Source organism: Oncorhynchus keta, chromosome 9 (assembly GCF_023373465.1).
Source record: "Oncorhynchus keta strain PuntledgeMale-10-30-2019 chromosome 9, Oket_V2, whole genome shotgun sequence".
Taxonomy (NCBI): domain Eukaryota; kingdom Metazoa; phylum Chordata; class Actinopteri; order Salmoniformes; family Salmonidae; genus Oncorhynchus; species Oncorhynchus keta.
Genome location: NC_068429.1, coordinates 43,686,455 through 43,758,543, shown reverse-complemented (window position 1 = coordinate 43,758,543; position 72,089 = coordinate 43,686,455). Strand labels below are relative to the sequence as shown.

Genomic DNA, 72,089 nt, shown 5'->3' with positions numbered 1-72,089 from the left:
TTAATGATTCATTTCTGCCGTCTAGTGAGAGTCTTGTGACTGTGGTGTAACATTGATATGCCGGTTAGATTTGGTGAGAGTAAGAGAGTACTTCGTTGGAGCCTGGCTGAGGGGTTTTGCAGGCATGAAGCAGGCTATCATACCTCCCTGCCAGTACTGCTCTGATTACACACCCAACACCCAGCCCATGTTCTGAACGGTGGTAAGGAGGTTTCGAGAGAGAGAGAGAGAGAGATGTAGAGAGCCGTGAAGCACTTCAGTGGCCTCAGAATTGGCAACCCGTACGCCCATCGCGTCTTCGCCATGTGAAGCGTGCGAGCCACCTGACGATCTCATCAAGAATCCAATCAGCGAGGATGTAGAAAATGCACTTCTGGTGTGATGGGAAAGACTTTCAGCCAGGTAGTTTGTGCCATAGGGGCATATTCACTGCATATGTAAATCAGACTGGAAATTAACTCCGATTTGATGTTCAGAAAGCTGTTAGGAGGGAGGGGGCAAAATTGGAGGGTGGGCAGAGAGAGACCCTTGTCTCATGAGCTAGGCAGAGATAGAAAAGAATAGGCTCTGCACAGTTGCTGATCCATTATTCATATTTGGTGGCATTGTTTGAAATACAATTAAGTCGGTTCTCCGATAAGAACGACTGCCCTTGCGGGCCTACTTTGGTAGGCTACAATATTGATGGCCTGCTGTGCATGTGGTTAAGGACTAATGGAATATCATGTGAGGTCTACCTGAAGACAGGTATGTGTGACTTTGGAGTCATATGGTCAAATACGTGTGTAGGATGAATGATAAACATTAATGCAGAGGTTTTGAGCCTATAAGATGCTGTACTGTAAGCATGGGTCTAATGTAGGCCCTTAAAAGCCATTCTCCCGTCTCAAGAATAGGTCTATTATAGTGGGGAAATTGTGGTTGCATATATGAAACACCATTAGCAGGAAGTGGAGGATCTTAATCCTCAGGTAACTAATACTGGGGAGAGAAATTGCTTCCTTCCTTTCCTCTTGTCTAACATCTGACTGAATTGACCTGGCCTGCAAGCCATTTCAGCATCACAGGCGGAACGTGCACTCGTTTTTGGGGGTGGGTTTCATACCCCTGGGTGGGTCAGTGCACACCTCGCCTCGCCACGGGCCCGGCTGCCCGTGCGCCTGTCTCTCGAGTAGAGCGTTGCTTTAGTCTGAAGTGGTTAAAATGCCATTCCAAATCGCCTGGACGTCGTGATTACCGGCACGGGAGGAATTATATATTTAGCTTTATGTTCGCTGCGATTTCCTCCCCCCCGTCTTGATCTTAAGTGACTGGTACCCTCGACGGTTCCCATCTCTGAGGAGTTGAACTCGTCCCCTGGGAACACTGTAATCAAGGGCCTCGGAGCGGAGAGGCAAAGAGGAAATGAGATGGTGGTGGGGGAGGAGGGTAGGAGGGTGTGATGGGGCCGGGGTATCATAAATGACACAGTGTTCTGTGTTCCTATTCTAATCTGCATATGACTCAGAACCCCCTACTACAGTATAGACTGTACTACATTCATAAGTAGATGGCTATGCCTATATTTGAAAGTATGTGAAGGTGCTCATGCAAGTCCCCCAAACGTATATAGCCTACGAAGCTTATAGCCTACCCATGTTTAACATCATCACAAAGCGATTGCCTGCATCCTCGTTGTTCACAAGGGCTCAAGTGTAATGACGTCGGACTGCTGCAAGAACCTATTGTTGCATCGAGCGTCTCTACACTCCTCATCTTCTTCTTTTTACCCCTTTTTCGTGGTATCCAGTTGTTTTTAGTAGCTACTATCTTGTCTCAGCGCTAAAACTCCCGTACGGGCTCGGGAGAGACGAAGGTTGAAGGTCATGCGTCCTCCGATACACAACCCAACCAAGCCGCACTGCTTCTTAACACAGTGCGCATCCAACCCGGAAGCCAGCCGCACCAATGTGTCGGAGGAAACACTGTGCACCTGGCAACCTTGGTAAGTCGCTGGTGCGCGATGAGATAAGGACATCCCGGTCGCGGCCGGTTACGACAGAGCCTGGGCGCGAACCCAGAGTCTCTGATGGCACAGCTGGCATTGCAGTACAGCGCCCTTAACCACTCCTCATCTTCTCCAACCGTGTACATGACCTTGAGAAAGACCTGTGTCCCTTACTGTATGAACTGATCAGACTTGCAAGGCATGTCATGGCTGTTGGTACTCTCAACGTGTCGCCACGATGGGTGATGCAAGAGCCTACGTTGTGATTTGAGATTGTACTTGCCGTTTTTCCCAGACTTGTGTTGCCATTTCTGTTGACACCGACTTGCAAACAGGCGATACCTGTTAATTACAACAGTAACTTGTACTGATAGGTACTTTTGAACTAGAACAGTCTACTGGGAACGATGCTCATGCCAATGTCTTTGTTTCTTACTTTTGTTTGTGACTCTGGAGGTCACAAGCGTGAACAGACACCCCAAGCATCTTGACTACGAGATAGTTTTCTGCATCCCAAAAGCTCTTTGAAAAATGCCTTGGCACACACACACACACACAGTCCGAAACGTGACTCCAATCTTTAGGCCCCTTAAACTCTAACCGGTCCTGAGATATCCTCTGAGATATCCTGAACTAGACTAATACATGATAATTCCCCTCATAAAGAAAAAGGTGATCATTTGCTTTCCAAATGCCACGGATTGGACAGGAAGTCTGTTAATCTGAAACCCGATCCGGGAGGAAGGAAGGACTCAAGAACCAGCGTTCAGAGCTTTCACCGATCATATTCATCACAGCCGCCAGGCCCGGCCAGGCCCAGACTCATTAGCCTCAGCACTGCACTTAACTAAACATCTTTCCCATAAAATAAATGCTTCCAGGTTACTCTGCCTAGCCCAGGTTGCCTCCTCGCCTCAATGGCCCATCTGATCTCAATTACCTCAGTCAGTTGGTTAGCGGTCCTGGTGCTATAGTGGTGGTGTCCTGATCAGACCTGGGTTCAAATAGTCTTTGAAATCTTTCAAATACTTTGTCCGTTTGCTTTAACCTGCCTGGAGTGACAGGGTTTGGGGACTGTTGGGACTTTTCTTTTGGTTCCATTGCAACAGACAAGCTCAACCAAGCACACATAAAGTATTTGGAAGTATTTCGAATAGTATTTGAACCCAGGTCTGACTGGTGGTGGTGTAGTGATACCGGACCCCTAATCTGACTCTGAACCTGCAAGGCCACATCACAGCTCCATGGCAAGGGGTAAGAGCCCAAACTGAGGTGTACCCCGACCGACATAGGTCTGCCTACGCGCTGTCTCTCTCATTTAGACTATAACCCACGTATCCCAAATGGCACCCATATTCCCAATATAACGCAACGGTGGGCTCTGGTCAAAAGTAGTGCAGTATATAGGGAATAGGGTACCATTTGGGAGACAACCAAGGAGGTAAGAGGAGGGGAAAGCGTTATTGAGTAATTGGTTCCTGATGCTTTCCCCCTTTCCTTTGGAATATTAATGACCAGATAGTCGGCGTCCCAAATGACATCCTATCCCCTATATAGTGCACTACTTTTGACCAGGGCCCATATACTCCCCATATGCAGGGAGAATGGTATTTGGGACACAGACATAGTCTTTTTGGTCTCTTGGTTGATATTGCAGGAGGAAGTGGGGCCTAACGCATAGGAGGAAGTCCTATGTGATGGGTTTAACTGTCATTTTCGGGGAGGGGATCAGACATTTGGTGTTCCAGTTCCAGAGGAAGTAGCATTTTTCTTTTTAAGACAGGAGGAGCTTGGCTCAGGCTGGTCTAAAAGTATTTATGGCACAGGTTTGGGAGAGAATGGTTTGGAGCATGTCATTTATTTCTCAGTTCACATGCGAAAAGTCAAACGCAAACAGGAAAGATCCGAAGCTGCAGAACATATGTTCTGTTCCTGTTGATGTCAACCAGAGAAGATGTGTTTGTTGGTTTATTTTTAATCAAAAGGTCCTTTGCAGATGAAGAGTCAGACAAAAATGTCTCTATTTTATTGTTTATCTTTGTCACTCTCCCTCTGTCTCTGTCTCTCTCTCTCTCTCTTTCTCTATCTCTCTCTCTCGTACAGGTAGAATTTTCCCAGAAGGAGAAGCTTGCCATGGAATCTGCAAGCTGGATATAGGCTTCAAACTAAATCATTGCATCAGAGCAGAGTATTAATTCATCTGATGCCCATAGTGAACACATATTTTTTCTAATCAATCTCTTTTACATTCACCCACTTAGTTTATTAAGGCATGGTTGGTTTCCATAGTAACTCTGAGGCCACACCCTCACGACACCAGTGTGAATGTGTTTATGCGGAGAGGAGAGGGCACCACCTTGTGGCAGTACATGAACTAACAATCTGATTTGCACACAGAGATGGGGGTAGAATTATGTTTTTACACGTATCTTGTTACAAAAAGCTATTCTTTTTTTGTAATCATTGCTGCTGAGTCCAGGAAGAGAGCTGTAACTCCTGATGTGGTTATCCTATTGTTGTTTAAGTTAAGGAATTAGTCTTATCTGATTGTCTGTGACTGATTAGGCCTGTATGGACGGACTGTAGGCCCATAATGGACTGTAAAAGTCTTTATGCTACATGAACATCTGACAATCAATTAATCAAACCTTATTTATATAGTAAGAGAATGCATTTCAAGTACTAAGGGAGGGGAGAAAAAAACCGCAATATGTTTTCTATAAAAATATACATTTAATATAGACTAGGAAAACAATAAGCGAGAAATACAAAAGGTAAATTAACAGTGGACATGAGAGACTAATGCAGAAATAAATGAAATAGGCTTAAATAATAGGATACACAGAATGGGATAGAATAAATAGAGTTGGGGAGCTTAGCTCAGTGCTCCTTCAGCCGTGTTGAGAGGTCTCTCTCTCTCTCTTTAATGGAACACTAAACCACAGTGTTCGTGAATAATCAGTGATGAAACTCTCTGTTCTCTTCTGACTCACAGTCACAGCAAACCGCTCCTTCAACCTCACACTCTCAAGAGCCAAGATCCAATCTCTCTCTACAAGTGTTCAAGATTAGAATATAGACAAATGGTGACTTCAAAAAATAGCTTGATAAAAAGCTCTTCCCGAGAGGAAAATTGCATTTTGAGTGTAGAAGTGGTGAAAACTGGACTGGGTTTTGAGAGGACAACTCTATATCATTTTCTATGGTTATACGTTGAGATAAATGCGGAAGACACATTTCAGTTGAAGGCATTCAGTTGTACAACTGACGAGGTCTCCCCCCTTTCCCTTTCCTTTACCCACAGTCCTCCTTACCCCAGAGAATATAATGTAACTTTCTTGCCCTCCATATTGTATTATCATCTGCTGTGTTCGCTAATGACCAATCTGAAGTTAAGATATTGAGTCTGTGTTCAGATCACACACACAATCTTCAGCCTCAATTACAGTCAGGGGGACCGAGACCTACAATTGTTATTCTTTATTAAGCCATCAGAGGGAGACAGAGACTAACAGTCCCTACCTTTTCTGCACTTTATAATTCCATAATATGATGTGGGTGACAGGTTGTACATAGTTTGTTTCGATATTTAGTCTGGGTTGAACAGATAAGTAGGGGTTCATTATGTACACATGAACATGAACCAATTGGTGTGATGCAGCACTATTCATACTTATTCTGTCCTCCTTTTGGTCACTAAGGTCTGCACACTGCCTGTCCATTTGTAAGGTCAATAGGGCCTCTATCTCACCATATCCCGCTCTTTCTTTCTCTCTGTCACGAGAATTTTCAATCGCAATGATCATAACTAACAATCAATAGCTTTGACCAATCCCCGAGGTTTGTAAGACCATGGGTTTAATAATGATTAGGCAAAGACTCAGCTTATGCAAAAGGTTAGGACAGTTTATTCACGAGAACGTTAAGCTACGCCTTGCTCAGACAGTCTGTGTTTTTCCACTACACAGATACCTTGTTTAAACTGCAACTTCTTTTATCACTCTCTCTCTCTCCCTCTCCACACCTATGGGTGTGTGAGTGTGATGGACCGTGGACGGTAAGCTGTTGACCTTCGTGCTGTTTGGGGTGGTGGTGTAGATTGTGGTGGCTGTTTACCTGTGTGTCTGTGTGGTGTTGCTGCACTCCCTGTGCTGTAAGAACCAGGAGGAGAAAACTGACATGGAGAGTTCAGAGGTCACACCAAAAGAGATTGTGGACAAGAGGTTAAGTGCTCACTTTAAGATACTCACTTCCCATCAGATTTGCCTGTCAGACCTGGGATTTGAACCGGCGATCCTCCAGTTTTCTGGCGGTGTTTGCTTTTGCCACAAGCAACCTTCTCACTGGTAAGTAAAACACTTTGTGGATTTGTTTTCTCACATTTCTTACAATAACAAGTTAATGCCTTAGTTATTACCTCTTATTATAATTTCTTGCTGCTAGAGATGCCAAAGTGCAGACAGACTCAGGGGACTGACCATGTATACTCTCAGTGAGAGTTCAACTTATAAAGATGACGATAATAATAATAAAAATAATAATAATGGTAATAAATATTTGTCCTGTTACACACTTGCAAGTGTGTAATGGAAATGCTTTTCTTGCATATCCCAACTCCCCCTGAGACACCCGCAGTGAGTGATGTCACGGCCAGCTAAGATAACTGTTTCATGGCTCAACTCAACTGTTTATGTGTAAGTGATATGTGTGTTGTTGTGGTGTCTCTTGCGTCGTCCTCCCCAACGTTTAAATCTGCAAAGACTAAAAGGAGGTTTGCGGATGTTGGCCTGAAGTTGTACATTTAAATTGAAAGTGGATTTACTTGAACAAACCTGTGCATTGACTGTTTTGTCCAGATGAAAACTTAAACCGTTTCTAGTTGTTGTAGCTTGAAATGCTGACCATGATGGTTTTACAATCCTTTGTCTTGTGGCCATTGCATTTGTGTTTTTTTTTCACTGATTAAGCAATTCTGTTTATTCCATGTATCTATAACTTAGCACTTCGGTGAGAGACCGCAATCACCACGTCATCCCACTCCTTCCAATAGATATGATCTCACACAGTGATGAGCTATATGGAGCACTGTTTACAGTACACTCTGAAGAGGAATAATATTCAGTTCATAGTTAAGTCTTGAGCACACCAGCTCACAGTTCCCTCACAGTGTAAATACCACGTTGGAGTTATTAATAACCCTGTATCTGGCAGATTTCCTGAGAGGGAATGTCACTACATTGGTCAGGTCAATTCAAATAGGCCCCGTTTACATGTTGATATAAAGTTAAGGACTTTCCCATATGGATTCATTCATATTTCTATGTCATTTCCAGTGGTGGTATATCTGTACTATTTTACTATCTCCTCGACTGTAATCAAGTCCGTTCCACATCAGCTCTTGCCAGATGTGATACAGAATGTTATTATGATCTCAAAAAAAGACTGGTTGCGTTTCAGACCGTTATTTCAGATTTATTTAGATTCTAATTATGTTTAAATGCCTAAGCTGTTGGAATGTGTAGCCTGACGTTGCACTGTCAATTGAAATGACTATGTTCTGTGATGGAAGTAACAATGTTACTAAATGCTTTAGATGATAAACGTTAAAAGTTGTGTAGTCACAGCTCTGTGTCACTTCCTAGCGTGCATTGACCTAGCGTGCATTGGCTGACTACTGTGTTGGAGCAGAGCTACCTGGGAGGCCTCAGCCGGTTAGTAGGCTCCCATGCCTCAGCGGGTTGGATAGGCTCCCATGCCTACGCTGGTTGAATAGGTTTCCGTGCCTCAGTCGAGGCAACCGGGGATGTCTCATCCGGCTCATTAGGCTCTTACTCCTCAGCCGGTTCGTCAGGTTTCTGCGCCTCAGTGGAGGTGACCGGTCTGCTCCAGATCCCCGGGATCGTCCCTGTGGTTTGTGTACTGCGGCTGGAGCCGAACGCGCCTGGGAGAGGGTACTGTCACGTGTACTCCCTCTCTGGCCTCTAGGTCACCAGGCTGCGACGTAGGTGCATAGAATTTGAACTCATGAAAATGTTTACCTTAGTTTGTACACTTATTATATTGTCCTTTAAATTTGGCATGAAATAAAAATATATTTCTACCCAACCTTTCTATCCTGTGATTTTCATCATTTGGTCAACCAATCCGATCAACATGAAAATGATTTTTTTTTTTGCCGTTTCTTTCTTGCCTGGGCAGTCGGAAGCATCCAGTAACTTAACTCAGCAAATAATCTGTCCCTCTTTCATGACCCTGTCTTTCAGAGATAATTAGTAAAAATCCATTGTAAAGGGTTTAAACATTTTCCCATGCTTGTTCAATAAACAATTAATCAACATGCACTTGTGGCACGGTTAAGACACAAACAACTTACAGAAGGTAGGCAATTAAGGTCTGTTATAAAAAAAACTAAAGAGGCCTTTCTACTGACTCTGAAAGATGCCCAGGGTACCTGCTCATCTGCGTGAACGCACCTTAGGCATGCTGCAAGGAGGCATGAGGACTACAGATGTGGCCAGGGCAATAAATTGCAATGTCTGTACTGTGAGACGCCTAAGACAGCGCTACAGGGAGACAGGACGGACAGCTGATTGTCCTCACAGTGGCAGACCACGTGTAACAACACCTGCACAGGATCGGTACAGCTGAACATCACACCTGTGGGACAGGTACAGGATGGCAAAAACAACTGCCTGAGTTACACCAGGAACGCACAATCCCTCCATCAGTGCTCAGATGATCCGCAATAGGCTGAGAGAGGCTGGACTGAGGGCTTGTAAGGCAGGTCCTCACCAGACATCACCGGCAACAAAGTCGCCTATGGGCACAAACCCACCATCGCAAAAAGTGCTCTTCACCGTCACGGTTTTGTCACACCAGGGGCGATGGTCGGATTCGTGTTTATCGTTGAAGGAATGAGCGTTACACCGAGGCCTGTACTCTGGAGCAGAATCGATTTGGAGGTGGAGGGTACGTCATGGTCTGGGGCGGTGTGTCACAGCATCATCGGACTGAGCTTGCTGTCATTGCAGGCAATCTCAATGCTGTGCGTTACAGGGAAGACATCCTCCTCCCTCATGTGGTACCCTTCCTGCAGGCTCATCCTGACATGACCCTACAAAATGACAATGCCACCAGCCATACTGCTCGTTCTGTGTGTGATTTCCTGCAAGACAGCAATGCCAGTGTTCTGCCATGGTCAGCGATGAGCCCGGATCTCAATCCCATTGAGGACGTCTGGGACCTGTTGGATCGGAGGGTGAGGACTAGGGCCATTCCCCCCGAGAAATGTCCGGGACCTTGCAGGTGCCTTGGTGGAAGAGTGGGTTAACATCTCACAGCAAGAACGGGCAAATCTGGTGCAGTCCATGAGGAGGAAATGCACTGCAGTACTTAATGCAGCTGGTGGCCACACCAGATACTGACTGCTACTTTTGATTCCCTTGGTTCAGGGACACATTATTCTAATTCTGTTCGTCAGATGTCTGTAGTAGTAACTCACCCTGAGAATCATCAATATGTTTGTTTCAGTGTTCATAAAGTGTTACATTGGGAAGCATTTCGATCATGTAATGTGTTTGATCAGCAGACACACCAGGATTCTTTAGCCAGAGTCACTTATTGAGCTTTTTCTGATGTATTGATTGCTAACATTACTGAGGACTGAATGCATTTCATTAGGACAAACCTGCATTGGTGGTATTACCCAAATTATTAAAGGTACAAAGAGGGAAGGTATTTTATCTGTTTCAGAGTGAAGAGTAGTATTAAAACTAACAGTTGGTTGAAGTAATGTGGTCTTTTATCCAGTAGGTGGGAAACGAAGCGTCATATAATCGGTAGAATACTAGCAAAGGCCGTTCAAGTAGCAGTGATTCAGTTAAAGGTCCAATGCAGCCATTTTTATCTCAATATCAAATCATTTCTGGGTAACCTTAAAGTGATGGTTTTCAATTAAAACAGTTAAAAGGGGGGCTTGTGAGCAATTTCTCAAGCAATAATTTTACTAGGACTGCCTGGGAGTGGTCTGCGTGGGGAAGGGGAAACTAGCTGTTATTGGCAGAGGTTTGAAAAGGCTGAAATTTCAGGCGGTCTTTTCAAAACTTTTCAAACCTCTGACAAGATTTTTGGTGGGATGGTGTTTGGCCTGCCTGGTGACATCAACAGGCGGTAAATGAGTTAATAGACCAATAAGGAAAAGTTTCAAACAGCTCTTACACTAAAAGGGTATTATCATAATTTTCACAATTTCACTGTTTTTTTCCACAAGTTTTATGTCATAGTGTGGAAGTATACACTGAGTGTACAAAACATTAGGAACACCTTCCTAATATTGAATTGCACCCCCTTTTGCCCTCAGAACAGCCTCAATTTGTCAGGGCATGGACTACAAGGTGTTGAAAGCATTGCATAGTGATGCTGGCCAATGTTAACTCCAATTCTTCCCACAGTTGTGTCAAGCTGGCTGCATGTCCTTTGGGTGGTGTCCCATTCTTGATACACACGGGAAACTGTTGAGCGTGAAGAAAAACACAGCAGCCTTGCAATTCTCAACACTCAAACTGGTGCACCTGGCGCCTACTGCTGTACCCCGTAAAAATGCACTTAAATCTTTTGTTTTGACCATTAACCCTCTGAATGGCACACATACACAATCCATGTCTCAAGGCTTAAACATAATTGGGTAACCTGGCATCACCTGGTCAGTCTGTGTCATGGAAAGAGATGGTTTGTACACTCAGTGTATATAAAACACAGGAAATCACATTTTTGAATGCAATGGGCATTTAACCAATTGTATGTCCAGTTTTCCTGAAAAGAGGTTTTACAAAAATGCTTGCATTGGATTTGCAAGCAACAACTTTCACATCTGAGTCAGAACTGTCAGTTATCATGGAGTCTCTCTCGTAATTCAAAGCCCTGATCTCACCCTATAATCCCCAGAACAGTGCAGACTCCTGAGTTGCCATGCAATGGGGTGATTAACCAGTGAAAGCTGTTTAGCCCAATTCTCTGATATAACGTGTGATTGGTGTTTTACATGGCAGGAATTTTTCATCTCTGTCTGCACCTGAAAATCAAGACAATGTGTCAAGTAAGACTAAGATTGAGGTCTCCAAAAGATCCTCTGATAAATCCTCCTAATGTGGTTGCAATGTTTTGCGAACAGACTGTTGTGAAGAGAGATGATCTCTGTCATTATCTCAGGCAAGACTGTGTAATCTTGAGCTTTGTTGTCTGTGCTGCGACGATCTAACCATTTCCTTTCAAATTCTAATTAGTGTCTCTAAGAAAAGAACAATGGCTGTAGAGTATAATCCTTCAATTTGCACTGGCAGGTCAGAGATTACTACAGATTATAGAATGGGATTACAGAAAATGTCATCCTAATAGTGGTATAAGACATTTGATGGCATGGAGAAGACAAGCTGGTCTCTTGTTAACTTTGAGGAGGAAGGCATTTTCTAATAGCTATTGTTATCTTCAAGTGAAAGTAAATCTGAGCGTAATCTCTCGTGGACAGACTTTGAGCATCTGATGAAATTACACAAAATTAATCATGACTAATGACTAAATCATGACTAAAAATCATGACTCAAAAATTCTTAACATTAATTGAACAATGATATTCCTTTAGGCATTCTTTATTCATTTAAAATAATCAAAAGAGAGACATGCCTTAATACAGATACATTGAAATTATGTCCCTTTTAGTATATACAGTGCATTCGGAAAGTTTTCAGACCCCTTGACTTTTTCCACATTTTGTTACGTTAAAGGTTCAGTTGTAGTCTGGTTTGCATTGAGTGGCTAGAGTAGAGTCTGTGGCAGCTCGGTTGTTGGCTGGGCCAGTCTATGAGGCAGGGCTGGTGGTGCCTGAAGTACATTAAATACACAGAAGTCTGGTGCCACAAGCAGAGAATAAACACCACCAGGACATGTCACACCTGCTGGCTGGCAACCAGGTAGTTCAGCTGACCTGTGTAGGTCAAAGAGCATCACAAGGTCACTTGACATTTTCAGCGCATTTGAAGGTATCAGTTTGAGCAAGACAAGTTGCAGAATGACACATGTAAGTGGTTATTTGCTATGAGATTTGTAGATTTTACCGATGTAAAAGAGGAACTCAGCTCCAGCTATCTAATACATCACCATCAAGAGGCAGGAACAACTGCAGACAGAGATAACAGATGGTAAGACATTCACGTTAACAGAATACTTGACCGATGCATAATTGAACTCTTTATGTATGTGTTATTAAGTCCTTATGCAGGTACCCTTCAAATAAAGTGTTACCTAATATTGTAATTCAGGTATCTGATGACTCATCTGGACGACAGCAGAGCTGAAGCTTCCATTGAGCCAGACCCAGTGGACGGCTGGGATGACCCCGTAGCCAGCCACTGAGCACCTACAGGAACGACGGGTAGCTTCATACAACAACACTACTCCTGAACACAGTTCATCCTTACAGGTAAGACCTGTAAACCATAGCAAGCTGTAGGAGTTAAGAACAGACAGATATCTGTGATCCCTCCCTCCCTCACTCCCACACACACAGACACCTGAAAGCAGAACCGTCCTATGCAGGAGATGACGTAGTCTTCTTTGTTGGCTCCTGAAGCTGGCAGTACCGTAGACATGTCCTTAACCCCCAGTAGGAAGAAGAGCAGGAACCCCAGGAGATGACTCCGTATGTTGACTGTCTCATTTGACAGGATGAAAATACTGAAAGGGTGGAAAACAATCCAACACAACACACTCTCAACAACTCAACAACAACTCTCATTGTAGTGGGCACTCTTATGTAAACTTGAGGGGTTGATGAGGCATATTGCAACATCAGATTTCGCAGTTCTGGCACCAGTTTTAAGGCTGAAAAGACGAAAGGGGCACACAACAGGGTAAAGTTATTGGAGGCCGCTAAGGTTTCACTGCAATATAACTTTGGCACTGAGACACGGTGCCTTAGACCGCTGCGCCACTCGGGAGCCCCCCAATAGCAATGATAGCAAAGAACAACAGACGATCTGAAGCTGTGACAGGAAAAAAGAAATCAGCAAGTCCACATCCTTTGGGTAATAGACAGCTTATTGGAATAAATCAGAGCTAAGCGTTTGATCAAAATGTATGCATTCTACTCATTATTTGAAATTCAACTTGAAATGTAGCCAGTTATGCTAGCTAGCTATAGCTTTCATTCAACTTGATATTATAGATGCTCGTCAATACCTTTTCAATGGAACGTACCAGGATGATAGAAATGACACGTGCGCAGAAGCTTTGGATCTTTAGCTATCGCGATAAGGGTTCCGAAGAATTGGTACCTGCAGCCAATTCTAAATCAGCTGACGGTATCAAACAAGTTACACCCCTTGCTTTTATCTTTGACTTTTAGGAGTTCGTATTCATAAAAAATAGACAACATGCAAAAGTAATTGGTGTAGTTTGGAGGGGAAGATATCCCTGAATCAATAACAGTTGGTTGTACTCATTATAGTCATGTGGGGTGGAAGCTACTGAGGTTTTAAGGAAGTATTTGCAATGAAAATTGAGTAAAAAAGTTCTACAGTAATTGCCATGGATTGGAGGGAAGAGATCCCTGAATCAATAACAGTTGGTTGTGTTCCTACATGTAATATGGGGTGGTTTTAAGTTAAGGAAGTATTTTTTTATTTAAAGTAAAAAATAACCAAACTTATTGCTTTGGATTGGAGAGGTCCCTGAACGTATTACAGTTAGTTTGAGATTTCATGTGGTTGCAAAGCCATTGAGGTTGTTGAGCTAACACCACATTTTACTTGCATTTTTAAGACAGTCCTCGTTGCTGCGAATACACAGACAATCAATGTAAAGTCCCTTTTGAAAACAGAACAACAAAAACAAGTGGTGCAACTTGGGGGGTGTCAGATTCTGTTGCAAAAGATTTTATCTGTTGCACATAGTAAAATACATCAAATCTAAGTCTGTTGCACAATGTATTGCAACAGAAAACGTTTACTCCAAACGGAAAACGTTTTGCAACGAAAACGAGAGTTTCTATTGAACAAATTCCGGTAGCTCCTCCCTATTTTGTTTCTTCCGTTTGGTTCCTATAATAAACAGTGAACGGTTTCCTTTTTGCAACAGACGAAATGTTTTGTAAAGGAATACCACTAATGAATACACCCTGCTACTCTATCTTTTTATATCATCCTGAAACATTATGTTGAAGAGGTAATGTAAAGTCAGAATCTTTAATAAAGCAAAATATACTGCCGTCTTTCTTGTTAGCATTAGGCAGGAAAAACCCGGTAAGTATGATGCCATTAGAAATGAATGTCGAAAGTTCAATTTATATTTCTAAAACGTAATGGCCCTGTGCAGTCAAACATGATTTTCCAGGGTTTTACATACATTTTCAAACTATGAGGTTAGAATAATACCTTGAAAATTATGATAATACCCTTTTAGGGTAAGAGCTGTTCGGTGACATCAAGCAGGCCAATAGACCTATTAATAGACCTATATGAAATAGAGTTTTAAACCTATCTGCCAATAACAGCTAGTTTTCAGCACCAAAAACCCTGTTTTGACAAGTGGCAATTAAACACATGGAAACTGAAGATCTTTTTTACTTCACTGGTTAGAGGACGACTTGCAGAAAACCATCAGCTACATTTCAGAGTGTTGGATTTTGATACGGGGTTGCCAAAACAGAAAGGGAAACGCAACACTGTTTGGTGAATTACTCGTATCGATATCATGTTGAAATCGATAGAGCGAGAGGTGAAATCAGGTGGCACATCTTGTTAATAGGATCCCTTACGGCTAGAATCCCGTTACCGGGATCGATTTGACAACATCCTGTAAAATGCAGGGTGCGAAATTCAAAAATACTAAATTCGTCATATTAAACATTCAGGAAGGTACAAGTGTCTTACATCATTTAAAAGCCTCATTTATTGTTAATCCAGCCGCTTTGTCGGATTTCAAAAAGGCTTTACGGCGAAAGCATACGATGCGATTATCTGAGGACAGCGCCCCGCATGGAAAATATTTTCTAACCAAGTAGATGCATCACGAAAGTCAGAAATAGCGTTAAAATAAATGGCTTACCTTTGAAGATCTTCATCTTTTGCAATCCCAAAGGTCTCAGTTACACAATGAATGGTCGTTTTGTTCGATAAAGCCCTTTGTATCCCAAAAATTTCAGTTTATTTGGCGCGCTTGATTCAGAAATACACCTGTTCCAACTCGCCCAACATGCCTACAAAGGATCTAATAAGTTACCTGTAAACTTGGTCCAAATATTTCAAACAACGTTTCTAATCCAACCTCAGGTACCCTAATATGTAAATAATCGATCAAATTTAAGACGGAATAAACTGTTTCCAATACCGGAGAAAAACGAGGAGCACACTCTCATTCATCCGCACCAAAAGACGAGAGTCCTCCTGGGTGACACTTCGAAAGAATACTTCTTCATTTTTCAACAACAACAAAAAATCGAACCATTTCTAAAGACTGACATCTAGTGGAAGCCATAGGAACTGCAATCTGGGTCCTAATAATTATGCTTTCCCATAGAAAAGCATTGGAAAATCCAGTGACCTCAACAACAAAGAAATTCCTGGATGGATTGTCCTCGGGGTTTCGCCTGTCAAAACAGTTCTGTTATACTCACAGACATTATTTTAACAGTTTTATAAACTTTAGTGTTTTCTATCCAATACTACCATGCATATGCATATCCTAGCCTTTGGGCCTAAGTAACAGGCAGTTAACTTTGGGCACCTCAGTCATCCAAACTTCTGAATACTGCCCCCTAGCCTTAAGAAGTTTTAAATAACACAGCTCAAAAACCACACTGAATCTGGGAATAAGTTGTATAGGACAACTTGGTGTGTGACCAGCGGCTTTTATAGAGAGACCAGCCCTAACTATTTGTGCCATTAGAGAAAGAAAATGAAAGCTGCGTTGTAAGTCGTGTGACCCCCAGCACGTATAACAAAATCAACAGCAAAAAAAACCCTAAAAGCAATTGTTCTTGACTATAAACTTTTATACTAACAACACCAATCTGAGGTAAAAAGGATGTGTAATCCCCCCCCTCCCCCTCCCCCCATAAAGGCCCACAGTGGACGTGTCATAATACCCATAAAAAATCTAGTGGCCAAACACGGAAATGTTTCCAATCATTTTTTTCCCTTACATTTTTCAGAACCACTTCAAACAAGGTCTGTGTTTCAGGTAGGCTTTCCCTGGCGTGATGTTTTGATAAACGTGTATATCGTTCTCTCTTGGACAAGGTGAATTTTATCAAGATATTAGTCTCTCTCAGATTCGAAAATGCTAATTAGCATCAAAGTAGACATCATGCAAGACTACAAATGCCTGCAAGCTCCTGCACGTTAGCTTTGCTGTCAGCTAGCTACATTTTCATTTATTGTACCATATTTTATTTATCTACCTGTAATACCAGTGGTCTTATGTATCCATTTGGTCTTGGTACAGAATACTATCCTTGTAGCAGTCAGATATTTACAATGTGCCATGAATACTAGGTCGTTTTTTGCAAAGAAGCTGGCTAGCTAGCTACCTACCTAGATGATTATTAGCAACACACCAGATCCTCTTCTCATTCAGCCAGTAGAGATCTATATCTAATCCCTTATCATTTCTGCCAATTTTACACTACTTGACCAAAAGTATGTGGACTCTCATTCCAAAATCATGGGCATTAATATGGAGTTGGTCCCCCCGTTGCTGCTATAACAGCCTCCACTCTTCCGGGAATGCTTTCCACTAGATGTTGGAACATTGCTGTGGGTACTTGCTTCCATTCAGCCACAAGAGCATTAGTGAGGTCGGGCATTGATGTTGGGCTCGCAGTCGATGTTCCAATTCATCACAAAGGTGTTCGATGTGGTTGAGGACAGGTCTCTGTGCCGGCCAGTCAACTTCTTCCACACCGATATCAACAAACCATTTCTGTAGGGACCTTGCTTTGTGCACGGGGGCATTGTCATGCTGAAACAGGAAAGGGCCTTCCCCAAACTGTTGCCACAAAGTTGGAAGCACAGAATTGTCTACAATGCCATAGTATGCTGAAGCATCATGATTTCCCTTCACTTGAACTAATGGGCCTAGTCCGGACCCCATGAAAAAGCCCCATGAAAAACAGCCCCAGACCAGTATTTCTCCGCCACCAAACTTTACAGTTGGCACTATGCATGTTCTCCTGGCATCCGCCAAACCCAGATTGTGAAGTGTGATTCATCACTCCAGAGAACGTGTTTCCACTGCTCCAGAGTACAATGGCTTTACACCACTTAAGCCGATGCTTGGCATTGCGCATGGTGATCTTAGGCTTGTGTGCGGCTGCTCGGCCATGGAAAACCATTTCAAGAGGCTCCCGACGAACAGTTATTGTGCTGACATTGCTTCCAGAGGCAGTTTGGAACTTGGTAGTGAGTGTTGCAACCGACGCCAGGCGATTTTTATGCGCTACACGCTTCAGCACTCGGCGGTCCCGTTCTGTGAGCTTGTGTAGCCTACCACTTCGCAGCTGAGCCGTTGTTGTTCCTAGACATTTCCACTTCACAAAAACAGCACATACAGTTGACCGGAGCAGTTCTAGTAGGGCAGAAATTTGACGAACCGACTTGTTGGAAAGGTGGAATCCTATGACTGTGCCATGTTGAAAGACACTGAGCTCTTCAGTAAGGCCATTCTACTGCCAATGTTTATCTATGGATATTGCATGCCTGTGTGCTCGATTTTATACACCTGTCAGCAACGGGTGTGGCTGAAATAGTCAAATATAATCATTTGAAGGGGTGTCCACATACTTTGTATATATAGTGTATGAACAGTGAGATCTGTGTCAGTATATGCCGCTGTATTAAAACAATTCAGAACTAACTTATTGACATGTTCTGTTGCAGATTTAAAGACAGATTGCAGAAAAATGTATCCATAATCATGAACGTATAAGCAGATTTATTTGACAAGAATGCACCAAGTCACCCATCAATCACGTAAAACACCTGTCACTCCAACAATTACATTGTTTTAAATAAACCAAAATAGTAAACAACGCATAAATATGTATTTTATACATAACATAAACATATTTGAAGTAAAGATGAATTTATTTATTTATCAGTGTCACAAACCTTTGACATCGAAGAGCTCCATATTAACTATTATACAACGGGTGGGTCAAATCCTGAATGCTGATTGGTTAAAGCCGCATTCCAGCCGGTTGCTATTCCACAAATTGCCATCCGCTAAATCTATGACATTAAAATGCCTATTTATTCTGTTCCATCTGACTGCGCAATTCACTGTTTCATCAGCCCAGCCAAGCAATTTCTAACCTTGATCTCCACTATAAAAAGCATTTAGACATTATCTCATATTTTTATTTTAGACTAATATTTAGTTTTCAACAGCGGAGATTTGTATAACCCTTGCAGTCTGTCTCTCCGACATTTGCAACATTGTTTCAATATTCAAATTTAATCACCAGCTGTCTGTCGGGTAGTAATGAATATCTCAGGAGTCGGGACGAGACAGACCGGCAGGCAGCGTTTCACAGCCTGTCGAAACCATGAATCAGCTGGTATAATTTGTATTGAGATATATATATATATATATATATATATACACACACACACATACATACAAAGAAATGTCAATTGAAAAAAGGTTACACTAAACGAAGGGCAGCTAGTTTGCAGTCTTTTCCAGCTTCAGTTTGAAGTGATTTGTTTTAGCTGTGTTGTTGGCTAGCTCCTCTGAACAACAGTGTCCTGGCGAGTGAGCACATTTTCTATGCCAGGCGAAATCGTACCTCATTAGCTCATTGTCATGGATGTATCCAAATAAATGTCACTAGAAAACGTCTTGGGTAACAACCCTAGATTTATGTCAGGACTATATCTTGTGGAAGGATGAAATAGTATGAATAAATTCATCAAAATAACGTTACTGAAAATATGTCAATTATTATTTGAATATGTTGATAACGTTGTATAAAAGTGTATAAAAGTGATAATGCCCTTAAAGCTGTGTTTGGAGGATATATTGGCACGATTTGCCCTAACAACACCCATGTTAATATATCCACCAAACACCAGCTTCTCTGGCATTATCATTGACAGTCACAACTTGCAGGCTTGTTTTCGAATTGCTGTGCGTTTTGTTGCCAACCTATTTTGCTACCTGACAACTTTACGGGTTTCACTTTTTAATTACCGTTCATATATTTATTTATTTTTTCCTCAACTTTTTCACTCCGGACGCTTTATCTGGACACGATTCGTCAGGACCTCCAACAGCCGAAGCTAAGTAGTAACATTAACATGATGCCTTCTAATTGCAGCCGCTGTGCTCGCCTTACGGCGAGGATAGCTGTACTGCAAGCCCAGCTTCAGACGCAATCGTTAGGCAAGGGTAATTTCAGTGTAGGAAAGGATGAAACAGCGTCTGTGCCACCAGTAAGTACAGATAGTAGTATAAATCCCCTGGCACAGTCCCCGCAGCCGGACAACTTTCTCACGGTTTCTGGAAGGAAATGCTGTAGGAACGCTCAACCGGTGTCGCTCATTCAGCAGACAGAAACTTTCAACCGGTTTTCCCCATTAAGCAGCGGGTCGGAGTCAGAGACCGAGTCTTCTCTGGTCCCTACTCCTCCCGTTACGGGGTCTGAGACGCCGAAGCTTCCCACCATTAGCTCTGACAAATTGAAAACTCTAGTCATTGGCGACTCCATTACCCGCAGTATTAGACTTAAAGCGAATCATCCAGCGATCATACACTGTTTACCCGGGGGCAGGACTACCGACGTTAAGGCTAATCTGAAGATGGTGCTGGCTAAAGCTAAAACTGGCGAGTGTAGAGAGTATAGAGATATTGTTATCCACGTCAGCACCAACGATGTTAGGATGAAACAGTCAGAGATCACCAAGCGCAACATAGCTTCTGCGTGCATATCAGCTAGAAAGATGTGTCGGCATCGAGTAATTGTCTCTGGCCCCCTCCCAGTTAGGGGGAGTGATGAGCTCTACAGCAGAGTCTCACAACTCAATCGCTGGTTGAAAACTGTTTTCTGCCCCTCCCAAAAGATAGAATTTGTAGATAATTGGCCCTCTTTCTGGGACTCACCCACAAACAGGACCAAGCCTGACCTGCTGAGGAGTGACGGACTCCATCCTAGCTGGAGGGTGCTCTCATCTTATCTGCCAACATAGACAGGGCTCTAACTCCTCTAGCTCCACAATGAAATAGGGTGCAGGCCAGGCAGCAGGCTATTAGCCAGCCTGCCAGCATAGTGGAGTCTGCCACTAGCATAGTCAGTGTAGTCAGCTCAGCTATCACCATTGAGACCGTGTCTGTGCTTCGACCTAGGTTGGGCAAAACTAAACATGGCGGTGTTCGCCTTAGCAATCTCACTAGGATAAAGACCACCTCCATTCCTGTCATTACTGAAAGAGATCATGATACCTCACATCTCAAAATAGGGCTACTTAATGTTAGATCCCTTACTTCAAAGGCAATTATAGTCAATGAACTAATCACTGATCATAATCTTGATGTGATTGGCCTGACTGAAACATGGCTTAAGCCTGATGAATTTACTGTGTTAAATGAGGCCTCACCTCCTGGCTACACTAGTGACCATATCCCCGTGCATCCCGCAAAGGCGGAGGTGTTGCTAACATTTACGATAGAAAATTTCAATTTACAAAAAAAAAAATGACGTTTTTGTCTTTTGAGCTTCTAGTCATGAAATCTATGCAGCCTACTCAATCACTTTTTATAGCTACTGTTTACAGGCCTCCTGGGCCATATACAGCGTTTCTCACTGAGTTCCCAGAATTCCTATCAGACCTTGTAGTCATTGCAGATAATATTCTAATCTTTGGTGACTTTAATATTCACATGGAAAAGTCCACAGACCCACTCCAAAAGGCTTTTGGAGCCATCATCGACTCAGTGGGTTTTGTCCAACATGTCTCTGGACCCACTCACTGTCACAGTCATACGCTGGACCTAGTTTTGTCCCATGGAATAAATGTTGTGGATCTTAATGTTTTTCCTCATAATCCTGGACTATCGGACCACCATTTTATTACGTTTGCAATTGCAACAAATAATCTGCTCAGACCCCAACCAAGGAACATCAAAAGTCGTGCTATAAATTCACAGACAACACAAAGATTCCTTGATGCCCTTCCAGACTCCCTCTGCCTACCCAAGGACGCCAGAGGACAAAAATCCGTTAACCACCTAACTGAGGATCTCAATTTAACCTTGCGCAATACCCTAGATGCAGTTGCACCCCTAAAAACTAAAAAAATGTCTCATAAGAAACTAGCTCCCTGGTACACAGAAAATACCCGAGCTCTGAAGCAAGCTTCCAGAAAATTGGAACGGAAATGGCGCCACACCAAACTGGAAGTCTTCCGACTAGCTTGGAAGGACGGTACCGTGCAGTACCGAAGAGCCCTTACTGCTGCTCGATCGTCCTATTTTTCTAACTTAATTGAGGAAAATAAGAACAATCCGAAATTCCTTTTTGATACTGTGGAAAAGCTAACTAAAAAGCAGCATTCCCCAAGAGAGGGTGACTTTCACTTTAGCAGTGATAAATTCATGAACTTCTTTGAGGAAAAGATTATGATTATTAGAAAGCAAATTACGGACTCCTCTTTAAACCTGCGTATTCCTCCAAACCTCAGTTGTCCTGAGTCTGCACAACTCTGCCAGGACCTAGGATCAAGAGAGACGCTCAAGTGTTTTAGTACTATATCTCTTGACACAATGATGAAAATAATCATGGCCTCTAAACCTTCAAGCTGTATACTGGACCCTATTCCAACTAAACTACTGAAAGAGCTGCTTCCTGTGCTTGGCCCTCCTATGTTGAACATAATAAACGGCTCTCTATCCACTGGATGTGTACCAAACTCACTAAAAGTGGCAGTAATAAAGCCTCTCTTGAAAAAGCCAAACCTTGACCCAGAAAATATAAAAAACTATCGGCCTATATCGAATCTTCCATTCCTCTCAAAGATTTTAGAGAAGGCTGTTGCGCAGCAACTCACTGCCTTCCTGAAGACAAACAATGTATACGAAATGCTTCAGTCTGGTTTTAGACCCCATCATAGCACTGAGACGGCACTTGTGAAGGTGGTAAATGACATTTTAATGGCATCGGACCGAGGCTCTGCATCTGTCCTCGTGCTCCTAGACCTTAGTGCTGCTTTTGATACCATCGATCACCACATTCTTTTGGAGAGATTGGAAACCCAAATTGGTCTACACGGACAAGTTCTGGCCTGGTTTAGATCTTATCTGTCGGAAAGATATCAGTTTGTCTCTGTGAATGGTTTGTCCTCTGACAAATCAACTGTACATTTCGGTGTTCCTCAAGGTTCTGTTTTAGGACCACTATTGTTTTCACTATATATTTTACCTCTTGGGGATGTTATTCGAAAACATAATGTAAACTTTCACTGCTATGCGGATGACACACAGCTGTACATTTCAATGAAACATGGTGAAGCCCCAAAATTGCCCTCGCTAGAAGCATGTGTTTCAGACATAAGGAAGTGGATGGCTGCAAACTTTCTACTATTAAACTCGGACAAAACAGAGATGCTTGTTCTAGGTCCCAAGAAACAAAGAGATCTTCTGTTGAATCTGACAATTAATCTTAATGGTTGTACAGTCGTCTCAAATAAAACTGTGAAGGACCTCGGCGTTACTCTGGACCCTGATCTCTCTTTTGAAGAACATATCAAGACCATTTCGAGGACAGCTTTTTTCCATCTACGTAACATTGCAAAAATCAGAAACTTTCTGTCCAAAAATGATGCAGAAAAATTAATCCATGCTTTTGTCACTTCTAGGTTAGACTACTGCAATGCTCTATTTTCCGGCTACCCGGATAAAGCACTAAATAAACTTCAGTTAGTGCTAAATACGGCTGCTAGAATCCTGACTAGAACCAAAAAATTTGATCATATTACTCCAGTGCTAGCCTCTCTACACTGGCTTCCTGTCAAAGCAAGGGCTGATTTCAAGGTTTTACTGCTAACCTACAAAGCATTACATGGGCTTGCTCCTACCTACCTCTCTGATTTGGTCCTGCCGTACATACCTACACGTACGCTACGGTCACAAGACGCAGGCCTCCTAATTGTCCCTAGAATTTCTAAGCAAACAGCTGGAGGCAGGGCTTTCTCCTATAGAGCTCCATTTTTATGGAACGGTCTGCCTACCCATGTCAGAGACGCAAACTCGGTCTCAACCTTTAAGTCTTTACTGAAGACTCATCTCTTCAGTGGGTCATATGATTGAGTGTAGTCTGGCCCAGGAGTGGGAAGGTGAACGGAAAGGCTCTGGAGCAACGAACCGCCCTTGCTGTCTCTGCCTGGCCGGTTCCCCTCTTTCCACTGGGATTCTCTGCCTCTAACCCTGTTACGGGGGCTGAGTCACTGGCTTGCTGGGGCTCTCTCGTGCCGTCCCTGGGGGGGGTGCGTCACCTGGGTGGGTTGATTCACTGTTGTGGTCGGCCTGTCTGGGTTGCCCCCCTTGGGTTGTACCGTGGCGGAGATCTTTGTGGGCTATACTCGGCCTTGTCTCAGGATGGTAAGTTGGTGGTTGAAGATATCCCTCTAGTGGTGTGGGGGCTGTGCTTTGGCAAAGTGGGTGGGGTTATATCCTTCCTGTTTGGCCCTGTCCGGGGTGTCCTCGGATGGGGCCACAGTGTCTCCTGACCCCTCCTGTCTCAGCCTCCAGTATTTATGCTGCAGTAGTTTATGTGTCGGGGGGCTAGGGTCAGTTTGTTATATCTGAGTACTTCTCCTGTCCTATTCGGTGTCCTGTGTGAATCTAAGTGTGCGTTCTCTAATTCTCTCCTTCTCTCTTTCTTTCTCTCTCTCGGAGGACCTGAGCCCTAGGACCATGTCCCAGGACTACCTGACATGAGGACTCCTTGCTGTCCCCAGTCCACCTGGCCATGCTCCTGCTCCAGTTTCAACTGACCTGAGCCCTAGGACCGTGCCCCAGGACTACCTGACATGAAGGCTCCTTGCTGTCCCCAGTCCACCTGACTGTGCTGCTGCTCCAGTTTCAACTGTTCTGCCTTATTATTATTCGACCATGCTGGTCATTTATGAACATTTGAACATCTTGGTCATGTTCTGTTATAATCTCTACCCGGCACAGCCAGAAGAGGACTGGCCACCCCACATAGCCCGGTTCCTCTCTAGGTTTCTTCCTAGGTTTTGGCCTTTCTAGGGAGTTTTTCCTAGCCACCGTGCTTTTACACCTGCATTGTTTGCTGTTTGGGGTTTTAGGCTGGGTTTCTGTACAGCACTTTGAGATATCAGCTGATGTACGAAGGGCTATATAAATAAATGTGATTTGATTTGATTCTGCTTTTCCCTTTTAGGAATTAGACCAGCACCAATAACACGGAATGTAAAACAACAGTGATTTTTAGTGTGTGAGTTACAAATGGAGAAACTGGATGTGTAAGGTAGGTTTAATATAAAATACTAAACTCAGCAAAAAAATAAATGTCCTGTCAACTGCGTTTATTTTCAGCAAACTTAACATGTGTAAATATTTGTATGAACATAACAAGATTCAACAACTGAGACATAAACTGAACAAGTTCCACAGACATGTGACTAACAGAAATTGAATAATGTGCCCCTGAACAAAAGGGGGGTCAAAATCAAAAGTAACAGTCAGTATCTGGTGTGGCCACCAGCTGCATTAAGTACTGCAGTGCATCTCCTCCTCATGGACTGCACCAGATTTGCTAGTTCTTGCTGTGAGATGTTCATCCACTCTTCCAACAAGGCACCTGAAAGTTCATGGACATTTCTGGGGGGAATGGCCCTAGCCCTCACCCTCCAATCCAACAGGTCCCAGACGTGCTCAATGGGATTGAGATCCGTGCTCTTCACTGGCCTTGGCAGAACAGACATTCCTGTCTTGCAGGAAATCACGCACAGAACGAGTAGTATGGCTGGTGGCATTGTCATGCTGGAGGGTCATGTCAGGATGAGCCTGCAGGAAGGGTACCACATGAGGGAGGAGGATGTCTTCCCTGTAATGCACAGCGTTGAGATTGCCTACAATGACATCAAGCTCAGTCCGATGATGCTCTTGACACACCGCCCCAGACCATGACTGACCCTCCACCTCGATCCCACTGCAGAGCACAGGCCTCGGTGTAATGCTCATTCCTTTGACGATAAACACGAATCCGACCATCACCCCTGGTGAGACAAAACCGCGACTCATCAGTGAAGAGTACTTTTTGCCAGTCCTGTCTGGTCCAGGGACAGTGGGTTTGTGCCTATAGGCAACGTTGTTGCCGGTATGTCTGGTGAGGACCTGCCTTACAACAGGTCTACAAGCCCCCAGTCCAGCTTCTCTCAGCCTATTGCGGACAGTCTGAGCACTGATGGAGGGATTGTGTGTTGCTGGTGTAACTCGGGCAGTTGTTGTTGCCATCCTGTACCTGTCCCGCAGGTGTGATGTTCGGATGTACCGCTCCTGTGCAGGTGTTGTTACACGTGGTCTGCCACTGTGAGGACAATCAGCAGTCTGTCCTGTCTCCCTGTAGGGCTGTTTTAGGCGTCTCACAGTACGGACATTGCAATATATTGCCCTGGCCACGTCTGCAGTCCTCGTGCCTTCTTGCAGCATGCCTAAGGCACGTTCACGCAGATGAGCAGGGACCCTGGGCATCTTTCTTTTGGTGTTTTTCAAAGTCAGTAGAAAGTCCTCTTTAGTGTCCTACGTTTTCATACCTGTGACCTTAATTGCCTACTGTCTGTAAGCTGTTAGTGTTTTAACGACCGTTCCACAGGTGCATGTTCATTAATTGTGTATGGTTCATTGAACAAGCATGGGAAACCGTGTTTAAACCCTTTACAATGAAGATCTGTGAAGTTATTTTGATTTTTCAAATTATCTTTGAAAGACAGGGCCCTGAAAAGGGGACGTTTCTTTTTTTGCTGAGTTTATGTAAACTACAGCAGAATGAGAATCACACTTAAGACTGAAAACAAGGAAGCCATGCCTAAACGCAGCTATATCAACACCCTTCTTGTCAATTTAACAGGTCCATGTTTCTGCTGTCAATTATGAGCAGCATATTTACCACTGCATTCAGTCTGAACCTGACAGTGTTACACATGTGGGGGGAAAAAAAGGTAACCAAAACAGTACACCACAACAGTTTTAAACGTTCTTGAATCTAATGTTATCTAACCAGGAGAACAAGTGAAGGAAGCAGCATAGGGAAAACGGGTGAAGGTAGGGTGGGTTTATAGAGATAAGATGGTGCGTTTCAAAAAGGTCGAAGTTGAGGGAGTATGGGGCATAAAAGGCATAGTGTGGAATAAGCGGTAACTGAAGGGATGGTTGGCCATGGAATAAACATAACATGGCGTGCTGGTGTGCTTCTGAACGCCTTTTAGGTCGGCTCATGTCCAGTCATATATCCGGCTCATGTCCAGTCATACTCGGGTTCTCAGTGTGTCCCTCGACGTCATTCCGTCTCAGTAAGCAGCATTTAAATCGTGGTAATTATGTTTCTGTGAATCACAAAATTAACTATGATGAGCGATCACAGCATTTCCACCAATTGAGACATATACAATACAACTTAAATATTGAGGACAGCATTTTGCTGACAACATGGTGGTTTACACTACGTCTACTGTGTGTGAGTGATGGAAGAATCTTACCTCAGCTGTAGGTCCATTTGAGTGTGTGTGGTCACTTAGGCCTGCACATCAACCAGTATTGGGGCCAATGGAGTCTTGGGATGCTTGCTCTCAAAGTGCTGCTTGAATGTCTTCAGGTCTGCATCTATAAAGGTCAAGTACAAAATGGTGGAAGTTAAACAATCTGTGGCTTAGATTGAAGTTGATACAAATGCAATAAGATGCAACAAACTACTACACGTATGAAATACTGTACCACACAGGCCAGTACAATAGCCTGCACATGTAGAGGAACCTAAAGGCACATACAGCACCAACCAATACTGCTCACCTGACAGACAGGACAGGTGTGGACCAGTGCTGCCTTGTCTGCAGTCTTCTGGTCCACAGCTGCTTCCTTCTTCTTACCAGCCACCGACCTTGGCATCAGTCAACAATTCTCTTTCGTGTCGTCTGAGATTCCCAAAGATTGGAAAGCAGCTGCGGTCATCCCCCTCTTCAAAGGGGGGGACACTCTTGATCCAAACTACTACAGACCTATATCTATCCTACAATGCCTTTCTAAGGTCTTCGAAAGCCAAGTCAACAAACAGATTACCGACCATTTCGAATCTCACCATACCTTCTCTGCTATGCAATCTGGTTTCAGAGCTGGTCATGGGTGCACCTCAGCCACACTCAAGGTCCTAAACGATATCTTAACCGCCATTGATAAGAAACATTACTGTGCAGCCGTATTCATTGATCTGGCCAAGGCTTTCTACTCTGTCAATCACCACATCCTCATCGGCAGACTCGGTTTCTCAAATGATTGCCTCGCCTGGTTCACCAACTACTTCTCTGATAGAGTTTAGTGTGTCAAATTGGAGGGTCTGCTGTCCGGACCTCTGGCAGTCTCCATGGGGGTGCCACAGGGTTCAATTCTTGGACCGACTCTCTTCTCTCTATATGAGGTCGCTCTTGCTGCTGGTGAGTCTCTGATCCACCTCTACGCAGACGACACCATTCTGTATACTTCTGGCCCTTCTTTGGACACTGTGTTAACAACCCTCCAGGCAAGCTTCAATGCCATACAACTCTCCTTCCGTGGCCTCCAATTGCTCTTAAATACAAGTAAAACTAAATGCATGCTCTTCAACCGATCGCTACCTGTACCGACCCGCCTGTCCAACATCACTACTCTGGACGGCTCTGACTTAGAATACGTGGACAACTACAAATACTTAGGTGTCTGGTTAGACTGTAAACTCTCCTTCCAGACCCATATCAAACATCTCCAATCCAAAGTTAAATCTAGAATTGGCTTCCTATTTCGCAACAAAGCATCCTTCACTCATCCTACCAATCCTCGACTTTGGTGATGTCATTTCCAAAATAGCCTCCAATACCCTACTCAACAAATTGGATGCAGTCTATCACAGTGCAATCCGTTTTGTCACCAAAGCCCCATATACTACCCACCATTGCGACCTGTACGCTCTCGTTGGCTGGCCCTCGCTTTATACTCGTCGCCAAACCCACTGGCTCCATGTCATCTACAAGACCCTGCTAGGTAAAGTCCCCCCTTATCTCAGCTCGCTGGTCACCATAGCATCTCCCACCTGTAGCACACGCTCCAGCAAGTATCTCTCTCTAGTCACCCCCAAAACCAATTCTTTCTTTGGCCGCCTCTCCTTCCAGTTCTCTGCTGCCAATGACTGGAACGAACTACAAAAATCTCTGAAACTGGAAACACTTATCTCCCTCACTAGCTTTAAGCACCAACGGTCAGAGCAGCTCACAGATTACTGCACCTGTACATAGCCCACCTATAATTTAGCCCAAACAACTACCTCTTTCCCTACTGTATTTAATTAATTAATTAATTTTATTTTTCTCCTTTGCACCCCATTATTTTTATTTCTACTTTGCACATTCTTTCATTGCAAATCTACCATTCCAGTGTTTTACTTGCTATATTGTATTTACTTTGCCACCATGGCCTTTTTTTGCCTTTACCTCCCTTATCTCACCTCATTTGCTCACATCGTATATAGACTTGTTTATACTGTATTATTGACTGTATGTTTGTTTTACTCCATGTGTAACTCTGTGTCGTTGTATGTGTCGAACTGCATTGCTTTATCTTGGCCAGGTCGCAATTGTAAATGAGAACTTGTTCTCAACTTGCCTACCTGGTTAAATAAAGGTGAATTAAAAAATAAAAAACAAGTTCAAGTTCAACTTGAGAGGAGCATATTGTACCCATAGTACAGAAATTACTTAAAAACGGTGGACATCTCCAGATCTGAATGACAAGAGCGTGTATAAACTTTTGTTCCAGCCAAGCACAAAAAATCATAGCCTATCGCCGTGGTTTGTTATGTTGAGTCAGTTGTTAGAGCTGGCCTGGGACAAAACCCGTCACACACTCCTGTTCTTCAGGTGACTTCCAGCAATGACTTAAACAGACCAAAGCAGGAGAATAGTGTCCCAGGTTAAAACAGTTTACCTAGTTGAGAGGTGATAAGACTCAGGCACAACCATTGGTTCTGGAATAGAGAAGGTGCAAATAAGGTTAGCAATTTGGCATCAATAACGTGACAGTAATTCTTTCTCAAAAACAAACATGTGAATACTAATTAATTTAAAACCCACCATAGCAGGCAGGACTAAATACGGTTCCATAACCTTGCCTACTAGCTATACTAATGACCTTATGTTCAGGGTAACAGCAAACTTTTCCTGCAGTAAATTAAGCACATTGTTGACTCGAGAGGATGCTAATCAGTCCATCTCTGAAACCTCTCAAAAATCCAGATAAAATAATACAGCTAGCAAGGGTAGCTAAAAGTCAAGTAGTTACTTGAAGTAAGCTACCTCACCCACAGACACAAATACACATAATCAAGAACACCTAGCTTCACCATCTAAGTTAGCTAGTTAACTAGCAAGCTAGACTGTTGGTTTATAAAAGCCGAAGAAGGCTAAGCTCGTTTTTATGAATTTCTTATGCATTTAAATGTCTAGACAAATAGACGTTTAATGTAGCCAGACTAATGTTGCTAACTAGCTAACAATGAGTTAGCTAGCAAGATTACAGGTATTGTGTAAATGTTAAAACTTGCCAAAGACAGATCACAGAATTGTCCATTTAAACAAATGTTGCCAATTTATTCACTACTTTGCTAATATTAGATAGCTAATCCAGAGATTCTTAGTCTCGTCCAAATCACCATGGCCCTGGTGAGTGACGGGAAGCTTGAGACAGGCATTTGTAGTTAAGTATGATATATGATAACACAACGTTTAGAAATGTATTTCCATTGAGGTCCTCTTGTTAACAAAATACATCATTCATCAATGAACAACACATTAAAGATAAAAAAACGAATGGAGCTGAGGCAGTTTGGAAAAGTCAGTATGGCTTGAGCGGAGGGTGCAGCCAGAGAGAAAGTCAGTCTATCAGACAAGCCAGGAGCTCTTAAGGGCCCATCGCTTTGTCCACCGTTCGCAGTTACTGCATAGTAGCCTCTACTCCATAGGTAGCTGATCCTCCATTGCCGACAGTGAAGCAGGCACCTGGTTGATGCTGCAGTAAAGTGCCAGAAAATCATCAGTGGTCAGGAACAGTCCCTCTACCACTCTGACATTTCAGACAACGCAGTCTTCACCTTCCAGGTGAAACATAACAACCGGAGCTGCTGCAGCATTATTTAAATGTAAACATTAGCTACCTGGATGGCTAGCTAGCCAAGGCACACAAAAAAATGATTTGATGTTGAAGTCCTGTAACTTTTACATTGAAGATCACAATATTTATGTGAACAAAACAGATTTATATTTTAAAAAAATAACACAAAATGTACAGGAGCTCACTGCCGAGGCGACCTCACAGCACCATGGCAACCATGTAACTCCCATATAGCCACATTAGCAGATAATTAGCATGTATGTATTTTTGGGGGGATAAATACAGGAAAATATTGATAAAAGCCACCTTGTCAGAGAGATATTTACATGGTTATAAAACATCACGCCAGGGTAAGCCTACACTGAAACAAAGCCCTTATTTTAGGTTTTTCAAAAATCCCCTATGGGAAAAATGAAAAGAAAACAGTTATGCAATTTTGATCTTAAACACGAGTTACAATATGACTTTGTACAGTATGCATATGTAACTTTGATAAAGGAGGTTAGAGATCTGAGGTATTGTGATTTATCACCATTTTTATTTACTTTCTTGTAGGTATGATTATTCTCCCATAGGCGTCTACTGTTCTACATTGGCCTAGATTCAATGAGGAATATCCGTGTTATAGCGCGAATGACATTTAAATGTAATTTCCGATTGAGCAGACATATGCCATGTTGACCGTGAATGTGGTCTCAAAGAATATGGGAATGTTGCCTTTACATCGTGATAGCGGACAAAATGTGATTGGATTGAATCTGGCTCTTTGTTTTAGGTGTGATATTGTCCCATAGGGTTTTCTCCAAAAGAACATCCGATTCAGGTTAGGTCCAAGACTCGCATATGGTATAAAATAAAATCCAACAGACTGTCGTGGGAAAGAGATGTTTTTTGTCATTATCTCAGGCAAAGCTGTCTAATCTGGAGATTTACTGTCTGTGTTGGGAGTATCTGACAGCTCAAACCCATTCTTACCAACTTCTAATTAGTGGCTGTAGGAAGAGAACAATGGCTGTAGATTATAATCCCTCAATTTGCGCTGGCAGGTCAGATTATAGAATGGGATTAGAGAAAATATCATCCTCCCATCCCAAAACTAGGTTATATTCTGGAAGGCATTTAATGGCATGGAGAAAACAAGAGGCTATGGTCAACTGTACTGTAGCTACAAATTAAAGTCAATTATCATGTCAAGGCAAATGATTTCATCATATTCTCTTGACAAATTCAGTGCCGTTTTATGTTGAAAGAGGATTATTTTTTTGTTCATGAGCATGGCCTTATTTCTATTACAGCATGTTGGATGACTGTCATTCCTATTCCATTCATCCAGTTCAATGTAACATCGATAGGTTTAGGCTACTACATGATACTCAAATTTTCCCTATACCCATCTTGAGTTTGCAACAACCGAGCCTATGAATGACAGTTTACAATGTAGGTGCACACAGGTCAAGATACATTTTTTAGATGACAGACAGTGACACATGGACAGACAGAGACACATTCAATAACGCCTTGCACACTCATGCCTGCATCTAGCTTATCTAGAGTGTAATCATAAATCCAACAGTTGGGCCTCCTGGGTGGCGCAGTGGTTAAGGGCGCTGTACTTCAGCGCCAGCTGTGCCACCAGAGACTCTGGGTTCGCGCAATTGCCCTAGGGTCGTCCGGGTTAGGCCGGTAGGGATATCCTTGTCTCATCGCGCACCAGCGACTCCTGTGGCGGGCCGGGCGCAGTGCGAGCTAACCAAGGTTGCCAGGTGCACGGTGTTTCCTCCGACACATTGGTGCAGCTGGCTTCCAGGTTGGATGCGCGCTGTGTTAAGAAGCAGTGCGGCTTGGTTGGGTTGTGTATCGGAGGACGCATGACTTTCAACCTTCGTCTCTCCCGAGCCCGTACGGGAGTTGTAGCGATGAGACAAGATAGTTGCTACTAAACAATTGGATACCACGAAATTGGGGAGAAGGGGTAAAATTCAACAAAAAAAATGAAAACGAGAGTTTCTATTGGACAAATCCAGGTATTTTCTATCCCTGTTTCGTTTGCATCCATTTAAGAAATGTTTTTCAACAGAATGCATCTCTTCTCCTCTCACGTTTTCCCTTCATTTGTGGACTTTAATGAACAACGCATCAGCTGTATGTGACCAGGCGAGAAAACTTTTCCAAGCCAAACCATGTCATAACTGCTACACACAGCCTAAGTAACATCCTAGTCAACATAGCTAACAGAACTAACACGTTAGTAAACCCACTACAATCATGCAGTAATGTTACAGTGTATAGTCAGTCAGCAGTTACAGCAGCAGGCCGGTGGCAATAAATAAATTAAACCAAACGCTTACCTTGACTTGGAAGAGTTCCAGTGTTGTGTTGGATAGTCATAGCCAGCTAGCTAACATAGCAAAACCTGTCTGATCAGGATGAACAATATCTGGTAAAACCTTTTTTTATTCTATGTGCTATGCATTTCACCAGGATTTTCACATCACAACATTGAAGTGTAAGAGGCCTCCAGTTTTTTTAAATGGACTGGATCTTTATACTTCACACCTGGGACCTGTTAAGTAGTAATGAAATTAGACTTTCTTGTTGAGTATCTGAAAGTCTACCATTTTTATAGGAGTAATTAAAACACGCTAATAATGGATCTTTGAGTACATCAAAAAGGTCTGATATCCCTCTACTGGTATACTGTCAAGCCCTGGTGTTTTTCCAGACTGAAATTATTTAGCCTCAAAAGGTTCCTCTTCTGTAAATTGGCCTTAAAACAGGTATTTTTGTAAATGTATTAATTTTACATTATTATTATTATTATTAATAGGAAATAAATCCTTACAGTTAACATCATTCAGTGGAAATGGAGGAGACTGAAAAGAAAACATGCTAAAAATATTTTGTGAATCATGGATGACTTCATCATTTGTAACGAGTTCCTGTAAATTATTTTTGGTTACATTTCTATGTTGAAGATTCAAGAAAATAAAAAGTCCCTCCAATTTGCTTTATTTTTTAATACATTACACTTGATCGTTCTTGAATAAAGTACCTCCATTTCTTTTTGTTTTTCCACTAACCTATTTTGTGCCTCTATAGTACAGTCTCCACTACCATCTACCTGCGCTATTACTTCCTCTATTTCTGTAATAACGGAGCTGTGAATCGGGAGGCAGTTGCAGGTGAAACGTTTAATATAACAACAAAACCAGAAACGAGACAATTCCATGTGGCTATTCACCGGTACACAAGAATAATACCAACTGGTGAGAAAACATAAGTGACTGACATATAAAGGGGAAAAAATTATCAAGGTAATGAAGTCCAGTTGTGAATCATAATGATGAACAGGTAATGATGAGTGTCAGGTGTGCGTAATGATGAATCCCAGGACCGGTGGTTAGTATTCTGGCGACATCGTACACCGGAGGGGAGAAGCAGGAGAAGATGTGCCAATTTCCTTTATTAGTCTAATCTTTTTTGACCCAAACTGCTTTTGTTTTAATGATAAGCTACAACATCTAGGCTACATAGAGTTTATTCTCTTAACTTCAGATACCTTTTTTAAAAGTCTGTTCCAACGTGTACAGGTGGATTCCCCCTGGCACCAGAACTGGCCAGTGCTGGTAACCAATGTTCCCTCAATCAGCCCACAGAAAGAAGTACGAGATTGAACGAGATCCCGATCCACTGGTCGATCTCCGGCAGGCCCAGAGAGCAAATCAAGTGCACGATTAGGCCTACTGCTGGCCAAGGGGATGGCTCAGATGACCCTGTCTGCAGTTACGTAGCAGGCATAAACGAAAGCTACAACAAAGTTGATACTGTGAGATTTCAAAACGTTTAAAACCATGACTAGAGAAAGAGAGAGTCTGTCAACGAATATAGCAGAGTTGCTGTTTTTTCATGAGTAAGTACATGTTTAATGGAGTTCCATTAATTAAGTTCTTACTCAGCACTGTCAATATTTTGTATTCAACACCTTTTATAAGCCATAAAATGTACATTCTTCCTATTTCCACCCAGTGCTACAACAAGCGCTGCAGCATTAATGAATAAGTCGGAAAGTGAATCTATAGGTTTTTGTTGTTATTATTAGCTGCCTGGTTCTTTTTTTAAATCAAGGAATATTTCACTTTCTCTGTTCATAGGAGAAACAACATGAATTTGTGCAGGAGGTAGAAATAATGCAGTGTGACTCGAGTTGCCATCAACTGGAACACGGTGTCCTTTTTTGGTCAGTGTCAGTGGAGGAAAGGGAGAGCGGAGGAATGTTGAAAGTCTGTCTGCTTCGCTTTCCCTCTGCTGAGACGGACCATCAGATGCAGGCAGCATCAGTCCAGTAAAATAAAAAGCAATTATTTAAATGTATGCTCACTCAGCTGTGCTTCACAATTAATTCAACAATAGATCTATTACCAGTGTGATAATATAGCCTACCTCAAATTTTGAAATATTTTAAAATTGTCTGAACAATGCATTGGCATAGCAATGGTCTATTACCATTGCATTGTCTATTATGTAATAGACCATTGCATTGTCTATTGCATAATAGACAATGCAATGGTATATTATGCAAATAGACCATTGCCATATATGGATATGTGCCATTTATTTTGAACTGGACTGTGTTTACAGCATGAGCAGCCGTGAATAGATGTGCTTGTTCTGAGATCAAAGTGAGAGCTGCATGTGGCCACAAGTGCACATTTTGTTCATATCCTTTGCTAGTTATTAGCCCAGTTATAGATCATTTGTAGTCAGCAATAGGGGAGTGATTGCTTCCTACAAGAGAAAAAACATATCATTTCTAGACATCTTTAAAAAGTAAGTCACGTAAAAGAGCTTTTTTGTCTTAAAGAGGCAGTGTTGTATTTTGAGACAGGCTTGAATAAGCTAAGTAGCCAATAGGCAGAGGGTAGCATAATTTGTCTGATTATCTGTAATAATAGTATGGGAACAATAATGCATTTTATTTTGTAAAGTGGTTTCTTGCATCAAACAACATTTTCAGTCACCTCTTTGTCTAAAGGACAAGTGGATAAACAGATTAATGTCAAGCCATGCATGTTTTCGTCTAAAGTTTCATGAAATGTAGGCCTACATTGAACACCACACATTGGCTGTTACCGTAGGCTGAATGATAGAACAGCTATTTCCATGTTAAAAATGTTATGGGATGAATTTTCTCCATTGCTTTTGAAGCCACTCTGGTTGGCCTACATTTTGAACAGATAGCCACATTAGCCTATATGGTCCTTCTGTAGCACAGTTGGTAGAGCATGGCGCTTGTAACGCCAGGATAGTGGGTTCGATTCCCGGGACCACCCATACGTAGAATGTATGCACACATGACTGTAAGTCGCTTTGGATAAAAGCGTCTGCTAAATGGCATTTTTATTTATTTTATTTATTTATTATTATTATTTTTTTTAAACTGTAACTTAAAGTGGGTACAACCTCAGTGTTCACAAATTTTCACAACATTCAAGTTTGCACTCAGCAGACCTGGAACTTGCTCAGTGACTAATAAAATTAGAGGGAACATTGCTGGTAAGTCCCCAGTTCAATGTAATGGGTGCTCTCTTGTAATTTTAGGAGTTTATGGGGCATTTTGGAACATCAGACTTTGGAACAGTTTTAAGGCTGAAAAGATGAAATGGGCACACAACTGAGTAAAGGTATTTGTATTTATTATGGATCCCCATTAGCTGCTGCCAAGTAGCAGCAGCTACTCTTCCTGAGGTCCAGGTATTGCATGGCAATAAGGTTTCACTACTATCTAACCAGTGTTGGGGAAGTTACTCTGAAAACATAGTTTACCAAGCTACCAGTAACTTCACACTGGGTCTTTCTACCGCAAAAAGCACAAGAAAGAAGATTGGCATCCACCTTCTCCGATGGTTTGGAAATCGTTTCTGTAGTTGGTAACAGATACGGTTAGCATTCCTGAAACATTATTTTGTTGAAATATAATTTGATCTCTGAGAAATTAAAGGTAATTGATTGTACACAAATTGTCCATTTTAATCTATAGGATTTAGATAACGTTCAATGAGTATAGTACCCAACATCCGATTTGGACCAAACGTCTTCCTACTGATGAGTACGACGTGAGGAATCATAGCCCTTGGTCAGGACTCTCAGTTCCATTAAATTACACATAACGGTCATTGGATGAAGGTGTCTTCTATATGGGGGAGTTTGGTCAGGAGCCCCGTCTGAACATGAACAGGCATCACTTGCGGTACGGTTTTGGAAGCATAAGGACCTTATCCTTCATATCAGCGAGAAATAATTTTCATGAAACAAAAAGGTTAAATTGATACACACCTTTAGAGGGTTTGGGTTCCCACACGGCCATATCTCCATGTTACAGCACGTGTTTACGGGAAACAGATGGACCGCCTGTGCTTGATAGCTATTTAGCATGCTCCAAACACGTGTGTCGCAGAAGAAGGTCGCTGGAAACGTGTTGTCACTGACAAATATTGCCCGCTGCAATTGTGATGAAGCAGGTTAAAACAGTGTACAGTAAGTTGTGTACAGGAAGTTTTTGTAATTATTTTTATGTGATATGAAAGTAAAGGGCTTTATGTCTCTAGAACCGTATCGCAATGGAGAATCGATTCACGTTTAGGTAGATGGAGTATTTGGCTGTTTAGGCTGCCAGTCTACCTCTGAAAATAATATATAAGGTTCTTGGACCTTAAGGAGTAAGGTAGGCTCCTTAAGAGTACACCTTGGGGTAGAGAAATATCAAAAACATTGTAAAAAGCCATCAATGGACACACCACACACCATGCCAATCCCACACCAACAACCAGTATGTTTTCTGTATGTTTGACAAGTAGTATGAAGCTGTGGCTTTGAGTATTGCTTCTCCATACTATGTAATGTATTCCCTGTGAATCTGGTGATGCTTTTTTCACCCTGTTCAGAGAAATTAGTCAACAAAGTCGTTTGCATTATCTACCATAATGTAGTTTGAAAGTACCATGTTCTGGCCACTAGATGTCACTGGTCATGCTGTTCAACATGTTTTCACTTTGTCATTATGGGGTATTGTGTGTAGATGGGTGGGAGAGAAAAAATATTATTTAATCAATTTTGAAATCAGGCTGTAACACAACAAAATGTGTAATGAGTCTAGTGGTATACATACTTCCTGAAGGCACTGTAAGCTACACTAAAGCTAACCTTAAGAAAAATATGGTTTTCTTAACTAAACTTAATTTGAAAAGTAGTTCACTACATCCAAACTACTTAGTGAAAAATTATCATATCTAAATCTGAAATGCCAGACTACAAATTCCAGAACAGATGACTGAGTCAGATATGAACAGAATGTGTAATTTAGCCTGTTAAACATAACTACTGAGAATTAGGCACACAAAAAGTGTTTCAAATTTGGTTGAAATACCACCAAGCTACTGCAAAATGTAATTGAATTACTAGTTGAACTACATGTTGTTCACTACTTCCCAACACTGAATCTAATGCCCAGAATATAGGTTTTATTCTAGGTCATCAAGCTACTCCAGATAGCAATGATAGTGTGATACACACAAAATGCTTTTACTGAAATGTCACGCGAGGCACTTATACTACAGTTGGCCAATAGGGGGCAGTGAGACATGTTTTCTTCGCACTGGGATTATATGCGATTCTGCACCTGTGTGTTATAATTGAGAGAACCTTTGAAAGGGAAGTAACGTTCTCCTGTTTCATAGGTCAGTAAAAGTGCAAAAATACACTGAATACCACAATATTGTTTTGTGACTTGCCTGTTGAAGTGAATGTAATGGTTTTGAACAATATAGTAATTGTATAACTTGGTACTAGACAGAAAACGCATGTCTAATGTAAAATGAAATGGCGGTGCATCCCTTTGTTCTAGACAACAACGAACTCCTGAACATTTTTTAAAGTCACTCCTGATAATGTATTAAGGGTTTAGATAATTTAATGTTGTAACTGTGATGTTTAAGAACTTTAATTGTTGTACTTTAAATGTTAGAAAAGCGGTTAGCATTTGGCTAGCTGCGGTTAGCGTTTGCTAGCTCGGGTCAGATGGTTGCTAGCTTCGGTTATCGCTATGCTAGCTTGTTCAAACATTTTGCAATAATTAGCATTCATGTCAGTTGAAATAGTCTTGTCTTTCTATTAGCCCTTACACTGGGTGAATGCTTTTTTTTAGCATGGGTATAAAGTAAACTTCTATTGAGTTATACCAGTCTTTAAAGGCTTTCATGTTTTGGAGTCTCCTATGGGGCTATAGTGGGGAACAGTCAACTACCGTAAACTCGTAAATCTCCTTGGTCCCACAATTGCCCTTATTTTAGCGCCCCCGAAACCTAATACTTCCAGATCAACTTTAATGTCAATACCATTGTAAAGCACAATTTCTCCCCGTTCCAACCAAAGCAATTACATGACCTAAACGCTGCACTTTTTTGCATAATTCAAGCAGGCAATGAGCCCCGTAAAATGGCGGGTGGGGAAGCGAAACTAATGCGTGATAGTGAGAAGGAGAGATGTCGTGTGGGAAAATTGCTTTTTTTTCATTCGATCTGTCCAACTTATCACCTCTAAAATGTAAATAAAACACTATAAAGCATTTATATAATGTGTCATTTACATACCTATTTGAAGGTTTGTGCCGGATTTGAATCGGGTTTTTAGGGCGGTGCTAAAGTGATCTTAGAAGTAAACAGCGGCTTTGAGAATGACTAGGTATCCATCCCCCTGTCACTGTCCATTTCTTGTATTTAAAGGATGATAGAAGTGCTACACCTGGTGGAGAGAGATTGTAAGACATAAATAGTTGCTTCATGCGTGCTGTACGTTATGACATAACACGTCAAGATGTAACGGAGGGTCGGTTTTTTCAACTTTTCTCCAATACTATAGAGCCAATTACCATGTCGATCAACGCTTGAATAGAAACCAAGTTCACACCCCCAATGTTGACGTCAACACAGTCGCTACAATCCCATTAGTTTTCTTTGTAGCCTCGTTTGAATGTTGCGGTTGCTCACATTTGTATGGAATGGTGAGTTTACGTTACATAATTATAACCTAAATAGGTGAATTAAAGTTGAGTAAATGTGTTTTGGGTATAAATGTAAAGAATTTGAGGATTTAGAATGTAATATTTTTGATGTGTACATTTATGTATGTTTGATATGTGAATGAACTAATATGTCAGGGATTTATGAGACATTTTTAAATACACTTTGAAGAAATCATTGAAATACGATGAAAAGACAGTTTTCACTTGAGAGAATGTTGAATAAAATACTTGAGAACCTTTGAAAGAGAAGCCATGTACTCCTGTTTCATAATTTATCCTGTGTTACATGAACTATTTTCTGCTGCACCAGTCCTAAAACTGGGAACTGTAACAATAGCAAAGACTAACAAGAGGATCTGAAACTATGACTAATACAATTAGCAAGTCAACATGCTTTGTGTAATAGCTAGTTTATTGGATAAAATCAGATCTAAGTGATTGATCAAAACATATGCATTCCTCTCATAACACGAAATGGAACTTGAAATTTAGCCGGGCATGCTAGCTGCCGATAGCTTTCATGCTAGAATGCAGAATTAATCATGCAGAGATAAAATGTCCTTTTGTTGCATGCTACGAGGTGTCAACAACAGTACATAGTCCTTACTTTGTGATCTAGCAAGCTTTTTGTTCATAATATAAATTAATGACACTACTTACACTGCTCAGCTAGCTAGTCCATTAACAAAACAAAAAATGCTCGGCCTCTTCTTGAAATGTTTTATTGGCAGACTACATCCAAAAAGGTGTATTGCCGCCACCTACTGGGTAGGGTAAAACTGAGAATTTAACAAAAAAAGATATGTTAATAATTTAAATGAAACAAAAGTCAATGTACTCCTTCACTTGGTCAAATGTACTCAGATCCTTAAACAGGCTCTGGGGCCTGAGAGGGGAAGCATCTTCAGACAGTATTCTACAAAGTTTCTGCTGTGAAATCCAGGAGATCCCAGAACCTTTTAGCCGCTTTCACAATTTCCAATTTCTTAGATGTTTTGTTCGTTTGTCCTGTACAATGAATCACTTGCCCAATAAACAAAACAAAATCAACCTTCACAATTAGTATTTCATGAACTCTCAACTGACTGACATCCACAGACTGTTGGACATCATCCACTGCCATAGCTTCATCATCTGCTCGCTGCTTTGACAATTTTCACAGCTTCTGCATAGGACACCTCAACAGCCCTGATCGTTCCTACTTTGACCTCCTCCACCCTAACAGGGCACTACAGGAACAATTGCAACACAGTGCATCCTCACTGATTCAAACATGGCCAAACATTTTACATTTATGACATTGAAGTGGCTTTTGTACATAATCCCGCACCACATATCTCATATATCCCAGCTTTATACAGGTCAGGAGAACTTCTTCATTAAACATCAATAACACAAGTCTTTCCCCCTTCTTTTCCATTCACAGTGCGGGTTGAGTGACATAAATCAACTATTCTTGACATGTTCATCTTAAACTATGAAGCCTCCATTTCCATATGAAACCGGTACCCTACTCCGAAAATCATAACATTCTACTTCCACAAACGTGTTTCCCAAAAAAACATCCTTTCTCATGAATCGCACTCCAACAAGGAATGGTGCATTATCATTCATTTACAACTGTAGGCCTTTTACAATAGCTCCATTCTTATGTTCCAGTATTCCACTATCTTCACTCGGGCCAACAGAATCAAGCATTACTTCTGCCATTGCTCTCCCACCTCCCTGGCGGATTTCCATGCACTATCAAAAACGCCGGTCTGAAATTACCACCAAGCTATAGGAAATTACAATTAGCCCTGTGACACGTGCCCAAAGAACCCCTCTGCACTTCAGAAACTGCCTGAATAAACTAGGAGTTCATGAACAGCAGTTAAAGACTGCTGGGTCCAAAGATCTGCTGAAAAACTTTTTGTTGTGGCCCATATGTAAATGATAAATTATAGAAATGACCCAGATAGGCAAATGAATCATAGCATAGACTAATGATGGCGAAAATGTCGATACAAAGTAGCTGATGAAAATGTAGGAGGAGTTTAATTGTTTAATATTAAAATGTGCAAATTTTACATCATGTAAAATCAATTATTTTTGTTTTGGCATAGGATTTTGTCCATAGATGTCTTGAGATCATTTTATGATATTCAAATAAACAATGTATCAAATTATAATTGTCTTTAGTCTTTCCCCCTAAAAATCTCTAGAAAATACAATTCTGATCTGACATTCTCTCTTGAATTTTAAAAATATTTTTTATGTATAATAACCATTAGATCAAGGGAGTAGATAAACAATGTAATATAATCACATTGTTTAACATAAATTAGATTAGCCTGTAGTTTTGGAATAATATTAACCCATTGTAGTTTTAGTTGAAAGTGAAACCCTCAAACTTTTCACAGAATTTTGAAAAAGTATTTATTTACAACACCACATTTGGAACAACAGAGCTTAAATAAAAAAGACAAGCAAAATACACTTCATTCTTGATAAGAAAAGACACAAGAAGGCACTCAATAACACAGTTATCCTCTTACCACATGTTCTTTGATCTACGGTTACATTAAATGAAACCGTGAAATGAGGATTGTATAGCAAGTAAGCAAGCTAACATTATTGAATGCTGCCAAGCACGTTTGTTTTATCCAAAGACAAACCTGGATAAATAAATCTGACATAAAAACAAACAATAAGTCCAAAGAGCGGCACATTGATGATGTTTAGGCATGTGGTCCATAGCCCTGTTCTCTCCATAGCCTCATAGTCCAAAGATTACTGTTTGACCTAATGACTGGGAACTCGGGTGAAATTCATACAGCGCCCCTGAACAAAACAAAAGGCAGTTCCTGTATTATTTACTTATTCCATTTAAACCTTTTACTTTAAGAGGTAAGTTATTGAGAACACATTCTCTTGTACAAATAGCGACCAGTTAGACTTAAATGGATCTACCTTATTCTAGATTTATCTGAAAATATACAGGATAGACCTTCCCTAACATATACTGTATTTCATTACAGTTGTAACACCTCCCCACCCCCACCTCCATATCAGCCTAATTCTCATGAACAATGGTACATGGTATTAAATTGTTCATGCCTCACAGCTTGCCTCTTCCGTAGACGGTGCAGACTGCTCAGACCTGCTCTCCACTGGTATGAAGATTAGAACAAGCAACCATGTCAAACCAGCTCTCCTCAATATTATGCTGGTAGTGTATGTACCCATTAGTCTCCACCATATATGGATTTATGTATCTCAGATAAATTAGGTACATCAGTTACAAAACGAGCTCATAAATGGAGTCACTATATGTGACATAGCATGGAAATTGTTTTGACTACACTGCGTAGAGTTGACATTTACAATAATTGATCATAATTGAACTCAATTGAGGCAGCCGGCTTTGACTGTAATGGGTAAGGAGGAGATGGCGAATGGGCCGGCGAGTTGTCACGACATCATTATTAGCCAATCAAACTAATCAAGCGTAAGAGCATTACTGGCTGAACAGACAGCCACTCCCATTCTGTCAAGAAGCGAGCCACCATCATGAGCCCAGTCAGATAAGAGCAGGTACCAGCACCCCTAAAACCATCCACCAGAAATCACAGCTAATATATCATCAAATACGTTTTAGGGAGTGTTTGCTTAAAACAGCAGACAATTGTGTACCTATGCCTTGATTCATAGGCTATATTGACAATTTATCCAAGAAATAGAACATTTATCAAATTCAGTACAGCAATTTACAACAGTAAATTCACATTAACACCAATTACAGAGGGTACCCACCCCCACCTTTCTTAGTAAAAAGATAATCGCCAGCGTCCCCCACCTCTGTTAATGAGAGGGCAATGTACGCCCTGTCCAGCGTCTTAATGAACGCGTAGTGCAGTACACCAACACAGTGTGACAGAGTACACAAACACAGTGTGACAGACAGGGAGGTTATAAGAGGACAGAGGTCATACGCTGTCCCTCGTTTGTTCCATCCCTCCGTCCCCCCCCATCCTCTTTTACATCCAGCCCTGCTCTGCTCGTTATCTTGTAGTGAGCTGTGACATGCCAGAGGCCTCACAGAGAATAATGGTGCTAATAGGCATTAGGGGGTCAGAGTCTCACAAACATAGACATCCATCCCTACTCTCTTCATCATCATCATCTATAGGATCTCTCCATCCCCCATCCCATATGGGTATGGGGGGCAGTTAATGGCTAAAGTACCATCACTCATCTATAAGATCCCTCCATCCCATATGGGTATGGGGAGACAGTTAATGGCTAAAGCTGTCATCTCCTCTCAGTGGACAGAGTGGTAACTGACCTGTCATGTCCTGCCTCTCCCTTACTGCCCCTCATCCCTTCTCCGCTGATGAGCCTGTCTGCTTGGGCCACTAATGAGCTAGACAAAGTTACTAACGTGTGAACTGGGCAACATTTACTAAGCAGAAGAGAGATCGTTAAGTATGTCTCTTTCTCCTTTTCTTTCTTTGTTCATGAGTTTGTTGCAATCGGGGTTAGGGTCAATTCCATTTTCACTCAATTTACGAAAACAATTCAGAAAGTAAACGGGAAGTAAACTGATTGAGTACATTATACAAGGGGGTGCCTTACCCTGTCCTGTGCTGTTGGTCTCAGGACAGCAACTCGATCATACTGTCGCCTGAGTAACGCCACCAGTGCATCAAAACGCCCCTAACAACAAAACAAGTGATGATAAGAGTCAACCTGTTGGTTTAATATACAAAACCAGTTACTGACAGCCATTGTCAATGTGGCTCTGAAAGCATGGTGACTTACCTTGATGGGTGTGTACCATTTGGACTGTTCTGGGATGTGATAAGTAGGGGGTGGTCTCTGAGGCATTGGTTTTCTAATGATAGGCTCTTCCACCTCCTCCTCCACCATTGTGACCACCGCATTCTTGGCTTTCTCGAGCCGTGCACCTTCCTCTGTGGAACCTTTCTCACCCCAACGAACCTAAGACACAGTTTACAGCAGGTCATTTCACATTTTATACAGTTTATATTTGTTTAGCACAAAATAACCATTCAGAACTTTAGAGTAACTAACACCACTCAAAATAAAGTGACGCAGTTTGCTGTCAAGATATAGTACAGCCCAAATAGAAAATTAAGTTCAATGGGGTAATACTCATTCAAACATACACTGTATCACAATTCCAGTGGGTCAGAAGTTTACGTACACTAAGCTGACTGACTTTAAACAGCTTGGAAAATAATGTCATGGCTTTAGAAGCTTCTGATTTAAATAGGCTAATTTAAATAATTTGAGTCAATTGGAGGTGTACCTGTGGCTGTATTTCAAGGCCTACCTTCAAACTCTGTGCCTCTTTGCTTGACATCATGGGAAAATCTAAACAAATCAGCCAAGACCTTAGGAAAAAAAATGTAGACCTCCACAAGTCTGGTTTATCCTTCAGAGCAATTTCCAAACACATGAAGGTACCACGTTCATCTGTACAAACAATAGTATGCAAGTATAATCGTTGTTTGGAGGAAAAGGGAGGTTTGCAAGCCAAAGAACACCATCCCAACCTTGAAGCACGGGGATGGCACCATCATGTTGTGGGGGTGCTTTGCTGCAGGAGGTACTGGTGCACTTCACAAAATAGATGGCATCATAATAATAATAATAATGAGGGGGGAAAATTATGTGGATATATTGAAGCAACATCTCAAGACATCAGTTAAAGCTTGGTCGCAAATGGGTCTTCCAAATAGACAATTACCCCAAGCATACTTCCAAAGTTGTGGCAAAAGGTCTTAAGGACAACAAAGTCAAGGTATTGGAGTGGCCATCACAAAGCCCTGGCCTCAATCCTATAAAAAATTTGTGGGCAGAACTGAAAAAGCGTGTGTGAGCAAGGAAGCCAACAAAAATGACTAAGTTACAACAGCTCTGTCAGGAGGAATGGGCCAAAATTCACCCAAATTTTTGTGGGAAGCTTGTTGAAGGCTACCCAAAACGTTCGACCCAAGTTAAACAATTTAAAGGCAATGCTACCAAATACTAATTGAGTGCATGTAAACTTCTGACCCACTGGGAATGTGATGAAAGAAATAAAAGTTTAAATAAATCATTCTCTACTATTATTCTGACATTTCACATTCTTAAAATAAAGTGCTGATTCTAACTGACCTAAGACGGAATTTTTACTAGGGTTAAATGTCAGGAATTGTGGAAAAACTGAGTTTAAATGTATGTTGCTATGGTGTATGTAAACTTCCAACTTCAACTGTACCTCCATGCGTTTCATTCCTCCGATACCTCTTCCCCCATAGTATGATGCATCCACCATGGGCCACTTCCTCTTGGGTAGAGGGTCCACCTCTGGTTCCTGTAGTGGAGGAGGGAGTTTGGGGCGGTAAAGTTACTCTACAATGGTGTGACGAACACTTGGTACTTCTAAGAACACTTCCATAGAATCTAAGCACTCACAGGTACTGGAGGAGGCGGGAGAGGAGGAGGGGGGCGACGGGGAGGTGGGTCCTTGATCACCTGTAGCATGTACAGTAGAAAACAGTCAGCAGTTATACAACAATGAATTACTATGTACTGACATCTCAATCTACAACTGTATTAACTCATACTCTCTCCCTGCCTTACTACCGGAAAATACAGTCGGTCCTGGAGGACTCACAATAGTGCAGCAGAGCGGCCAGAACCACCACAGCAGAGCCAGAGCCAGCAGCAGGAGTAGAACTAAGATCAGGACCAGCACCACTGTCCCATCAGACTGTAACAGGAGACAATGTAAGACAAAGTCTGTTTCGTGGGCTGCTTTATCAGATGATGTGCGACTTCATATCTAACGCTATATCACAGACTTCCTCAGACTAGACTTTGGTGGACTCTATGTAAGTAGAATGAGGCCGTTTTGTTCTGAGTGTTGGTGTGACCTGTGACACCGATACTCACACAAGTTGTAGCGTAGATAGTGAACGGGCTTGAGATGTAGGACTGCCCGTTGTTCAAGCTGATCAGCACATCTATCGATCTATCGTGAGGGAAAAGAAAATCCAGCACAATTCTATATTATTGCTTCACGCATGTGCGTGTGTGTGTGTGAGAGACAGAAAGAGGGAGGGCGAGAGAGAGAGAGATACTAACAAAGTAGGTCAAACTTCATTTAAGTATCGGTCTGGCAGAACAACTCTTGAAATGCCAAGGCACTGTGTCACAGCAAATAGGCATGCTGGTGGACAGGGTAAAAACTAACACAGGGTCACAATGTCTAACATATCATATCTTCCTCTAAGCCGTTTTAATGATAGTGTGCCAAACCATTTTGGTGTGTCTCACCACTACACATCGGTTCAGCCTATTCGGTCACATTTTATGAAGAAACCAGGCAGTCCCGTAATGGATTAGGGGTGAACAGCTGCCATTCTCCGGTCACCACCAGGCTTTCATTATATTTTTATATCATTTGAGGTTGTTTCCTTTGCTTTTATAAAGCGATGAACACCTGTTACCCATCGAACCCACTACCCATCCTGAATGGAAGTGTGTGTAGTCGCTGACTGTGGAGAGTCTGGGTTGCTGTGTGGTTCAGCTCTCACGGCAACCAACCAACAGCATGACATTCCTTTGATCTGACCAACTGCGTGCGCTCAGTAGCTCACTGGCCATTTATGGATAGAGGAAGTTCGAAGAGGAGAGAACTGAGTGCAGCACTTACTGTCCGACTTCATGCAGCACTGGTGCTGGACACAACAAATAGCCATCCTGCACCACATTGGGCCTCTCATCTGGGGGGGGAGGGGAGAGAGAGAGAGCGCACTGGGTGAGCTCAATGCCCTCTCAGTGAAGAGACTTTGTGTGTTGTGTTCTATATTAAGCAATAAGACAGATACCAGATCCATGTACTCAGCTAGCTGCCTAATGTTCCCTGACCCTACTAAATAAGACACTGTTCTGTTCTCTCTGAAACACAACATTCACTCCACGCCCTCAGTACTTCATTAGCGTGGTTACTTCATGGGGACATTTAGTAGACTAGACATTCTGAGCAACAGGATTGAAGTGCACTGTTGGGTGTACAGCTACAAAACAACGGTGGCATCTGGTAAACAGGAATGAATGTAGTATGAACACGCGCTTGGGGGGGGGGGGTTATTGTCAATCTGCATTCTTACAGTAGGTAGGTGTGTCTTTTGGAATGCAGAATGTGATGCATTATGGAGCTTGGGGTATACTAACTGTATGTCTTCTGGTTGACAGTGAGAACGCAGATCACTCCATCCTGGCTCCTGCCACGGGTAAAGTCATACCCTCTCAGGACGATGTTGAAAGATTCTACAATTTTATAGAGGGGCAGAATGTCAGGATGATTTTCAGGCACAAACAAATAACAGTGTTACCCAATAATAGTATTGGTATCGGTATATCAACAAACTCAAGCTTTGCAACGTACCATTTACGCAAACACTAGTGGGCTCTATCCTGAATATTTCTGTGCAGGACTGCTTCAAAATCTGTGAAAAATATAAACAATGATAACGTTAATGACAAGGTATGTGTCTTAACGTTTATTTTGACATATTGTTGTATGTAATTATTCTGACCGAATTCACAATGCTTTTGAGTGCACGAAATCCAGCCAGCACTGGGAATACTTGGTCTTTGCTGTCTGCAATGTCAACAAGCTGTGGGTACAAGAGGAAAGCATATGATATCACTCAACATCGGAAAGATTGTCTTCCCACATCTACGTACAACATAGCACTCTCTCTCCCACATTGTCTGAACACTACTCTCTCCCTCTGTTTTCTGTACATCTACAAGACAGCATTTTTCTCCCCTCTGTTGATCTTTCCCCGGTCTGGTTTCAAAGGCTGATCTAATGTAATGAAACCATAAGAGGAAGCAGGCTGGCACGATCCAATTAGATGATTAGAGTACAACTAAACTTCCTGTCCAGACTGCTAACGCTCTCTAAGACAGGCAGACGATCAAGTCATAAAACGGGTACGCTCATTTTTCTTCCAATTTTATGGTACCCATTAGTAGCTCCAGTATTGATTCACTTTGGCAGTGTTCAGAGATTTCAATGTAAACAAAATAGTGTATTGCAGTGTGTGTATTTCATGTGTGTGTATTTCATGTGTGCTTTATGCAGCCTTCAATTGATAGAAAGGCGAGAGCACTGCATGAAACAGATCCCTAAAAACACTCACCTGGCTCTCATCAAAGTCTTTCACACCAACACAGTACACTCGAGCACCAAACTCCCTGGCGGTATTTGCCTTCAACAAAGAGAGAGGAAAATAGCTGTGTACCAGTCAGAGGTCAAAGCACTTCCAGCAAGTACTATTTTGTTACTCATCACTGTTTAGTATAATGCTATTACCTCCTTTACGGTCAGTTCATAAGGATAGACTTCCAGTTTCCCATCAGTCAGAGCTATGATAATACTGGATGACCGTGTGACCTGGGCCTTCATCTGCTCTGAGGCCTACATAGGGGAAGCCATGTTTTAATGTACAACAAAAACAGTCCAACAACAATTAAAATAAAGAATAGATTCAAATAGAAAATGCTTACCGACTTCATGCCTTCGTGCATGTATGTTTCACCAGCCGGTCTGATTTTGCTTAACTTTTTCAAGCCTTCATCTATTTCATATCTACAAAGAGATTCTAACTGAGAAATGATGTTAATTGCCTGATGTGTGTGTGTGTGTTTGAGTGTGTGAGAGAGAGAGCAAGAGAAAGAGAGAAATAGAGAGAGGAGGGAGAAAGAGAGGAGAGAAAGGATAGAATGTAAGAGCGAGAGAGAGAGAGAGAGGAGAGGGAAAGAGAGAGAGAGATGCTTAGTACTGTGACAAGTGAGAGTGTGTGTGTCTGTACCTGTCTCCAGTTAGTGGTAGAATCACCTCTGCTCTAGATGAGAAAACTATGTAGGAAACTCTCATCCTAGGACTAAAACAAACCGAAAAACACCAAGGAATGGGATCAAACACCAAAAAGTTACTGGTCATTTTGGATTTAAAAGACTTCACTTACAGTAGGCCAACTTATCCCTCCCTACACCCTTTGGAGCTAACCCTTTTCTCTCCTAAATTACAATTATGCACAGTTGTTACCACAACCAGCTGTTTCAGACAACTGTTCTGGAGTTAAATTTAGTACCCCACTATTAAGTTTTAAAATAATCCCACAAACTGTATCCAAGTGTTCGGTGGAGCTACATTTGATCAAATGCCTATTGGCTACTGCTTGAAAAGGATTTGCCCCACTTTCACATGAGTGTGTTAACTGTGTTAACTACTAACTTGATTCCTCACTGTGTAAATATCCTATGTCCTTGGTAAATCATTATTTGACTTCAAAAGGGGCCCATTCTTCTGTTTCATGATTCAGATTGTAAAGTTAGCCATAGTATTGATGGACAGTGATGTATAGTGTTCAAGACAAGTTGCTCATTTCACCTTGTACACAGAGCTTGGAACCTGAGAGTATGACTTTATTCACTTACCTCACAAAGCGGTTGGTGAGCTGCTCCACAAACTCATAGATCTCTCCCCAGTTATCATGCACACTCCCAGACCTGTAAAGCAGTCAGAAACACTCCCTGAACCAGAACCAAACAACCCCTTACAAGGACTAGACAGACTGAAATAGAACTCGAGTCATTTAAATACTATTTACAGGAGTATTTGACATACAAACGTGATAAGAAAACGCTTGACTAGTGCAATTTGACACCTGATGGATTCTCTGGAATCGTTTTGATTCAAGTTACTTTACCATATCAATTACATCTTGCATTTAGTCTGCAGGCTATAACGTTACTTACCTGTCTAAAACGAAATAAATATCAAAAGCGCCATGGCAAGATGCCTCTTCGGTATTACAAAATAATGTGTTTAGGCCTATGAGAAAGGTAAGCAGGAGTGCAGTCCACTGTCCGTTGATGATCATTGCCTTGATAAAAATAATATTTCCTCATTGAGTTTGCACATCGTACTGTACCACTGACTAGAGTAGACTATCTCACATGCGCTTTCTTCGTCTGGATGAAACAGTACTCGAGACTGATTCCTGATTTTCCAACGATAAAATTGAAAATAAACTAACATGACATTTACGCGACATGTTACTGTGTGTCTTTGTAAATACTATGTATCGTCCTTGCCACTTGTGGGTAACCTATTTAATTTTTGAATTGAGAGAATAAAATGATTTGGGGCGTGTCTCCTATAGAATTGCCGCTGATACTGTGACAGTACCGTTTCATCTGAAGTGAGCATGCGCAAGAGAGTCGAACAAACGCACAAGCGCGCCTTTGAACCCTATTGCACCCTAGTCTCACAGAGTTTCCCAAACTCTTCCCTCCTGCGCGCACGTTTTGGTTTTTAGCTCTAGCGTTACACAATTGATTCAAATAACCAACTCATCGTCAAGCTTTGACGATTAAATCAGCTGTGCAGTGCTAGGGCAAAACCAAAATGTGCACATGGGGGGGACGCGAGGACCGAGTCTGTGAATCCCTGTAACTACACCACCAGCACAGTGGGCGGGGAGACAGCAGGTGACACAATATTTTGTTAAATATGAATATTTATACTATTTCAGTTCGACAACCAAACTTTATTGACATACAATGAATTATAGCCAAAACCATAGACACACGTGGATTTTACTTTTAATTAAGCAGACTGAAAAAAACAACAACATTTTAATAACTTAAATTCGACATTCGGCATTCTGGTGTCCTTGTCATTGTGGACGTGACAAAAAATGTGGAATTTGCTCAATAGTGTGGAGTGAATTCCAGCACTGTAAACCCATCAATGAGCCAAGGTTTATCTGTCGCCCGAGGAGGATACAGAAAAGTGCATCACTCCATTTACTCGACACACACTCGCGTTCATCGTGTGGCCGCGGGGCATGCTTGCACACCAGAACATGACCCGCCGTCACCTAAATCCACACTATATTTTGTCCCTATTTACCAAATGTCATGAATTCAATATCCAGTTGAAATAGGCTTCTACTGTACATGCACTGTCTGGCCCCTGATACCCATGACCTCTTTAGACTGTCCATCCATGCACCGATACTTTCTGATTGTCCGAGATCATTAATGTCACCCATCTAACAAGAGGATAAAGGAGGGGCGGAGAATTGTCAAATCTCATTGTGCAGATTAGATTAGACTATAAAACCAGCTCCTACAGTCGACCAGTCCCATGGCATGTAGTGGTGGGCATCTTCAAGGCACAATACACTGTATAATACAAGCAGGGATAGTGCAAATAAGAGAAGCGCAGATCGTACCACCAGTCAGCTGTTTCAATGGTAAGTATTGTTTTGGATTTAGAGCGTTTTTACGCACGTTTTTGGGTGTCATTATTCAAACAAATTATTTATTCTTAATTGTCAGCCTAATGATATATGAATTCTGATGTTATCTGGTTCTCAGGAGATCCTGGAGGCGAGAGCGGCGCAAATTGCGCAACGATGGATAACTGACATTTTTACGCGCGTTCACACCACCTGCGACGTTCCCGAAAACGCAGTTTTTGGACCATGTGAGCTGAATCACACCTCTGTTTATGACAGCATCGCCTTCATCGCTCTCAAGTCTATGGACAGAAGATCGGCACCATACATTTTAAGGGTGAGAACATGCACGTAAATCCATGCGCCCTAAACGAATGTGTTCCAAACGTTTGGCTGGGGGCAGTTTCTCATGCCCGAATAAATGTCTAAAATGCATCGAAACTTTCAGTTGGCAAAATGCTGTGCTTGACATGTTTTTGTAAGACCGGTTTCTATTTGGCTACACAGGTGGACACCTCAGCCCACAAAATGCCCACTGACGGCCCGATGTGGCTGCGGCTCGTCCAGTCAGCCCGGAGCAGCGAGGAACAGAACCTAGAGGCCTATGTGAAGAACGGACAACTGTTCTTTAGAGCCCTCAGGACGATCCACATGGATGAGGAGCTTTTGGTGTGGTATGGGAAAGACCTTGCCAAGCTTCTTCTACTAAACCCACTGCAGATGCAAAGCAAAGGTATACATACTCTATGAATGTGTATTACAATATATAGATATATATTATTCATAGCCATTTTTATGATTTAACTGTTGACTCCAATTGAATATTAAACATTTAAAACTAGATTTCCTCAATATGTTTGTATAATTGAAAGAGTATTGGCAAAGGTTTATGTCATGCAATATTGGCAGAATAATGTGATATTAAACCATATTCATCTTTATAACCAGGTGCTGGTCCATACACATGTACAAACTGCAACCAGGGCTTTGAGTCTGAGTTCCCCTTCCTGGCACATTGGAGATTCCTTTGCACACAGAGACAACCAAACAGCAACACCACCAAACCTGGTCAAGACAACGCCAACCATGTGAAACCTGACTCCCTTCCCGTTCCTGCCTTCAAACTGAGCCATCCAGAGACAAGTCCACAGAATGGAAAACCTGCAACAGACTTCCACAATCTAGCCAGGGATATGGAGAATAACAGTAATAAGACAGGCTTGTCTGGTACCAGGTGGGCAGGGAGCGCCCTCAAAAGGAAACACACGGAGGAGAGTTGGAATGGCCCACAGCCTCTAGTCATAAAGCAGGAACCACTGAAGAGAGGTTACTGTACTTTGAACTTGAACCAACAACCTAGCCCGGTCACCTGTCACCTGCCCACCAATATAATAAGGAGCACCTTTGCTAAAGACAGAACCGCTCAACTAAAACCACAACTGAAGACCTCAGGGCCAGAAGACATTAGATCCAACCCACAGAACCAGAGCATTCAGCCCGGAAGTGGACCAGCAGTGGAGCAGAGTGACTCAAAGAAGAAGACTCTGAAAGACACTCTGTCTCGATCTCCATCCCGCTCTGAGGAAACCTCCACTGACTCTCCTCCTGTCACCTCTGCCTTCAACCAAGTCTCTGTCTCGGAGAACAGGAGAAGTGCCTTCTCCCAGCCCCCACGCTCTGTTCCACTTCCCCAGACTACCCCCCTGCCTGAGAGGGCTAAAATCTCCATAACCACTCCCTCTACTGCACTCCACAGACCTGTGCTGGTCCAGGGTGTTTTGAAACAGAGGCACCCTCTCTATAGCCCAGCAGCTCTCTGGCCCTGGACCCCAGGGAGACCCCTGCAGGTTCCGATCCCCCCCTCCCCAGTGCTCCTGTCCCCTTCCGTCTCACGACTCTCGCCCCTCTGCCTGCCGGCTCAGAACTGGTGTGCCAAATGCAACATTTCCTTCCGCCTGACTTCAGACCTGGTGCAGCATATGAGGTCTCACCACAAGAGGGCGCTTGATGCCACAGGATCTGCGTGTGGGGTGAAACAACAGCATTACAGGGAGAGGGAAGAGAGGCTCAAGTGTTCCATCTGCAGCGAGGTCTTCAGACAACGTCATCACCTTGCACGTCACTTGACCTCTCATACATGAGTTCAGATCATTAGTAAGGTATAATATTCATATTGATAAAGATACTAATGGAGAACTAATTCAACAAATTAAATAACTATTATGTAATTATTATAATGTACATTAACAATGCAATGACATTTTATTTGAAACATGAATGAGTCTGCTTACATGTAAAGCATAATTTTTCCCCCTTAGAAATAGTTTAGATTTTCCTCTCAATTCAGTCAAATGTGACATTTTTAGTATGCTATTAATTTTCTTATTCTTTTACAATAAATTAATATTATTATTTTTTTTTTTTTACAATATCACAATATTTTCGGTGTGGATGTGACTTGATTGTAAGCTTAGTTGTGAACACTAGATGGCACTAGAGAGAAATTTAGAGGGACAGAACAAACAAAAAAACACCTTTTAAATGTTCTTTATTTTCTTTTAAAATAAAAAATATACCTCTTATTTCACATAAGAACTTAACGTAGAGTACCCTGATAAGTAGCACATTGGGATGGGCAAACACTAAACACATATACACAATAAAAAAAGAAATAGTAAAAAAAGAATAGAATACATTAACATAAAACATTTATAAAAAGTAATAGCTGTAAGGTAAACCAACGCATGACAAAATGTACAACAAAAAAATAGAGTTAACTATGCACCGCTGGGTATTCAGTCATATTCATATTCCTTTCACCAAAGATGAGATGAGTTTTGAGGTTTTGTTTTTTGTATCTTTAAAGATTCATCACATATATGTAAGTAATTCATTCCAAACATATGCAAAACACACTATTTATTAAGAACAATAACAGAAAAGAAATTGCTTACATTCTAAGAAGACGGAGCAAGCCAACCAGCAACAAGCTCATTTACACTATAGAAAGACTACTTCAGAAGAGCATAGAAAATGATCGGTAACCATTACGACCCATTGGTATAAAATAAGAACTGTAAATACTGTGTGGGTAGACACGTTACAAATGAATCATCTGTCAATGTACGGTGCGAGAGGCAAGATCTTCAGTTCTTCAGTCACAGAGGGAGGCATCCTTTCTCTGAGTGCTTTGAACAGTTCTTTCTCCCATCGTTCTCTGCTCTTTCGAGTGCCCGTCGACCATGAACCTCTTCAGCTGGGTTATAATAATCACCCAGACCAGTGTCCCACTCATGACCGTCACTCACCGATGCTCTCTATGCAGAAGGGATGACCTGCAACATAGGACACATAATACAATGTTTTGAAATACAAACAGTGCACCAAAAAAAGGTTCAGAATCCAAGTGTAAAGTTAGGTAAAGAATAAAGTCAAGTTACACACCTGAGAGACCTGCGACTGTCCTTCTCCATGTGGTTCTCAGGACCTTCGCTCTCATAGGAGGCCAAATGCAGCTCTGCAGAAGAGACCAAAAAAACATGACTATCCCCGAAGCCAATGCTATAAGATACAGTACTGATTATAGTAGGTTTTGCACTTTCATAGGAGAGTGGACTTTCATCATCCGTTCATACTCTGTATCCTTTACTTAGACAGCACAGAATTTGAAAGGGAGGAGACACAGCAGGAACTGTGGACAACAAACCCTGGTATCTGTGGGGAGTACACACGTGCAAACAGCCAGGGTCACGTCTGGGTACCATTAGACCACAGGCGCTGCACATTTTCGTACTGTTCTAAATAATTGACACGTTAAACGTAATGTATCTGTGGACAACACTCACCATCCTCGGTGAAGACTGGCGTGGTGACGAGGTACTGGAGAATCTTCCTGTCTCTCTCGAAGGGACACGTCACCTGGCGCCACACCAGGAACTCACTGACCTGCTTCGCCAAATCCCACAGTTTCTATAGAGAAACAGGAAATGAAAATTCATTGAAATTAAAAATAAATCGACAACCATGTGTTTTTCACCTGCTACTTAAACACTAAAGGCCAATTTCTTCGACCCAGTTTGTTCTAGTCTAAAAAGCTATTTCAATGGAGATTCACCACTGAACATGCTTCTTGGTCGAGGGAAACCAGGTCATACAGTAATAGTCTTGTCATGATTAGCAATAATGCATGTACTGTACATTACTCAGACTCACTTCAAAGTTGACATGACCGTTGGATAGCCGGCTGGCACATCCTTCATTCAGGAAGTAGATGTCCTTGATGAGAAGGCTGAAGAATGGAATGACTATCTTCTCCTGGTTGCTGTGTGCTGTGATGGATCTCTGGGTGGCTCCTCGCAGGGCAGTACGGTAGTTGCTGAAGTTACTGGAGGGGTCCATTTGGTGCTCCAGTATGTCAAACTTGTCTGTGTTGACTTTGCTCCAGGTCTTCTTCAGCCGAGACACAGGACTCATGTTCATCCCGGCTGTGGAGAGAGGAGAGCAGGGGTTAGGGATCAATTTCATTTCAAACTAACTGAAATTCCAATTCTAAGCATTCTATTGTAGAATTGAAAAATAAGATTTAAAAAACATTCTAGAGCCCTGTATTGTAACTTACTGATGATGGCCATGAGTGAGTTGAAGTTGCCGATGTTGAAGCATTCTCTGGCCACGTCTATGAAGAACTCCAAGGCCCGAGCTCTATGCTTCTTCTTTACTGGCTGGAAGGTAGAAAGAAAAACACAAAACCATTGGAACTGTGTGAGAAGGAAAGGATAACAGAAACAAGGGAGAGAGGGAAATAAGGTCGAAGGAGAGAGAATTACAGTAGACGGGGGGAGAGAGACAGAGGCAGAGAGAGAAAGCGGGAGAAAGAAGGAGAGCACTCACCATACAGATTTCAGTGGCCACCAGGTAGCTGAGTCTGTTGAACCAAGCTACATAGGCCTCCAGGTTAGTGGTCTTCCGTTTTCTAAAGAAACTCTGAGGGGAAAGACAGGTAAAGGTTACTTTAATAAAAATGTAAAAAATGATTGTCTAGTATGATATCCATGATGGATATGTTGGTGGAGCATTTCAATTAGTTCTGTTTCTTTTCTTGTAAACTATATCTGGGCTAGAGTTGTTTCTCCCAGTCTGTTCATGACTAGTTGTTGTGATGTACTCTGTTGATAATTCTTAATGGACTTACACAATGAAGTCAGCCACAACCCATTCAGTAGCCTCACCATAATTACTGACAGATGGTATCTTATGTAACCAGTGGAAGGTAGTGGACAATGTTATGTGGAAGGTAGTGGACAATGTTATGTGGAAGGGAGTGGACAATGTTATGTAGAGGACAATGTTATGTGGAAGGTAGAGGACAATGTTATGTGGAAGGTAGTGGACAATGTTATGTGGAAGGTAGAGGACAATGTTATGTGGAAGGTAGTGGACAATGTTATGTGGAAGGTAGTGGACAATGTTATGTGGAAGGTAGAGGACAATGTTATGTGGAAGGTAGTGGACAATGTTATGTGGAAGGTAGAGGACAATGTTATGTGGAAGGTAGTGGACAATGTTATGTGGAAGGTAGTGGACAATGTTATGTGGAAGGTAGTGGACAATGTTATGTGGAAGGTAGTGGACAATGTTATGTGGAAGGTAGTGGACAATGTTATGTTGCCTACCTTATGGTTGTCCAGGGGATCTTTCACACCAAAGGCTTGGATGAACTCTTCTGGTCCGATAAAACTCAATCTGTCCTAGAATTGGAAACGTAAGAATTCTATTAAGCAAATATTTTTAAAGCAATACTGTATTTCTAACAGTACGGTACTTTAATTGATCGATCACGGGTACTTCTAAATCAACACTAAATTCTAATGAATTTAGTGTTGAACCGGCCATTCAGTCTGAACTTCTCTGAACACCACATATTATGAATACAGTATACAGTACGGTCTACAGTATGTGTTCTCCTCACCAGTTCAATGTGCGTGAGCTGCTGGGCGAGAATAAAAGCATCGTCACTGATGCTCAGTACGTCACTCCTTTGTCCGTTGTGCTGTTTGGTCTTCAGAGCAGTGGGTCTCTCGGCTGAGGAGGCATTGAGTGTGGCGATAGCCTCCTCATACTGACCCAGGGCCGCCAACCTTCGGATTAACCTCTGAGTCATCTGCTGCATGGCCCTCCACGAGTACTGATGTAAAACAACATCGAGCGAGAGATCAATCTATGCATTGTATACAAGTGAATAGTTTATTTCCAAAATGCTATATCCACACATTTTTCACAGTTTTTTTTTCTCCATCAGAAATGATTGCTTATGGGTACATTTACATTACATTTAAGTCATTTAGCAGACGCTCTTATCCAGAGCGACTTACAAATTGGTGCATTCACCTTATGACATCCAGTGGAACAGCCACTTTACAATATTGCATCTAAATCTTTTAGGGGGGTGAGAAGGATTACTTATCCTATCCTAGGTATTCATGTGTGTGTAAAATATAACTATTTATAGATTTTAGATGTGTATGAAAAAGTTTTTTTGTGTGTGCAAAATGCTATATATCCATTGTTTAGCTGGAACGGGACGTTCATGTCCTGCATATTTGACTGTGATCTGTGGTTGTCTCACCTAGCGATCTTAAGATGAATGCACGAACTGTAAGTCGCTCTGCCAAACAGCATCTGCTAAATGACTAAAATGGCACCTTTCACCTACAAAATCTCATGCTACTCATTTTAAATATCGATGTCACAAATGTACCATTTGAAAATGTAGTTATTTGATACTTGTTACTTATTTCTCTGCGAGTGAGGGGGATATATAGCATTTAGCAAAAAACATGGTTATTTGTCTCTCTGAAATGAAACCATCAAGCGATAGATTTGAAACAAATACATTTATGTCAGTGAACCCATGCTATATGATTGGATAGTGAAAGAAACACACCAATCACTTTCACAATTTATTTTACACAATAAAAGCTCATTTACCCACCTTCCTGACAATGGATATATAGCGTTTTGGAAACAATCTTTTCAACTACTGATATTAGAAAACATCAAGAGAGAGAGAGAGAGAAACCCATATCAAGGTATATTTGTGTCTGTGCTGATATAACGAGGAGGGCGCTGAGTTCATTATCCAAGTCTGCAACTTGTGAACTTGTATTGGGTGTGTATTCTCACCTCCTACGCCATCCACGCCGATATAAAACATATGAGCCATCTAACAGGCAACACATATTGTGACGTAACGACAAGTGAACATAATAACACACCTAATGAAAAGACTAACAGCACAAGGCAACATGAACTCAGCGCCCTGTAGCTCAATATGTGATAAATAAAGGTGTCTGATGTCAAACACAACCATAGCTGGTCAAATGAAATGTCTGGTGCCATGTCGACTGTCATCTCGAATGAGTCAGTTAGTCAGAGGTTATATAAGGGTACTGACTTCATCTCCTCTGGCCAGATGATGGCTCATCTCTTTCAGGCAGCGCATCATCCTCTCATCTCTGAAGTCATAGGGAAATGTCTCCGTCCACTCTGTCAGCAGCTGCACGATCTTCGGAGCGACGTCTCGTATTCCGATCTAAAGACAGCAAGGAGAAAGACATGCCAGTGTTAGACAGACTGTAAAGAGGGGGTGTCCACTCCTGGTTGTTTCGAACTAGTGTGTGTGTGTGTGTGTGCATCTCTGTTTGTGTGTGTGTGTGTGTGGGTGGGTGCATCTCTATGTGTGTGTGTGTGTGTGGGTGCATCTCTGTTTGCTGTTTGTGTGTGTGTGTGTGTGGGGGGTGGGTGCATCTCTGTTTGTGTGTGTGCGTGTGTGTGTGGGTGCATCTGTGTGTGTGTGTGTGTGGGTGCATCTCTGTTTGTGTGTGTGTGTGTTAACTACCTTATCAAGCAGCAGGTCTCCAGATCTATGCTGCTCCACACACAGGTGACACACCCGAGACATGAGCTCATACGGGTTGAGGAAGAGGCGGGAACTCAGCAGGAAGGTGAAGACGTACGACCTCTGATGGAGAACAAGAAAAAAGATAGTTAACATCAACTCATGTTGTAGTCAACCAAACACCAACCCAGCACAATATGGCACATTTCCCGCTGTTCAATGGTCATTTCAGTTAATGATATATACATTCTGAGTGAGTCTACCCGTTTGTTCTTCAAGAATATAACGCATGGACAAAGTACACAACCCGAAATATAACCGTAGCCTATTTGGCATAACAGCTTGTATTACTCCCTTGTTTATGTTTTTGTTGTTGTCATTAGAGTCCCCCTGAGAAAGCATGTTGGACCAGAGATAACAACAGACGTCAGAGTAGTAACCATGTGTATGTGACAAATAACATTTGATTTGATTTAGTAGTCCACTGTACCGCATACACATTTGTTCTTGAAGAATATAACAGTTAAGCCTTATGAGCTTAATTGTCTTCCCCTTTCATAACCCCCAAAATGTTTGTTGGACTAGAGATAAGACTCACGTCAGGGTAGTAGTCTACTGTGGGAACTAAGTGTTGTATTAGGGCCTCCAGGGAGCCTGAAACAAGACTGTTGTCATGATAGCACATGTCCCCGTAGCTCGCTTCCATGGGCTGGTGGTATTTGTGGAGATTGTGGTTGTTGTTGTAAGGGCTGGGGTTGAACTTGCCAGCGTATGGTGTTGTGGGAGGCATATTGACCTGTTAAAGAGATTTCAAATATAAAAACAATGTCAAATCTTTGTTCTTCCCTTAAACTCATAACTAAAACACTTTATTTTTCATGGTTTCAACCGAATGTCATTTCCCCCAAGAAAGAGAGAGAGTGTGTGTGTGTATGTGTGTGTGTGCGCGCATGTGCACACTTGTGTTTATGTGTGTGTAACAGGGAGAAAATATGTTTTTTTTTAATTGAATAATTTATGTAATAACTACTGGCAGTGTGTAATAAGTTACCCTAATGGTGTTAACCCACTACTGCTGATTCTAAGGTATAAGCCTGACTATGCCACTGTCTCATGTCCTTACTAGTGCTGATTCTAACTCTACACCATGCTGGTATAAGCCTGACTATGCCACTGTCTCATGTCCTTACTAGTGCTGATTCTACTTCATTCTGGTATAAGCCTGACTATGCCACTGTCTCATTTACCCGCCATCCTGGCACATCCCTTTCCTCTCCCTGCTGGCTTCCTTAAAACTGTTAAGAGATTAAAGGTACTTTATTCTTTAGTCTGGACAGACAGAGAGGCCGCATTAATGATGGTGACCTGCTTACAACAGGAGCTGATGATCTACCCCGCGATAGACGTTTTCAAGCAATCACCGACCAGCATTACTACAACATGTACCCCCCCCCACACACACACACACAGAGTAAAGCTCGGGCCTACTAAAGCCTTCTACATTTGAATGAAAGTGACATTCTCTGACTGACCAACAGGCTGACACTACACCACAGCCTGACGGGGGGATGAAAATGGATCATAAAGGGTTAAGTGGAAACAGATAAGAACCTCATCTATCTGATAGAGAAGCAACTATAGCAGAGTTGTGAAATAAAACAGCTATACTATGCTGTATCCATGTTGGATATATAAGGGTGGATGCTGTTTATAAGACAGAAGGAATAATAAACCTCATGTCTCACCCTGTTTGGTCTGTTCCCTAGCCTAGAAAAAAAAAGAACTGAACATCTGATAGAGAAGCAAATACGGTCATAAAATAAGATGGGTGTTGTTTCTAAGAAATCACATTCCCACACATATCCCACCCTGTTTGTCTGTTCCCCAGTCTACTGTAACCATCTAACTGTAGCCCAGACAGGGTAAACACAGCCCAACCCACACCCCCTGGCACAGTTTATTACTCTTGACTCATGCACTCTTATTATGAGAATAGAACTCTGCTGGGTTGAACCACACTCAGCCATAACACTGGTGAGTAATGAAGGCTAATGCATGCCAGACAAGTAGTTATATAGGCCATGCTGCAGACTAGAGCAAAAACAATAACACAGTTAAAGTCTATTTAAAGTTTCACATCACATTAAATTATATCCGATATGAGTGTCTGGGATTGCTAAAGGTGATTATGGAAATATGTTGTTGTTGGTAAAAGTTAAGATCTGCCATCATTAAATTGTTTTTGCCTTCAGTCAAAGCGCAACCCTCAAAGCCCTGTCATTTATAGGTCAAATGCATTACATAACACTTTTGTTTTGAAAGTTTCACATTCCCAGAATGTTTCCTTGTTACAAATAATCAGGCTCACAGTGAACATACAGATTTTAACATACAGTTCGCTACAGTAGGGAAATAATAAATGTGAATTATTATGTGGATTATAATTCATGAACATTTTTACAATTTTCGTTAGGGCATTTTAAAGTGGAAAATACAAACTTTAGAAGCCGTTATAAACCATGAATACACTACAAATTCACAGAAACAAAAAATAGTGATCAAATTAAGATCCTACAGCTGTATTGTGATCAACTTACCCCAACTGGGAAAAAAAATCGAATTGTAACAGTATAAATACTATTTGTATCTAATAAAAAGATTCCACGTTTTTGGAAAATAAAAGCAGATGAAAGACAATAATCCTTCAAAAAATTATCCTTGGAAATAAGTGCAAAATGCACACAAATAATAACGATCAGTGTTTTCGGAACATGAAATTCCTATTCGTAAAGTCCATCCATTGTGTCTGCACGATCCTTTGAATGAGAAGTCATTAGAAACCGCGACCACGACCAGCCGTATTCAAATGACTTGCAGAATGCCGCGAAACACAGCCTATAAGAGGCTTAGAGGCGGATACTTCTTCATGGAAGTAAGCCAATCACAGGGAAGGACCTGAAAAATCAAAATGTTAGAGCAATCTCATTGGTCAGTTTTCCATCCATCGATTGTCTTTGAATGACATTGGACTGTTCCATGATAATATTTTGTGAAGAGGGAAAAGGAAAATCGAATTTGCTGGAGAAAGTGTGGAAAGGCATATGGCCAGGATGCTTGCACTCCAACGGCGGTGGTACAACAGACTGTGTGAAACCTATGTCTAAATTAGCAGAAAACATTGCAAACTTTGCAGCTTTTATATTTCAAAATACATTAAAGTAAGAATTTAAAAAACTGTACAGTCATATGCAATTAAAACACATGTTGGGACCAAGCGAAAATCTCACAATTTCGACAAGTGTAACTGATTATTAGTAACAATTTATAATAAAAGTATAAACTCTATATAAACTATTAATTAACCATTTCTAAACTACTTTGAGACCCTATTCATTTTACTAAAGTATCAGTAATAAAAAATAAAAAAAAGTAGAGCAATTGGACATAAATCAATTAAAATGCCAAATGAGCAATATGTACCATGGCCAATGAAAGTTCATGAATGGAACTTCAGAAACAAACATGCATTCATGTTTCCTGATAGCTACAGGTGTTTTAGTACCAGTGATGCACTTCCGTGAACAGTGGGTGTTCCCTTATGTAACAGTCATATTACATAAACAGTATTTGATGATATACAGAGAATAGAGAGTGGGCCGCCCAGGTTGTGGGTGGTATTCATTTACAGCAGTACATACTCCTCTCAATCATAGTCTTACTCACATCATTTGTCCATGCAGGAATATCCAACGCCTGCGACGCCTATAGGCTACATTCTCTCATTATACTGCACCCACACCCACGCCAGCCACCTGACAGCGCTGCTCGCTGGGGATGGCTTCCAGCTAGGCTTGAGCTTGGGCGAGGGCCCTGGTGGAGTCTTTTAGATTGGATTCCTCCCACGGTGCTAGGGCACAGGGGCCCACTGCTTCCCTCACAGAGTGGCCGCGCAAGCGGACTGACACACAAACACAAACAGACACACACACGCATGTACACAGGCACACACTGCCCAACACACACACACACACTGACAGCATAAGCTAGCGGACCGACTTCCTGCCTGCCATAAACACTTAGCTTGAACTTCCACCCACACACCCCTCTCTAACCACTCAGCTGAAACCCAGGCAGGACTCATGGCGCTCCAGAATGGACATTTATTCTATTCCTGATGACGCTTGATGTTGAGTTATGTGATAATGAAGAGGACGGGAGAGGGAGATGTTGTTCACTGTGTTGAGTTAGTTTAAAAGAAAACCCGAGTGGTTGTTTACTTTGTTTAGCACACAAGACGGTGGGGTTTTGTTGTTTTATAAGTCTAATCTCATTTTATTTTACACTCATATCAGTAGCACCATCTAATGCATTACTATTTACCTCTGTAAACCTAACGCCATGGCACGGCGGTACCAATATAACACCAACTCTCATCACATTGTTCATTTTAACACGACATTGTGTTATTAACCTTATGGCCTGATAACATGTGTACAACATTCTTACTGGGTGGAATTGTGAGGGGGATCATGAGCTCACCAAACATATGGGTAGGGTGGCGTTGGTGTGTTATTGTCTAAGTGAGATTACAGACGGACCGCTGTGTGAGATCAGAGGAGAGACTGGCTGAGGGAGAGGAGGGTAAGAGGGGAGAGAGGGTGGGGACAGGGCAATATGGGGAGGGGTGACTATCTGACTCACAGACCTTCCAGTAAGTCCTATAGTCTCCCGTTATGAGTCAGCAGCTGCCATGATGGCTCCCCTTTGACCCGACTGGGTCCAACATCGGGACTTTCTCTGTTAGACAACTTAGACTTAACGACCCCGCAAAGTATTCTGTCTGCAGCCACTGTCGGAGGGCAACACTATGGATTACAGTCCCATACACACACGCACGCACGCACACAGCACTATGGAAGGTCACAGAGCTCTTTGTGTCTCAGAGTGATGCCGGACAGTTACTAGCTGGATCGCAGCCAGGAGTTAGACACTCTTTTGGTGGAGTCTGGAGTTGTTTATATGCCCCCACACCGCGCCCCTTCCTCCACCCTCTGTTTCCCTCCTCAGTCTGTTTTCAATGAGGACTTCTGGTAAAATGGAAAAGTGCCAGTGGAGGTCACCGTTTACTGATCAGGAAATGGGGGAAATCATGCACCCCCACTTCCATGTTCCATGTCCGTTGGAGAATATTATGATACATAAACAAGAGGATAGCTGTGTTTCATTGGAAATGTGTGTGAGCCTAACCCGCAAGCCATGTCTCTGTTTGGAGATGGCCCAATGGGAACATCTGTGCTTGATGAGGTATGCAATTCAAAGGCCATTTGAAGGTGATTTACTGTACTGTGATTTACTACAATTTACTGAAAACTATGCATATGTTGCAGATGGGTTTCTACTAGTTTTAGTGATCTTGGCACCCAGAACCAAAGCTTGCGTGCACGTTGTGCAGCTCCTTAAGAGACCATCGTTTAAGTGGAAAATGCCTTGTATTTTATATCCATCCCCAACAAACTATCATTGTGTTCTTTTATTAAACCAGGGCCAGTCTGTAGGCGTTGTACAATGTGGTTTTGTTGAAGTATGTTTACTCCAGTGGCAAGGCGTGTTTGTATACCATGCTATTGTTTCACAACATGTGCTGTTTTCTTTTCTCTGTGTGCTGGGGAGAAAGTAATTGGGCTAAAAGTGTTTTTCAGGCAGGGCCAGGGCCTTGCTGCAGGTGCATGGTTAGACCCGGAGGAGGGGGAGGCATTTGAACGGGACACAAACAGGAAACGGTGTGTTCTCTGCAGGCTTGTTGTGGGACACTCTGGACTCACTGCCTGTGTCTGAAATTGGACCTTAAATGGTACCATTTCAGATAGAACTCACCAGTGTCACTTTGATTTCTCAGTATAATCTCTTCCAAACACTTATGATAAAGTTCAGTGAGCCAGTCCGCCAAGTTAACCATTCTGTTTGCTGAAGTGTGTGTGTGTGTGTGTGCGCGCGCACGTGTGTGATGATTTGGATTCATTCTATTATTATAGTGTCATGCATCGTCAAGGATGCACAGCACACATGGGCTTATTATAAGGTCACAAGGCGAGACCCAAATGAAGACACAGGAGGCAGATGGTTGAGTTCCGATATTTATTATACCAAAAAGGGGTAGGCAAAAAGGCAGGTCAGGGACAGGCGAGAGTTCATAAACCAGGCCCGAGTCCAAGCAGTACCAGGGGATAGGCAGGCTCGAGGTCAGAACAGGCAGAGTGGTCAGGCAGGCGGATTCGGCGTCAGGGCAGGCAAGGGTCAAAACCGGGAGGGCTAGGAAAAAACAGAGACTGGGAAAAATAGGAGCTAGGAGAAAACGCTGGTTGACTTGGCAAAACAAGACGCACTGGCACAGGGAGACAGGAAACACAGGGATAAATACGCCAGGGACTAATGGGGATAACAGGAGACACCTGGAGGTGGGTGGTGACAATCACAAAGACAGGTGATACAGATCATGGAGTGACACTTATAATAATAATGTTCTATTATATTTATTTTCTGTAGAAAAACAAACCAGTGGATGTATGCACACATTCACTTCCATAAATACAATCATGCAAAACTTTTTTTTTAAACATTGAAAAACAAAACGAGAACCTGCAATTTCAGCTATATAGCTTATCTTGTCAAACTTCCAAGTTCTAGAAATAAAGGAACACTTATTTTCCGAAAAGCCATTCAAGTTTCTCTTCGTCGCTTATCCAGAATAATTCTGGTGTCTGCTGTTGCATTTGATCAAACAAAGCTACTCATCATGTAAAGAACAGTAAAATAAAAACAGCAATTTATTCTCGACCTCCCCCAAATCAAAGACTGGACATAGCCGCTCCTCTTCATCTATGGCATTCAACCTCCTCAGAGGCAGTATCCCGTTCTCAACTGGGCACACAAGGACTTCTGGTTTCTGGTTAGGTGAGAGGTGACATACAGTTGAAGTCGGAAGTTTACATACACCTGAGCCAAATACATTTAAACTCAATTTCACAATTTCTGACATTTAATCCTAGTAAATATTCTCTGTCTTAGGTCAGTTAGGATCACCACTTTATTTTAAGAATGTGAAAGGTCAGTATTATAATAGCAGAGAGAATGATTTATTTAAACTTTGATTTATTTCATCACATTCCCAGTGGGTCAGAAGTTTACATACACTCAATTAGTATTTGGTAGCATTGCCTTTAAATTGTTTAACTTGGGTCAAATGTTTTGGGTAGCCTTCCACAAGCTTCCCACAATAAGTTGGTGGAATTTTGGCCCATTCCTCCTAACAGAGCTGGTGTAACTGAGTCAGGTTTGTAGGCCTCCTTGCTCGCAAACGCTTTTTCAGTTCTGCCCACAAACTTTGTATGGGATTGAGGTCAGGGTTTTGTGATGGCCACTCCAATACCTTGACTGTTGTCCTTAAGCCATTTTGGAGGTATGCTTGGGGTCATTGTCCATTTGGAAGACCCATTTGCGACCAAGCTTTAACTTCCTGACTGACATGGCTTCAATATATCCACATAATTTTCCTCCCTCCATGATGCCATCTATTTTGAGAAGCGCACCAGTCCCTCCTGCAGCAAAGCACCCCCACAACATGATGCTGCCACCCTCGTGCTTCACGGTTGGGATGGTGTTCTTCAGCTTGCAAACCTCCCCCCTTTTCCTCCAAACATAATGATGGTCATTATGACCAGAGGAAATTTCTCCAAAAAGTACGATCTTTGTCCCCATGTGCAGTTGCAAACCATAGTCTTGTTTTTTTATGGCGGTCTTACTGAGCGGCCTTACAGGTTATGTCAATATAGGACTCGTTTTACTGTGGACATAGATACTTTGTACCTGTTTCTTCCAGCATCTTCACAATGTCCTTTGCTGTTGTTCTGGGATTGATTGCACTTTTCGCACCAAAGTACGTTCATCTCTAGGTGCCCGAACACACCTCCATCCTGAGCGGTATGACACCTGCGTGGTCCCATGGTGTTTATACTTGCATACTATTGTTTGTACAGATGAACGTGGTACCTTCAGGCGTTTAGAAATTGCTCCCAAGGATGAACCAGACTTGTGGAGGTCTACATTTTTTTCTGAGGTCTTGGCTGATTTCTTTTGATTTTCCCATGATGTGAAGCAAAGAGGCACTGAGTTTGAAGGTAGGCCTTGAAATACATCCACAGGTACACCTCCAATTGACTCAAATGATGTCAATTAGCCTATCGGAAGCTTCTAAAGCCATGACAATTTTCTGGAATTTTCCAAGCTGTTTAAAGGCACAGTTAACTTAGTGTATGTAAACTTCTGACCCACTGGAATTGTGATACAGTGAATTATAAGTGAAATAATCTGTCTGTAAACAATTGTTGGAAAAATGACTTGTGTCATGCACAAAGTAGATGTCCTAACGGACTTGCCCAAACTATAGTTTGTTAACAAGAAATTTGTGGAGTGGTTGAAAAACAAGTTTTAATGACTGTAGTTCTTGACCAGGTTTTCACACACTGCAGCAGGGATTTTGGCCCACTCCTCCATACAGACCTTCTCCAGGTCCTTCAGGTTTCGGGGCTGTCGCTGGGCAGTACGGACTTTCAGCTCCCTCCAAAGATTTTCTATTGGGTTCAGGTCTGGAGACTGGCTAGGCCACTCCAGGACCTTCTTACGGAGCCACCCCTTAGTTGCCCTGGCTGTGTGTTTTGGGTCGTTGTCATGCTGGAAGACCCAGCCACGACCCATCTTCAATGCTCTGAGGGAAGGAGGTTGTTGGCCAAGATCTCGTGATACATGGCCCCATCCATCCTCCCCTCAATACGGTGCAGTCGTCCTGTCTCCTTTGCAGAAAAACATCCCCAAAGAATGATGTTTCCACCTCCATGCTTCTCGGTTGGGATGGTGTTCTTGGGGTTGTACTCATCCTTCTTCTTCCTCCAAACACGGCAAGTGGAGTTTAGACCAAAAAGCTCTATTTTTGTCTCATCAGACCACATGACCTTCTCCCATTCCTCCTCTGGATTACCCAGATGGTCATTGGCAAACATCAGACATGCGCTGGCTTGAGCAGGGGGACCTTGCGTGCACTGCAGGATTTTAATCCATAACTGCGTAATGTGTTACTTATGGTTTTCTTTGAGACTGTGGTCCCAGCTCTCTTCAGGTCATTGACCAGGTCCTGCCGTGTCGTTCTGGGCTGATCCCTCATCTTCCTCATGATCATTGATGCCCCACGAGGTGAGATCTTGCATGGAGCCCCAGACCGAGGGTGATTGACCGTCATCTTGAACTTCTTCCATTTTCTACTAATTGCGCCAACAGTTGCTGCCTTCTCACCAAGCTGCTTGCCTATTGTCCTGTAGCCCATCAAAGCCTTGTGCAGGTCTACAATTTAACCCTGATGTCCTTACACAGCTCTCTGGTCTTGGCCATTGTGGAGAGGTTGGAGTCTGTTTGATTGAGTGTGTGGACAGGTGTCTTTTATACAGGTAACGAGTTCAAACAGGTGCAGTTAATACAGGTGATGAGTGGAGAACAGGAGGGCTTCTTAAAGAAAAACTAACAGGCCTCTGAGAGCCGGAATTCTTACTGGTTGGTAGGTGATCAAATACTTATGTCATGCAATAAAATGCTAATTAATTACTTAAAAATCATACAATGTGATTTTCTGGATTTTTGTTTTAGATTCCATATTTCACAGTTGAAGTGTATCTATGTTAAAAATAACAGACCTCTACATGCTTTGTAAGTAGGAAAACCTGCAAAATCGGCAGTGTATCAAATACTTCTCCCCACTGTATATATGTGTGTGTGGGTCTCATGTATTAGTCTGGTGACTTGTCCTGATTTGGACATAAATGGGGTGGGAACAGAGCGTACAGCTGAACGGGAAAGAGAAGGGGGGATGGGGAGGAGGAGGGAGGGAGTGTTCAGGAAGAAGAGGAAACTGGAAGAGAACACCCTAGACAGAACTGTTCCCACAGACCCCCTCCTCCTTCGTCCATCCCCAACAAGAGAGGCGGTTTGGACTGGTCTGGTTCAACAATGAGTGCATCACAGCACGTCACAACAAATAATGCATCTTGCCTTGCCACAGCAAACATTGCCTGTGGGACAAGAATGTTTTTAGGACAGTTTGTTTTTGGAGGGGACTTGGCCACTTTTGCATATTTAGTCCAATTTCTGTCTACTTACTAAACAGTTGAGTTCCTAAATGATCCTAATTGCGGTTTTAATGATGCCACTGTACTTCGCCTTTAGATTATAAATAGCCTTATCCCAGTCATTGTCAAGACAAACATTTGGCATGACGAGTGACAACGTTTGGGCATGACGGCTCAAACAGACTGGCATTTCGGCTATCTGCCTCCTGGTTTCAGACAGAATGATTGCTATCAACCATTAGTTACCATGTCTTTATTTACCCTACGAATCAATATTATTGTCATCCTCTAACCCTGCTAGGACTGCCTGTGTGTATTGGGCAATGGACAGTTACTTCTCTTAGTGCTTTAGGCAGTTGTCAAGGTACACGGTACCCTATGCTAATTCAGTTAAATCAGCAACACAGTGAGAAATCATTCAATATGGCTTGAATGGGTACTTACTGTTCTGGAGGAGAGGAGAGCGTCATGCACTCGCTTACATAAGACCTCCTGTTCATACTGTAGCCTTCCGCCCCGAAGGGAACATGAAACCCAGATTTTACTGGACACTCATCATACCCTCAGCCCCTGATTCACTACTCACCAGGCGTATGGTGTGTCGGCCTTAACAAGCCCCAGTGCAACCTGACATACTGAGAGAGACAGACACAATGAATGACCTAATGGAATAGAGTTGACGGAGAATCTAATGTGATTCCATAAGGAGTTCTATGAACTTGTTTTCGTGTTTGGTAGGGATTCTGCCCAAAGGGAACACGAAATCCAGATCTCAAGAGACACTCATCATACCTTCAGACCCTGACTCACCAGGCTGTGGCATTGTGTAGGCCGCAATAAGCACCAGTGTCGACTAGCTGAGGTATACAGAGATAGACCGCCACAGTGAAGTAGTGAGCACAATACTTGTTACACTGTACTTACACAAGTAATTACACAGTAATAAAGGCATTGTAATGTAAAGCGTTATCCACCTTACAGTATGGCGCTAAATAATTGCGCAATAACATAGTAATAACTATGATAATTACTAGTATAGTAACTGGTAACAAGAAAAACAATGACCTGGTTATTACCATGTTGTTACCCAATTATTCAGAGCCACGAATAAGTGCTACCAAAATATCTAACGGAATAGAGTTGATGGATAATCAAATACACATTTTTTTTTTTAAACAAATCTTTGGAAGGAGTTCTTATAACTTTGACAGCGTTCTGGTGTGTTCTGTGCTTAAAAATGAAACACGTTCAACTGGGCTGACCCAAGCAGCACATTGTTTGTGCCCTGGCTGAAATGCTTTCCAATGGCCATAATTGGTTTCTCATTGTTTGGGTTGAGGTATGTGAAGGAGGAATGTTATGAATAGTGGAGTGAGGGGTTGAAGGCAGTGCCTCCTCTGGGACTGTTTTCCTTTTAGGTATTTAACAATGTATCCAACCTAAGAAAGTGGAAATGGGGCCAAATGGTTGGAACATTAGTAAGCGCAGCCGCTGTTGTCAGCCATTGTGCTTAGTGGCCCTGTCAGATGCATCAAAGTGACGCTTGAGAACGTGAGCAATGCACTCTTCAAGTCACGACATAAACAGATCACTTCAGCGCTGTTAACGTTGAAAGCGGAGTTTGAAAACAGAGTGTTCAAGTGGAAATCTCTTGTCCACTTTGGCAATACTTTTTTTTTTAACACCCCACTCTTCCCCCATCCTTCCTTCCTCATCTTTCCTTCCCCTGTCCCTCCATGTCACTCTTCAGCTGAAGTGCTGATCTTAGGGAAATGGAATCAATCTGTCTATATGGGTGTGCACCATGTGTAAGTGTTCTGGACAACGTAAAAGCAGTTGCGTTTGTAGGGGCCAGGGGAACATTTTGACGTGAGAAAAACCACACACAGTGAAGGGTTTGAATAAATATTGTAGTTGGAGAAGTCCCAATTAGAGAGTTATAGTAGGCTGGGTATCCACTCTGTTGGCTCCACCCTTCAGTGGCTACGTCCCGCCATTTGGTGGGGACACAGTGTTTGCTCAATAAGCCACAAAGGGCAGGGCCCCCCTCCCTCCTACCCTCCTCTGCCACCCTCTCTGGTTACGCCACATACGTACCACACTGCCACAGTGCACTATGAACATCAGTGGGATTAGATGAATCCACCACAGACTCCCTCCAGTCCCGTCTCAGGGACTAGTGAAGCACCTCTCTGCCGGAGACATGCATGGAAACAGACAGAAT

At 42.2% G+C, this 72,089-nt stretch overlaps 3 protein-coding genes across 4 annotated transcripts; 1 reads left to right on the top strand and 2 right to left on the bottom strand.

The window, feature by feature from the left end:
• Positions 1–41,883: 41,883 nt before the first annotated feature.
• On the bottom strand, positions 41,884–50,872 carry antxr2b (ANTXR cell adhesion molecule 2b). The gene is made up of 17 exons (XM_035776725.2): positions 50,310–50,872; positions 49,989–50,060; positions 49,361–49,432; positions 49,056–49,137; positions 48,862–48,966; positions 48,689–48,757; positions 48,077–48,157; positions 47,926–47,986; positions 47,712–47,807; positions 47,191–47,260; positions 46,428–46,506; positions 46,150–46,245; positions 45,948–46,007; positions 45,751–45,846; positions 44,286–44,465; positions 44,100–44,180; positions 41,884–42,305 (listed from the first exon to the last, which is right to left on the bottom strand). Exons 1-17 carry the CDS (start codon positions 50,432–50,434, stop codon positions 42,267–42,269), a joined length of 1,464 nt encoding a protein of 487 aa, XP_035632618.1. The 5' UTR covers positions 50,435–50,872; the 3' UTR covers positions 41,884–42,266.
• A 485-nt stretch (positions 50,873–51,357) lies between these two features.
• On the top strand, positions 51,358–54,218 carry si:dkeyp-41f9.4 (PR domain zinc finger protein 8). Its single transcript, XM_035776883.2, has 4 exons — positions 51,358–51,814; positions 51,939–52,136; positions 52,307–52,532; positions 52,748–54,218. Exons 1-4 carry the CDS (start codon positions 51,812–51,814, stop codon positions 53,938–53,940), a joined length of 1,620 nt encoding a protein of 539 aa, XP_035632776.1. The 5' UTR covers positions 51,358–51,811; the 3' UTR covers positions 53,941–54,218.
• A 112-nt stretch (positions 54,219–54,330) lies between these two features.
• rasgef1bb (RasGEF domain family, member 1Bb) lies at positions 54,331–63,651 on the bottom strand. 2 transcript variants are annotated; one of them, XM_052525949.1, is made up of 12 exons: positions 63,420–63,651; positions 60,295–60,492; positions 59,697–59,819; positions 59,253–59,390; positions 57,768–57,983; positions 57,472–57,546; positions 56,690–56,782; positions 56,418–56,520; positions 56,012–56,283; positions 55,645–55,768; positions 55,244–55,316; positions 54,331–55,134 (listed from the first exon to the last, which is right to left on the bottom strand). In XM_052525949.1, the coding sequence occupies exons 2-12, from the start codon at positions 60,484–60,486 to the stop codon at positions 55,104–55,106; spliced, it is 1,440 nt and encodes a 479-aa protein (XP_052381909.1). In that variant the 5' UTR covers positions 60,487–60,492; positions 63,420–63,651; the 3' UTR covers positions 54,331–55,103. The 2 variants fall into 2 exon arrangements, with proteins under 2 accessions (XP_052381909.1, XP_035632617.2); XM_035776724.2 differs by lacking the exon at positions 63,420–63,651 and adding an exon at positions 62,294–62,574.
• Positions 63,652–72,089: the final 8,438 nt, after the last annotated feature.

Excerpts from the sequence above, each read along its gene's own strand:
- si:dkeyp-41f9.4 (XM_035776883.2), top strand. Across the intron at positions 52,137-52,306 it reads CGGCACCATACATTTTAAGG|GTGGACACCTCAGCCCACAA; the intron begins GTGAGAACATGC and ends TTGGCTACACAG. Across the intron at positions 52,533-52,747 it reads ACTGCAGATGCAAAGCAAAG|GTGCTGGTCCATACACATGT; the intron begins GTATACATACTC and ends CTTTATAACCAG.
- rasgef1bb (XM_052525949.1), bottom strand. The coding sequence starts at position 60,486 with ATGCCTCCCACAACACCATACGCTGGCAAGTTCAACCCCAGCCCTTAC. Across the intron at positions 56,783-57,471 it reads ATCCCCTGGACAACCATAAG|AGTTTCTTTAGAAAACGGAA; the intron begins GTAGGCAACATA and ends CTTTCCCCTCAG. Across the intron at positions 56,521-56,689 it reads TGGCCACTGAAATCTGTATG|CCAGTAAAGAAGAAGCATAG; the intron begins GTGAGTGCTCTC and ends TCTACCTTCCAG.
- antxr2b (XM_035776725.2), bottom strand. The coding sequence starts at position 50,434 with ATGATCATCAACGGACAGTGGACTGCACTCCTGCTTACCTTTCTCATA. Across the intron at positions 49,138-49,360 it reads CTACCACTAACTGGAGACAG|ATATGAAATAGATGAAGGCT; the intron begins GTACAGACACAC and ends ATCTCTTTGTAG. Across the intron at positions 46,008-46,149 it reads GGCCGCTCTGCTGCACTATT|GTGATCAAGGACCCACCTCC; the intron begins GTGAGTCCTCCA and ends TACATGCTACAG.